This window comes from Eretmochelys imbricata, chromosome 10 (genome assembly GCF_965152235.1).
Source record: "Eretmochelys imbricata isolate rEreImb1 chromosome 10, rEreImb1.hap1, whole genome shotgun sequence".
Taxonomy (NCBI): domain Eukaryota; kingdom Metazoa; phylum Chordata; order Testudines; family Cheloniidae; genus Eretmochelys; species Eretmochelys imbricata.
Window position 1 is genome coordinate 55,137,737 of NC_135581.1, and position 71,769 is coordinate 55,209,505.

The following is a 71,769-nucleotide window of genomic DNA, read 5'->3' on the forward strand; positions in this document are numbered from 1 at the left end:
ATTCTCTCATGCGCCCACCCAGGCGCGCACCTTTGAAGGAACTATCCGCAGACCACCTGAATGGAGCTCTGGTCCACGGACCACAGTTTGAGAACCTCTGGTCTAGGTTTACTTGGGCCTCCCTCAGCACAGGGAGGCCCCTCTCAAGGTCCCTTCCAGCCCTACATCTGATTTTATGTAATAAGTACAAGGCAGCAAAGGTACTTTTGGGCCTTTCCTTTGAGAGTGCCTCATGAATTCATGCTTTAAGATCAAGTGATATGATTTTGAGTCACACATACACTGATCTAGAACTAAGTTTTGATCATCTTTCTTCTGAATACTAGCAAATTAAATACTGTAACACTTCAAAAGCTAAGGTTATAAGAACTGTGACTGCAGCTAAAAGGTTAAATTTGATGGGGCAGAAATAACCTAAGACATCAAGTATAGGGACACTTAAATGGTTCATTTTTCAGAGTAGCACTCGTGTTAGTCTGTATCCACACAAAGAAAAGGAGGCCTTGTGGCACCTTCAAGACTAACCAATTTATTTGAGCATAAGCTTTCGTGAGCTACAGCTCACTTCATCACATGATCCGATGAAGTGAGCTGTAGCTCACGAAAGCTTATGCTCAAATAAATTGGTTAGTCTCGAAGGTGCCACAAGGCCTCCTTTTTTAAATGGTTCAGTAAGTTACTATTCATCCTTTATTTCCTGAAGAGCATCTTTAGACAGGGCTACAACAGACAAGTGCTGAATAGTAAAATCCATCCACTACTAAGGTTCTCAGATATACTAAAACATTGGATTTAGGCAATTATTAAATCTCCCTTTCCCCACTCTTTTCTGCGTACATGGGGAGAGGTAAGAAGGGAATAATTTTGAGACAAATACACTAGAACCTCAGAGTAACGAACACCAGAGTTACAAACTGGCCAGTCAACCCCACACCTCATTTGGAACCATAAGTATGCAATTAGGTAGCAACACAGATCCTCCCTCCCGCCCAAAAAAAGTAAACACAGTATAGTACTGTGTTAATGTAAACTACTAAAAAAAGGAAAGTTAAAAAAAAATATTTGACAAGGTAAAGAAACTGTTTCTGTGCTTGTTTCATTTAAGGCGATTAAAAGCAGCAATTTTCTTCTGCATAGTAAAGTTTCAAAGCTGTATTAAGTCAATATTCAGTTGTAAACTTTTGAAAGAACCATAACCTTTTGGTCATAGTTACAAACAACCTCCATTCCTGAAGTGTTCGTAACTCTGAGGTTCTACTGTATATAAAAATACTGAATTTTCACAGATACGTTGTGATTAATTAACTGCCTATTATTTGAGGCTTTTCTTTTAGAGGAAGACGAAGGAGACTGAATTCCCAGCAGAAAAAAAGTAAGTAGAAGGCTGAAAGAAAGAGCATGAAAGGTCTAGCACATTTTCATCACTTGCAGCAGGACACTCAACTGAATTTCAACTTACGAAGATTTTCTAGCATTATATAAAATAAAAATCTATTATTCAAAGTGCGATGTTAACAAATTAGAAACATTTACTTTAATATATACAAGGTATAGCATGTATAAAATGTATTATAATTTAAGTTTTTGAGCAGAAATTTCTTGCTGTGTCTTCTGTATTTTCTTTGCACCTTTGATTTGCATTTTTACTTGATCTTGTAATTGAGAAAAGAATGCTCGAGATGATTTCAAAGCCCTGTCTTTACCTTCATCCTGTCAATAGACAAAGTGTTTATTATAATAAAGGACAAGCTAGCAAATGTTCCAACAGACTGGACTGATGTAACTACACAATTACAAGTTAAACAACCTTTTTTATTTTAAATATACCATACTTATAATCTAATTGATAACTGATTTGCAGACAGCTGTTATGCCATCCTGGGTTTTTGTCATACCGTAATTTCAAAAGATAAGGGATGTGTTCCCTCTTCATGCACATGCTTAACACCTATTAATGTTGAGAGGTATATATGCAAATCCAGGAGTGAATCCTTGGATATTATCAGTCCCCTCTAGAGAAATACAGATACATTGCTTTCACAAAAATTAAAAAGTGCAAAAGTACAAATGTTTTAGATGTATTAAGATAACTACTTTCCATATTCTTTTCACTGTTTTAAAAACCTCTAATATTAGGAATTAATGGTCTCTTTTACATGGTAAACCCCTCAGGAACTATATAGATTTAATAATTTGCTCCATTCAAGTTACAAGATCAATATTTGGTATTACAGAAGTCCCATACAAGTATTTGTTCTTGTAACATTTAAATTCAAACAAAAAACAACATAAAAGTAGTATTCTGAATTATCTCTCTAAAGCTCAGGAGGAACTAGCTGGGGTCCTGATCATCCAAATACTTAAGCATGCAAGTAATTCCATTGAGTTTGATGGGACTACTCATATGCATAAAAATAAGCACTTGTGCAATTTTTTTCCAAGACTGCAGCTCAGGTTGTGAACTTTGAAATAAAGCAGCACAGAATATAAAGAGTGCGGGTCACGTATACTTTAAACTATAATTCCAAAATAACTGTTTTACGGTTCATATTTTCTTTGCTGGATCCGCAGATTAAGTTATTTGCACATACTAAAGGAATGGGCAAGATGCCTTTAATTATTATGATATCCTCATGTGAATATAGTAATTGCAGAAGAAAGGAATATTTACACAGATGCTATCATTTAAAAATCACCATATTCAAGGTAAAAAACAAAAAAAATCTATAGAACAGATAACACAAATATAACACAAACACTGCAAATATCAACAAACATAACTGGTCAGACTTCTCTTGGTTTTGAAATTAAATATTGATACGTTGGGCCACATTCTCTGTCAAAGAAGTGCTCAGCCCAGGTATGAATAAAAAGGCATCCATTGCCTTCTACGAATACCAGTAGTTGATTTGGACAGGGCTAGTCCCTGGCACAGGTTAAAATAGCCTTAACATCCTAAGGAATCAATACAGAAGCTGGAGTTTACCAGGGTGCAGGAATGCCCCCAACCACAACCCAGGAGCTGGTTGCAGAGGAAAGATGATGGCATAGGAGCTCCTGTGACAGTGCATGCTATTTGGGTGCAGGGTTGCTTTACACCAGAGGTGGGGGCAGGGAACAGGATGGGACAAAGCAGCTGGTGTGCAGCCCAGCACTGAGAGTTACATTTCCAAAAAAAAATAAAAAAAACACATCTAAAACATTTGTCAATTGCACTTTCCAATTAAATTACTACATAGACATTTGAAATTTACTACTAGACTATGTAAGACAGTCTTACCTTGAGCAAAGTTGTTTTGCCTTCTTTGGTGAGCTTTTTTAATTTTGCCGCCAGAGCTTGTTTGCTGAGTTGTGCACCTTGTTCTGGTTTTGTTTTTTCCAGGAGTTTTTGACGCTGCTTCTTCTCCCTTAGCTTCATATGTCTGTGAAGCTTCTTCTTTCTTCGTTCTCGTTTTTTGTCTGTGGCAGTCTTTTCTGCATCTGTTTTCACATCTCCAGCTTTACTCTTTTCCTAGAGAGACATAACAGCACTTTTGGATCCAAAATTATGCCACCTGGGCTAGTGACGAGTACAAACAGAATGGCTACCATTGCTATACATCTCATTGACTAGCCAGCAGAAGTAGCACTATTCATCTCCCACGCAAAGCAGTCTGTGTGTTTATTTCCTCTCTCCTGTACCCAGCTTCCTGCGGCTGAGAATGTGCCTGAGTTATATATATATATAACACACACACACACCCATACCCATATACATATGGGAAAACAAAGACAGATGAGTAACTGTCTAAAGCTAAAGACAGGGTAATACAGATTAAACAATACATGTCTTAACTATAAAAAGAGTATTAGGCAGTCAAACAGTCTACATAGTAGGATAGTTTTCAAAAACAGAATAACCTGTGCAGAAAAGGAAGCTCAGCAGGTGGTGAGGAAAGCAGTCAAATCTAGTTAAGCCAAGCTAGCTCCTTTGACTTCACTGTGCTGGAAATCCTTAAATCTCTATGAAGGGGGTTCCAAGAGAAGAATGTCACAGAAAATGAGTTCTCTGTTCTGAGGGTGCAGGATACCCTCAGTGTGCAGACATAAAAGGAACCCTGTCTGTAGCTCTTGATTAAATTTCTTACCTTAACCTCCTCTGGAGCCAGGAGAGCTGCATCACTAACACTAACTGGTGCTACTTCCTCCATAATTATAGCTGGAAGATTTGAGATGATTTTAACCTCTGGCACGGGCTAGAAAGAAGGAAATGTCATTTATGTACATGAATATCATGTCACAGCAATATATTACTAACTGAATTAAGTCACATTAAATACATTTCCATTTATATTAAGGCTGATTATAATATGTTTCTGAAATACTCAACAAGCAATTGCATTGAAAGTATCCCTCACTTTACTGCCTATTTCCCAAACATATTTTATTGTATGAAGTGTGAAAACTAATGGACTCACTGGTTTAGGTGTGAAGTGGAAGTTGGAAAGAGCATCCAATTTTAGGAAGAGCGAGTCCATCATTTTCCGAATTTCTACGTGTTCAGGATTTTCTTCCTCTTCAGTTTTTTGCTGTTAATAAAAATAATATAATGTTAATAGCAAAATCAGTTATAGAGAAACTTGCATATAAAGATATTGGAGCACTTTACATTAAAGCTGCAATACACAGTTTATATCCATTTTACAGATGGGTAAAGCCCTGCACGGATACAAAATTTGTATCTGCATCTGATCCCCAAACACGGGCCATGGATATAAAGCGGATATCCACAGATTTGTACTATAGATGGGTACACTGAGCCACAGAGGCTTCAAATGATCTTCAATATGTGAACAGCTGAGGGGAAGATTTCCAAAGAGAAGTGAGAGTCAGGCACCCAACTTCCACTGAAAATCAAGGGGAGGTAGGTACCTAACTCTTACTTGTGCGTTTGGAAAAAAAAACCTCTGAGGGGCGTTCTGAGTCTCAGAGGAGCCCAGAGTCTCAGACTCAGTGGATTAAATTCTGGGATGATGTTTTACATTGGTAAGTGGTTGTGCAGCTCAAATATCATGTGAAGTTGGCTAGAGAAGGGGACACTAGGGAAGCTTAGGCTCCTATTCATTCAATTTAAACCAAATTCACATGTGAATTTCTGTGTTGCTTCACACTCCCATTAGATGTAGTAAAGAAGATTAAAACAAAGGCCTTATAAGATCAAGTCTAAGATTTAATGAACTCTTAATATTTTTGATTTAAAGGATTTGCATTATCTGTGAACTCAAAGGGTTCAGCAAAATAATTATTCTGATGGTACAAACTGGAGTGGCTTAAGCAAAATAGGAGAACAATTGTATCAAATATGATTTACGCAAAAGATGGTCCAATATTAATCTCCCGATGGACATTTTTTAAAGCAATCACTGTTCCAGAATGTTACTTCTTTCTATAATTTTTATGCCACATTTTAAGACAATGAGTCAGTCTCGTCAATATTTGTGCAAATTTAACAGTATATGTTGAATTTTTGGTATCAGTTCAGCTGCCCTGATTGTACTGATTGAACATATCAGGATTTCCCAATACTCATGGCAGTTCAGTGTTTAAAAATAAAAAATATAACTTTCAAGCAGTCACTATTGGATTTTTCCAACCAACAGCAATGGCAGTGTGTGTGTGTCTCCATTATCATAACTTACTTGGTAGAGTGTCAAATACTCCTGCTCACAGATTCAGAGAGAGACAGACAGACAGACAGACAGACACTGTGTCTGTGTCCATTATCATAACTTACTTGGTTGAGTGTCAAATACTCCTGCTCATAGATTTCAGCAAGACTCAATTTGCTCTTTTCATGATCCAGAGTTATACGCTTCTTGTATTCAAAGGCATCTTCTTTTGGTTTTTCTTTACGTATTACATCATCCCAAGCCTAAGACAAAACCATAAAATAGTTAAGATGCAATTGCATGAAATAAGCTTTAATAGATCATTTTTATACATCATGTTCTATCAGACATCTCATTTGTTGTTTCAGCTAGCACATTAACTCGATTTTCCAACATCGCATTGAACCTAACAGCAAAGGGCAATTTTTCTTATACAATGGAAGCTACCTTTTATTTTGCCACAACTTTGGCAATTACTAAATCTGTTAACACCACACTATAATTAAGATAGTATCTTTTAAAGGCATTGTATTTAGTCCAAAAAAGCTCACACCCTGTCAAACAAGATTGAAGCATAGACACCGTCACCTACTTGCCAGTCTTGTTTTGTATTGATACAACTGAAGATGGTACACTAATTAACAACCAAGGATAAAATTTGGAAGTACTTTTATATGAATTATAAATAGCAATATGATTTCTGTGCAATTAAAATTAAAAAATTCTATTATACTATTCTTATTTACCTACAGGATCTGTTTAATATATTCTGAAAAATATTATTCTTGGTCAATATTCCGAGTAGAGATTATTAAATAGAGAATTGCATATCCATTATATAAATTCCGTGTACACAACTCCAAAGTAGTCCTTTTATAGTTGAATCTGTAAACTGTGAGGGTAATTTTAATTATCTATCTAATTGACATATGTTATAGCTATGACTATGTTTTAGTCACGGGTATTTTTTAGTAAAAAAAAGTCATGGACAAGTCACAGGTAGTAAACAAAAATTCATAGCCCATGAGCTGTCCATGACTTTTACTATATAATTAATTAAATTAAAACTTGAGCTGGGGGTGTTCTGCGAGTGGTGGCCCCGGGGCGCCGCTGGTGCTGGGGGGCGTGTGTGTGTGTGTGGGGGGTGCTAGGAGCTGCAGGAACATGCTGGCCGCTTCCGGGGAGTCCCCCCCCAACATAAGCACCGCCCTGCACCCCAGCCCCCTGCCCTGAGCCCCCATCCAAACTGCTGCAGGGTGGGGGTGGGGTGCTGCACACACACACGGTGGCCCGAGACTGCTCCAGCAGCAGCCAGTGCAGCTGTCTCCAGAGCTGCCTGATCTGCTCTGGCCGCTGCAGAAGTCACGGAATCCATGACAGACATGCAGCCTTAGTTATAGCACCCAAAAGGATACAGAATGGAATCATTAAGAATACACTATCAGCATTAAGCAAAAGCAATATTCAGATATTTCATTTCTTCTGGAAATGCTCAGGAGACAAACTGATATCTAAAAAACTAAGGACCTTAAACTCATGCTTGGAATTCATTCCTGTGCCCCCAAAACTCCAAGTCAATACAAGTACATTTGAATGTATCAGACAGTGTTTAGGGTTTGTTTTTGTTGAAATATTTAAGTTTCCAAATAAAACAAAGAGGAAGTCAAATCTTATTAACCTGATCTTTTATCCTCTGTTTGATAATATCCTCAAGCTGAAAGGTGGTTTCCTCTGTGATCACAGGAGCTAAGAGGGCAAAAAAAACCAGCAAGTTTAAAGTATTTAGAAACTAAATCATTCATTAAATGAAAAGGAGATTAACAGTTCTGGAGATATTATTTTTGCATTGATTTTAACTGGTACCTCTTGTTCTATAAATAAAAACAAAAAAAACTGACAAAAATGCTAGAAAATATATACAGTACTTTAGAGAGGCATGTTGGCCTGGAATGAACATTGACTAGGTAAGCTAGTAGGTTTATTTCCTCAGGAAAAATTGCATAGTATGAAAGTTTGAGAAGGATAACCAAGTTGTGTTTGCCCTATAAATAAGTGGACACAAACAATGGGTCATTCTCATATGATAAAGTTTAGTTTACATCTGAAAGTTCAACAAACAGGTGAGGCAATAACCTATGGGGGAAAATATGGCCTTATAAATATTCAAGTTTAGCCATTGTTTGGGCAATGTTTGGCAAGTTTAAAAGGATGGTGGAGGGAGGATGCAGGGGGGGGAAACAGACAGCAGTTGTGCACCACTCTAACCAGTAAAACAAACAAACAACCTAGCATAATGTCTGAAATTTAGCATAACTGTATTTACCCATTCTGACCGCATGGTCAAAGAGCAAAGATTCCTCCAAAAGGCTGTTTTCAGGTCGTTTTTGTCCAGTCACTTCTCCTGTAAGCTGCCAAGGTTTTTCCTCCAACAACTGCTTTTCGAGAGATTTAATTTTTTCATGCATCTGAAAGATAAAATTTCCTGAAAGTTAAAAATTTTTTTAAAAAGTTAAATGCACGTGTTTAGCAACAACCAAAGGGAAATCAAGTTAGAGTAAAGAATATGAATAATTACTCCAGTATTTCTAGATTCTTTACACACCTTTTGCCTTATCTTTCTGTAAATACGCCACTATTTGATCATTTCATCTACAAATTTTCTGACGCTTTCAGACAACTTAACGATATTTACAAATACAATCAACTTATTAACATACATGGCTTTGGCTCAAGTTTTAGTGGAAAACTTCAAATCAATTGCTCATGAAGGGGTACTAGAACATCTAATTACCTTTTCCTGCCTTTTCTCAAAAGAAGATTTTATTCCAATGGGATCAGTTCTCTTCTCATCTGGTATATCTGTATCGTCTTCTTTTTCACTGTCCTCTGGTAAGTTAAAAGTAACTTTTTTAGAGACTTCTTTAGTTTTCACATTCTGTTCCATTACATCCATTTCATTATTTTCCTCAATCCTATAAACATTAAAATGCCATTATATAAATGGAAATAGTACATGCTTGTGACATTTATTGTTTAATATATTATAGAAGCCACAGATAAAAAAACTCCCCCTTTTTAATAATGATGTTTCCCACCTACTATTGCAACTAATATAATACATTTTCAGAGATTCCCAAAAACTTTTACTGCACTTTCCTTAAGACCTAACATAACCCTAAAAGTAGGCTTTTGCGTGACCTGCTACATATCTAGTGGAGATATGCCTCCCCAGTTGAAGCAATACATAATTCATTTAAAGTCATTTACTCAAATCCCACAGGGCAACAATAGAACAGTCTAATGACTCTTCTTTTCTCAGTCAAAAAGTAGTTAATTAGTGAACACGTTAAACTGACATACAGAAAGACAAAAACAAGTACATTAACAGATAATGAAATACTTGCTACAACTTTTAAAAGGCTACTCCTTCCTTAATATAATAGTATTATCTCTGCCAAATAAATTCCTAAATTTCCATTTTATTTTCTGTTTAAGAGATGGTGTCACATCGTCAGTGACAATTCAAATAACTGGCAGATCCCATAGAACAGTTACAAATCGTTCAAGTGTACATACTCATCAAAAATGCCTTCTTCATCCTCCTCCTCTTCAGTGTCACCTTCATCATTCTGATCATTTTCACTATCATTAGCTAGGTCACCATTGTCATCAATAGGGTCAAAGAAATCTTTATATTTCAAATTTCTAGAACTTTTAATGGGCTGGGGAGAAGAGAAAATAAGAGGTTACCCAGTGAAAGTGACAAGTCTAAGTGAATAAGAATCTTCCGTTACCACGAGGACCATGTTATATATACCTACAGTGTAAGATCTACAATGGGAATTCAATGGATTTCAGCATTAACCATTGGTCTGGTAGACAGGGGCCTTAGTCCAAGTGAGACATTTTAAATGTCATCAACTAATAGTCAATTCTATTTTAATTTGCTCAGAGACCAAGGAGTGGAAAAGCAGTGGATTTTAACAACTGACATATTTGTTGAGCTGTGTAGGATAACTCATAAGTCCCTGACAGCATAACACATGGCTCCAACATGCATTGGTTTATCAATTCCAGAAGCACCTTGTTTTTCTCTCTTATTACATCACAAATAAGATACCGAAAGAACAGAATTGTCACAAGCAACGTTAGTTAAGAAAGTCTGAAAGTAATTTTCAAGCCAGAATACAGCAGCTCAAGTTTATTCACAGCCTTACCCTTATGACATGCATACTACTCACCCAAGTGACCATGGGACCCTGTCCTTTCCTCTCTCTACCTATCAGAGTTTATCAGCTTCACCTGTTTTGTCTTAAGTTGGGCCCTACTTCTGCTATTTGATCCACATGGGCAGACTCCTATGCTCATGAAGAGTCCCAGTGACTTCAGAAAGATGCTGCACAGGCATGAAGAGCCATCCAAATGTAGGCTGTAAACACTTCAGGGTAGGGACTTGTTTATTTGATCCCAGATATTTATGATAATATATGTTAATAGATCCACAGATTTTTAAGTCCAGAAGGGACCATTATGGTCATCTAGTCCAATCTCCTGCACAATACAGGCTATAGAATTTCATCTAGTAATTCCTGCTTTCAGCCCATTAATTTGTGGTTGAACTACAGTATCTCTTTTGGCATCTGATCTTGATCTTAAGATTTCAAGTAATGAGAACCCACCAAAACCTTGTTAAATTGTTCCAATGGTTAATTACACTTTTTTTAAAAGTCTGCATTTTGTTTCCAATTTGAACTACAATTTCCATTTCCTGTCAGTTTTTTAAGCTAATTTAAATTCTAATGGCTTGTGACAAAAGTGTTTCTAATTCTGGATGCATATATCCTTACCTTGATTTTATCTTTTTCAGATTCTTCTTCATCCTCATCAGAAACAATATCTTCAAAATAATCAATCTCCTCCTCATCCTCCTCATCCTCCTTCTTCATGCTTTCTTCTTTCTCTACATCTTCCAAAAAGGCTTCCATCTCAGCCAAGCTGAAAAATTTATCATCCACCACGGACTTTTCTCTTGGTTTTTTCCAGGTACTCTTCTTCAACTTTTGAACCTGTTGCTCTAGCTCGTCAACATCTGAATCCTCATCACTACATATCTGCCTTTTCCTTACTTTGGATTTACTTTGCTTTTCTTTACCCACACTTTCATCTTCAATACGGGCAGGTTCTGCTTCCGTGCTATCTTCTTGTTCCATTTGCTTATCACTGCTAGTGTCTGCCTCAAAGTCATCCTCTTCTTGGGCTGGGAAAAGGTAGAGATCTTTGTCTTTAACATCTCTAACAACAGCTTTCTTGAAGTAGTCTAGAACTGCATTATTCTGTAGCTCTATTTGTTGCCAGATCTGTTCTTCATCAAAGTTTTCTATTACCAGTTCTTTTAAAGGACTCCCACGCACTAGTTTTGTCCCTAGTGCTTTATGCAAATCATAAAGAGTCTTTGTCAATGAACTGAAGTCTGCAGCCAGTCCATCTTGTACACTGATAAAAACAAAATTAAAAACATCACTGCACATAACGATAGCAAACTGAAAAAATGTTAAAATTCAAAAGTCAATTAGAAAGCGATCTGAGTTATGACAAATGCATTTTTACAAAGGAAACCTTGTATAGTCTTAAGATTGTTTCTTTTTTAGATACTTGTGGAGTTTAGTTATTGGGTTTAACAAATGGTTCCTCTGATGCTCCCTTTACATCTGTTCAGTGTTTTTGCAGCAAACGCCTGGTTGCCCTTCAACAATTGCAGGCTTTACTTTGTTTATTACAGGGCATTTGCAGTCCTATTAGTAAAATTCCTTGAAATTAAAGTATATAGTTAAGGTCAAGCTTTAAAACATGTAACACATACCTAGAGATACTGAAATAAAACGGACCATAGTTAAGGCTGCAGGTTTGTCATGGATTCGGTGACTTTCCGTGACTTCTGCATTGACTAGTGCACCTGGCTCAGAGGCAGCTAAAGCAGCCACTGCGCCAGTTGCACCGGCCGCTGCTGGGGCAATCTTGGGCCACTGCCCCTCGCCCTCAGCAGTATCGGTTTGAGTTTGGGAGGGGTTTAGGGCATGGGACGGGAGAGGCAGTCACTGGGCAACACTTATCTGGGGGGCTCCCCAGAAGTGGCAACATCCCCCTCGCTCAGCTGCTAGGCCAGAGGTGGGCAAACTAAGGCTCGTGGGACCACCCTGCCCCTGAGCTCCCAGCCAGGGAGGCTAGCCCCCGGCTGTCCCCCTTCCCCCACAGCCTCAGCTTGCCGCACCGCCAGCACTCTTGGCAACATGGATGGCTCCTGCCATGCAGCACAGCGTCGCATCTACTAGTCCTGCTGCTCTGAGCAGCATGGTAAGGGGGTGGGGAGGAGGGGGTTGGATAAGGAGCAGGGGGTCCCAGGGGGTGATCAGGGGACAGGGAGCGGTTGGATGGGGCAGAGGTTCGGGGGGTGGTCAGGGACAGCGGGGTTGGATAGGCTTGGCAGTCCTGGGGTGGGGTGGGGGGGAGGAGGAGGCCTGTCAGGGGACAGGGAGTGTGGACAGGGGTTGGGGCCGTCAGGGGACAGGGAGCACTGGATAGAGAGTGGGGTCCTGAGGGGTGAGGGGGGGTCCCGGGAGGGGGCGGTCAGGGAACAAGGAGGTGGAGGGTTGGGTGGATCGGTGGTTCTGAAGGGGGCAGTCAGGGGGCGGATACAGGGCGGGGGCCAGACTGTTTGGGGAGGCACAGCCTTCCCTACCCAGCCCTCCATACAGTTTCGCAACCCCGATGTGGCCCTTGAGCCAAAAAGTTTCCCCCTCTGTGCTAGGCAGAGGCATGGCCAGGCAGTTCTTCACACTGCCTCCACCCAGCGCACTGGCTTTGCAACTCCCATTGGTCAGGAACTGTGGCCAATGGGAGCTGCGCGGGCGGTGCCTTCACACCTCCACCTAGCATCTGAGCAAGGGGGATATCGCCTTAACTATACTATAGTTTCCCCTACCAAAAATTTGCTTAGGGATTAACTAGTTTGTCATCTTTTTCTCCAAATATATTTGTTTGTAAATTTTCTTCAAATTCTAAATATATTCTTAGTAATCTATTCAAAATAGCACAAAAAAAACCCAAAGGGATCATAATGGAAATTCTCACAGGATAAAACCTAAGGTCCCCAATCCTGCAACCAGATCCATGCAGAGTGCCATCCAATTGTGGAATCAGGGCCTAAGTTGCAGTTGCTGTGTAGAATTCAGACATGCCCCAAGTCTTACTCACATGTAAATGAGGAAATCCGTGTATAAGTAGTTTTTAAAATATCTCCCTGTTGCTAAAAAGGATTTTTCTCTGTGTTTCAATGAGATTTAAAGTCCCTTTTTTAAGCTTAATTCAATCATCACATCAACAGAAGACCATAGAATTGTCTGAGCTTTAACATATACCTAAATTAAATCTTTCCTTAAATGACAAAAAACAGATTTAGGCCCATTTAAAGTTTGTTTAATTATAGAAATAAAACTGTTCGTTTTAATCATGCAAGTGAAACTTATAGACACGTTCTCTCTAACACAGAAAACAAGGTTGGGTGGGCTAATTAACAAAGAACTGCCAGTCCTGAGTCTTGAAAAATTACAAATCAAGTCCTCAAAATCATGAAATTGTCTTGATGAGATTTTAAAAAGTCTTTCTTGTTTCCAAACTTTTACATTATATTTAGAACACATTTGCAAGATTTCCCCTTCAACCATGAGTGCTAGAGACTTGCTTTTATTTTTTTAATGAAGGTATTTGTACAGCACCGAGCACAATAGGGTCCTGATCTATGACTGTGGCCCCAAAGTGCTTTAGAAATACAATAAAATTATAATCATCAAGAAAATAACTGGGTCACTCCAAATAGCAGAACAGGAGGCCTGGTGCTCGCCTGGCAAAAACCCCAGGGAGCTAGGACCATCCCCCTCCCGCCCCACGAGTGGGGCTGGCAATGGGGCTGCAGTACGTCGTTACCCAGGGAAGGCACAAAGGGGGCAAAGCAGGGGGTGTGCCCGGGGTCTGAAGCTCTCCGCTGGGATGAGGGGAGGGAGCAGGACGGGTTATCAGAAGGAGCGCCCACAGCGCAGCCCAGGCCAGGCCAGGGGATGAGCGGGCCAGGGGAGCCGCGGCGGCGGCCTGCCCCCGAGCTGGGGCTTCCTGAAGGGGGGGCGCCGTAGGGAGCTTCACCTGAGGAAGCGCTCCGGCTGCGCCGCGGCAGCACCTAGCAGCTTCAGACACGTCTCCAGCCGTTGCCTGGGCGCCGCCATCTTCAGCCTCTACTCGGAGTCTCAGACCCACATGGGAAGAGGTCGGGAGGCGGGGCCTCAGGCACACCGGAGCTCTGGCGAACAAGTCCGCCGACCCGCTCCGGACCCCAACGCGGGCACTGGCAGAAAGGTTCCGCCTCGCAAGGGTTCCGCCTCGGGGTCCTTCTTCGTCCCCGGCCGGGCGGCCGCGTGTGCCGCAGGGGAAGGGATTGCAAGGCCCGGGGACTCGTTCACGCCAGCAAATTCCTGCCCCCACGGGAGTAGCTTCCAAAACAACTTTCAAATGTATCACAGAGGAGAGGCTCTGGGTGCCACGGAAACCGCACTGCCCCCTGCACCACATGGGTTACGCGGCCGGGCCCAGCTCCTGCCCACACGCCCTTCTCGCGCCCCAGGAGGCTGCTCTGCCCCCCGCGCTGTCTAGGCCCTTCACTGCGCTGCCAGTGTCACACCTGCCCAGCTCCCGCCCCCAGGGGCTACCTCCAAGCTCCCGGCATGCGTGATGCTGTCGCAGCGGTAGAGGCCATGCTATGGAAGGGGAGAGTTCGAGAAAGGCCCCCAAAGGAGGCTGTTCAGACTTTGAGACATGGTGTTATTGGGCAGTCTCTATTGGTTTTATTAAAAACCTAGCATGGAGGCTACAAGGTTTTTCTCATTTAATTTTGAAAATGGTAGCGGGTTCTTCTTCTCTATAGGCAAAGATAGCTTGTGCGCCCAAATAAGTCCTGTGTCTGTAGGTGAGCAAGACCCACCATTTTGTGCCACCTCCTTTTCTCTCTGGTCTACTCTCTCTCCCTTCATAGCTATCCCTTTGGGGAAGGATAGCTTGGTGGTTTGAGCATTGACCTGCTAAACCCAGCGTTGTGAGTTCAATCCTTGAGGGGCCCGTTTAGGGATCTGGCCCAAAAATTGGGGATCCCTCCTGCTTTGAGCAGGGGGTTGGACTCGATGACCTCCTGTGGTCCCTACCAACCCTGATATTCTATGACTTGCTTTTGAGAGTGAAACTGGACACCCAGCAGAGAGAGTTAGAGTGGGAGGATTTGATGAAAGATTGGCAGTGTTTTGACAGCTCTCTCAATCACATCCTCTATCTCCCATGCTCTCATGCATTAACTCAGTCTCTTATACATCCACTATATCCCCTAATCTTTCAAGCTCCCTTCCCCTATGTCTTGCACTGTCACTCATCTCTGATCTTCCTCCTTTCGATAGATACCCATTAGATACCCATTCCCATTATTGCAACCCCCTACTTACAATTACCCCCAGACACTCCCTTTTGGTATTTTCAATTACCCCCTCTTTAAATTCCCCAACTCCCTCCCCAAACTCTTCTCCCCAGGAATCCTACTCCTCCAGTTCCACATACAAGTATGCTTATCCAGAATTCTTCACCCAAAACCCACCTTTGCATGGAATTCTCTCCCCATTCCTCCACAAGCCCCTGACCCCCCACTCACTATATACAGATTCAGAAATCCTTTTTGCTTCACTTGGAGGTAGAAAATAATTGTTCTTCCTAAGACTACAATGATCTCTTTTCCTCCCACACCCTAGGAACCTGCAAGACAATCTCAGATATTCCCAAAGGACAAATCACAAGGCCTGTTAGCAATTAACAAATTCTCAGTAAGCAATATGCCAGCTATAGTTACTTTTGGAAGAGGCATTATAACTTGCTTGCAGTCTAGAAAACCATATGGTTTTATCCAATTATTTTGACAATTTTATTAATTCTATTCAGACAGACCTTTTATTTTTTACTAGTTTCATTTAATAAGCTGAGTGTACATGGTGGGGACAGAAATCTTGAGTGTGGATTTTAGAGTAATGGCACTAATGTACTTGTATATATTTATGTAATATATAGTAAATAAAGTATGGGACATTGTTACTATTATAACAATTTTAATACTATACCTTGTTTATTTCCTTGCCTGTTCCCTGCACTAAAGTAAAACTCGCCTCCTCTCTGTCCTTTTCCATAGTCTCACCACTAGTTGTGTAAGAGCCTTCTCCTCTGCAGCTCCTACCTTCTGGAGCAGTTGTCCAAGTATACCTCTCTGTTATTGAATCTTTACCTCTTTTTAAACCTTCTTTTAAACAAAATATTTCCCCCCTCTCAGTCTACACTTCTTGAATGGAATATTTTTATTTACCATATAATATCTTTCTACCAACATTCCCTGGATTTTACACTGTATACTGCCTGCACATGGGTAGATCCAGTGAGCATTTGCACAGACCCAAGGGTTTGCCATAAAAAGGGAATTGCAGGATTGAGACAAATTGCAGGATTTTGCAAAGTGCTTTAGGGATACACCTTGTTTGGAAGACACTATATAAAAATAAATTCTGATCCTCAATTGTTTGCTCGAATGAATAATCCCATTAATTTAAGTGGGAGTACTTGTGAGAATAAAGATTTACAACAGCAGACCCTAAAACGGTATGTTGTATAATTGTTGTTTTCTCCCCTTGGGTGACTTTAATACTACCCTAGATTTGGATGGTTATTAGCACTGAACACATTTGCTAAATATAGTAACTGTACAGTTATTTTACTATGCAGTTTTGTCTCTGTGACCTAGATTCAACTATTTTTTTTTAACATACATTTTCAGCAGACATTCAGAACAAAATGTCTGATGGTATTTTGCATCACTAAACTCAAAATTCACCCAGGCACATATTCACAGAACTGGTGTATTAGCATGGATTAATGTTTTTCTTTCTAACACATTACATGATAATTTCCTTCAAGATTATTACTGAAGGTCAAACTATGCACTAGGCCAGGAGCTTCTGCAGCAGTTGGGGAAGTGTTGTGGGAAGGGAGGAATCCACCTACCTCCCAGGCTGCAATTTGCAAAGCCACTCTCCAACTGTTATTCTCTGGGGTTACAGTAACCTTCTCTCCTGTGTGGTTCTTCCCATTCTGCAGAGTTTTGATAGATCCACATAGTAATGGATCTTATTGGTCTCATCCCAGCTATTGTCACAGTCCACCTCTTAAAACCTCCCCTGGGCGTTGGGATGAAGGGAGCTCCCCCCCCACCAATCGTGAGGCTGAGCTTTACAGTGCACTGAATGTTCGTATATGGTGTGTACTTTCCACATACACTCCTTCAACTCCACTCAGAGCCTTCCACACTCTCATAGAGGGAGAGGGGAGACAGATCCCTATTTGATTAAAGCAGTTACCCAGTTTTGGGAGTCTTGAAGGTTGTTTCAGCGAGGAGAAGAAATGGGTGGTGGAGTCACGTATGGTATCTTTTTGATACAATCTTGTTTATCTAAAATAAATTATAAAATCCTGTTTCCATGAACACAGTAGGACTCAAACAACAGAAGGTTATTTGGTCACAGTTCCCAGGCTCTTTCTGACAGCACTTTACCCAAAAGCTGTCTCTCATTTTTTTCTGAGGGTGATACTACTGGGGCTTCTCTTGCTGTGCCTGGGCTTCTTTAATCTTTCTTTCTTTGTCTCAGCTGCTTCTCTCACATAGAGACACATAATTCCTGACTCCAGGGGCTGGGCCTTTAAGGAAAAACCATTAATGCAAAACTCACAAAAAAATCACAAGAGTTGGTAACACTAATTTTCATTAGCGCCAACGCTGTTGCCAGGAGAAAGTTTCTGCACAAAATGAAAAATCAGCATGTTTCAAGCTATTAAACATTTTATTTTGGAGCAAATAACGGAATCGCTTCTTCACCCACTCGCTGGTGGTGCTGCTCACAGCCAGAGGCTGATGATTTCCTTTTGCAGAACTGGGCTTTGCCGCAGCTCTGTGCCCCCCGCCTTGGAGGGCAGCTCCCTGCAGTGGCAAAAGCAGGGGCTGCCCCGCTGAGAGCACAGCCTGGCTCTGCGCCGGCCGGCCGGCCCGGCCCCTCCTGCCTTTGCCGCTGTGCTCGCGGGAAGAGGCTCTCGATAAAGTTAGATTTGAAGAGCCAGGAGACAAGATGGCAGCCTGCATGGGGAAAGTAGCAGCAGGTAGATACTGAGCGGTGCAGCGGGAGCCTGAACGCGCTGAATAAGGGGGGCAGGTGGGGAAGCGAGGACGGCCAGAGACACGTGTTAAATAGGTCGTGGGGTGGGGGAGTTCATGGCAGGGGAATTGCACATGCTAAGTATAGGGGTAAAAACAGGATATACAAAGTACCCCTGTTAGAGGAACAGTGTGTACAGACAACGGTGGAGGTCATGGAAGGAGAATTGCACCTGGTAAAGATATTTAGGGGGAAGGTGCAGATCACCCATGCTGAGTAGGTGAGTGCAAATGGGTGGTTGTTCACGCTGAGGAGTGGCTCCTGGGTAGTGACTCAGTGGATGGGACATGGGACTTAGTCAAGAATCCTGGCTTGTATTTTTTTGACTCTGCCATAGACTTGTCTGACCTTTGGTAAGTCACTTAGCTTCTGTGACTCAGTTTCCCTTTCTGTAAAATAGTTTTTGCCTTGTGAAAGCTATTGATATCGACAGATGAGAATTTATTATTTTAATTAATTGTGAGAAGTCATGAAATTGTGCGTGATGAGTATTTCTGTACAGTTTAAATGCTCTATTATTTATTTATTTATTTATTTATTTGTGATCCTAATAATTCAAACTGCTGGGTTGTGGAGTATTGCAGTTTTAGATTCTGATCCTTCAAGTTGCTCTGTATGGTCAGATCTCTGCATAGAGGTCTCTTGTCTTTAATAGGTGCAGGATGCTATCCACATGGAGCTTCTTGAAGGATTACTTCAGGACATCATTTTTCTTAGATATGTAGAATTAATGCATCTTATAAGCAAACTTCCCGATTTCCCACAGACGAAATGTGCTACATACCCACATTTTTTCTTATTTTCATACATAGTTTCAACATTGCTAAACGTTTGCAGTGTTTTTTGTTAGATATATTGTTAAATGTAGATGACTTTCTGTTTGTAAATAAAATAAAGAACTCACCCAAGTTGTCAGTGCAAGAGTGTTAGACCAGTTTGGTTGTTTTTAATACTAAGCACAATAAGAAAGAAAATGTGGATGTACTTACTCTATGAATAGAATTTTTTGGAATGTACAGATGATTGTTAGAATAACTCTTAAAATTGGATTTTGTCTTGGTTAGAATCTTCTGTGTTCTTGTGAAAAATAAAGGGTGTTAAGCCTTATGGGGCAAATCTGAAGCATAATGCCTACTTTTTTAATACTTATCTTGGATGTTACATGCAAACTTCTCTTCCTTCCCTTATGTGGAGACATGATTCTTTTCTCTCTAAAGAGTTAAAGATTGTTTGATCTCAATTACAGTACCAAAACTAAATTATTGTGCAATTTAGCCATGGACTTGATCTCAAACGGGGACTATCAAAGAAGAAGCAGAGTGCTGTCTGGTCATTAGTATGAGACAGGCAGCTAAGATACCTAAGAACACTCAGTCCATTTTATGGGATAGTACAAACTTTCTGATTCCCTGGATTCTGGGGTCATCTGGAGCAATCCCCAATATAAATTACAGAAGCCCAAAGGCTGTGTAAATTGTGCTGGCTTGTTAATGGCACTTGGAGATTGCTGGTGTTTAGGAATAACTAACCCATGCCCTATGTTCACTGTCCTCAGGGACTGGGAGGTGGTGTTGGATATACTAGTGGCTCTATGCCACATGAGGACCCTTCCTGCTCTGGAATTTTAGGGTAGCTTTCCTTCAGCATACTTGAGAATTGTTCCAAAGGGCATTATCCTGTAATGGTGACTCTCATGTATAACCTCTCTCACATGTATTATTATTGAGTTCAATGGGACTCCGCATGTGTTTGATGTAACCATTACATTGGTTGTGCAGCTCCCATTGATTAAAAAATAAAATATCTGATCCTGCACCATTGAAATGTGTTGTAATTAAGTATGTGCTGACTTAATTTTATAATGGATGCTGCATCAGCCTCCCAGCTTTTAAAATTGTTTTGTCTGTATTAGAGTGCAAGCTCCTTGGGACGGGAGCTATTTTGTGTGTGTCTGAATTCTGCTGAACACTCTGCTGGTGGTCAGTGAACACCAATATAATGAATTGAATTGAATAGGTAGTCCAAATAGATACTGCTTAGAATCATTAAGAATGATTTATTAAAAGTACTATAGTTGAAGAAAGTGACATAACATGCATTCTATAATCTCAGTGAAATGGGGAAGATGACTAAGAAATTTATGTGGATCCTGTTTTCATATATTTCTTTAAAGGGCAATGTCTCTGAACCATCCCTAGAAACATGAGATGGGTACATTTAAAAAGTAGGTCTTCAAAATACCCCGTGGACATTGATGTTGACTGCATTAGAAGAAGAAAGAAAAAAGAAATTGCACGTAAGAATTTATCTACACATGGTCAGCATCTGCAAATTTCAACCAGGAAAAATGCTTCAGTCAAAGTAGTCTGGGCTACACAATGAGCAGAGAGCCTGGTTCTTCTCTTATATACAGTGGAGTAAATCATGAATAATTCAGTTAAAGTCAATGGAGAGACATTTGTCTGACTAAAAAATCTATCCCAGAGACAACAAAACCAGTCACCAGAAGAAAGTTGCTTTACACTACAGAGGCCATGTTTACGCGGTGGGTGTTACAGCAGCATAGCTATTGCACCATAGCTATGCCACTGTAACCCAGTAGTGTAGACGCAGGCTACAGCAATGGAAGAGGTTTTTCTGTTGCTGTGGGAACTTCACCTCCCTGTGAGACAGTGGCTAGGTTGGCAGAAGCATTCTTCCGTCATAGCTGTATCAAAACCGGGGTTTAGGTTGGCCAAGCTATGGTGGTCAGGGCATGAATTTTTCACGCCCTTGAGCATCGTAAGTATGTCAGCCTGAGTTGTTTAAGTGTAGACCAAGCCAAAGAATACAGAAACTGGAAAATACGTAAACCAACCTATTCTGTATGTTCTACAAAACATCCAAAGCCTCAATGCATCCTTGGCACAATTTCATAGCAGAATTGTGCATTTGAGGTTGTAAAGAAGTTGAGAATACATAAAAGGCTTCTGATACTCAAGCTTGGCCTTGAGGCATTGGGAGCTTTGACATGGTCTAAAGCAAAAACTGGCATAAAATGTAACCACTGGTTTCATGTATACATACTTGTATCTCATTCTGGCAGCAGTAGTCTAGTGATGGGAGATCTGCCCTGCCCTGCCCTGCCCTCCTTCCCCTGTCCTCACCGTACCTTCCTCCCCGTCCCCACCCCCAGAAAATTCCAGCACCCACTGTCAACAGATTAACTTTTTAGCAAGCCATTTTATATATCAGAATATGCAATTTCCTGCAATACCATGGACCAAATTTACTGAATTAAGTTTAAGTATTTTAGGAGTTAATTGTAATTAAAAGGCAAATGTTTATACATTATTGTGGGATTGTATGGGACTTCTTTAGGAAACATGACTATGGAAACCCTGGGAAGTGTTGTGAACTTTAGAAGATTCTTCTAAACAATGGGGCAGATAGGAATGAACTTTTAGGGCAGGTCTACATTACTGCTTAAGTTGATCTAACTTAAGTTGCTCAGGGTTGTGGAAAAGATGCCCCCACCCCACTCTGAGTGACACAAGTTACAGTGACCTAAGCACTGTTCATACTGGCGCTATGTTGATGGGAGACGATCTCCCGCTGACATAACTTTTGCCTCTTGCAGAGGTGGAGTAATTATGCCAACGAGAGAGCGCTCTCCCTTCGGCACAGAGCGTCTTCACCAGACATGCTACAGCAGTGCAGTTGTGCCAATGTAGTGCTTCTAGAGTAGACTTGCCTTGAAAGTTAAGTGTGTTTCTCAGGAAATCTCTAGGGGGTTATGTATGCAAATGTAAGAAGGAGAGGACCTTTTGTCTGTTGAGTGCTTGTTATATGAGGACAGATCAGAAAGACCCAAACTGGATAAAAGAGCGACTCACAGATTAATGGGGGTGCCTGTTTTGAGTCAAGGCAGTTACGAACTTGTGACCACAGAAAAACCCTTGGAGGGGTTTGAAGGAGTGTTCACCTGCCAGAGCTTTTGTTGGAGTTGGGGTGATCTCTGGTAAGCTTATTAGTAGCATATGTGTATGTTTTTACTGTTTTTAATGTCTTATTTGTAAGAATAAATACCATACTGCTCTTTCTGAGCAAGCATAACAGTGGGCAATTGCCCTGTTGTTAGCCTCTGAGGATAAAATCAAAGCAGGCCTGCCTAGGTACTCGGCCTTGCTGGGGACTTCATAGTTTAGTCAGGGAACTGTGCAGCCTGGAAAACCCATCAGGAGGGAAAGAGACACAGGGCTCTGCCCAAGAGTGGTAAAGGCTGATGAGCCGGAAGCCTGAAGGTGGGTGCCCTTGCTGGAGTTTGTAATCCTAATTTAAACCCTCTTTCTCATGCTGTAGTTTCCTCTGATTATCTCTGCAGTCAGCTGAGGAGGCCCTAGACATTCACATAGACAGACCATATCTTTGTGTTGTTTCCTGTTCATAAGTCTTATGGCCTGTTTCTGTTTTAATTAAAATATTTATTTTACAATGAAAACTGTTCAAAATTATTTAAGTAATGGCTTCAACCATTTACAACCCCTCTCCCAGGGCCTGCCAGTTCAATTCTACTGCAATATTCTTAAAAATCAAGCATTTTTAGCAAGCTAAGCAGAAATGGGAATGGCCAGTATTTGGAAGAGAAAACTAACCTAATTGTTATAGGTGACTCAGTAGGTGGTACTCGTCCTCAAAGATCTGAATTTGTATCTACTGAAGTCAATGTCAAAGCTCCTATAGACTTCAATAGTGTAGAATCGAGACCTAGATCAGTACTGAATCACTTCCTCTGCACAGTTCTTCAGTGTTATTCTCTTACCTGGAGCCTTAGTATGGATTGGAGATTAATCAATTTCAATCAATAAATAATCATTCAATCTCTTAGACTGCAGTGGTCAATAAATATTCTGTCTCCTGAGGGCTACAGTATCAGGAATATTGATCAGGATCATTAGAATTAGAGACCTTAGAAGCACATGAGAAAGAATTGCAATTTATCACAAGTCCCTTTATTGATAAATCCACTAAGCAGATAAACAATCCCACCAACGCTGAAATACAAGAGCAGATAGAGAGACAGTGTTAAGCCCTAGGACTGGCATCACTCACATCTCCTGCTGGGGGACCCTGGAGTGTCAGTCATTATCTTCATCATCTTCATTGTCCTCATCAACCATTTGTCATCCTGGTGTCTTCCCCCTGTGTTTTCCCGCACCCACCCCAGCACTCAGGCTGGACAACAACTTTTTATTCTGAGGTATGCTTATGCCTACTGCTGCTCATAGATATGCATAAGGGTTCCAACCTCTTTTTCCTTATCCATACTTCCCTATGCCATTAATTTAGGGATGCCCCATCTCTTACTGGGTGTCCCCTTACTACCCCTTATTCTCATTAATATCTATGTACTATAGCAACTTGAGGTTATTATAGAATTCCCCAAAATGTTACTATCGGGCATCTTGTGGCATTAACTGGTACATTGTGCCATAGTTTCCAGTCTATTAAATGCTGATGTTCTGGAAACTATGCAGTAACATGTATTTTACTGCAATTTTACACTTCACTGGTACAGGATTATCTTTCAGTCAACTAGTCATGCACATCAGTTTCAGGCCTAAGGCCTTGTGTGGCTAAGCTGAATATCTCACGGATCTGAGGACCTATGTTACAACATTAATTAATACTTATAGTTCACCTCTATATTCTAAATATACTTAATATCTCTTATTCTTTGCTACAGACTTCATCCTCTGCAAAGGCAGCAGGAGCAGCATTGCTGTACAGATGCCTCTTAAACAAGCTGTGCAAACTCATGGCACTTCTCTAACCCCACTCCCAAAAAAACCCCACAACCAAGAGAAATGGCAAAATCCATGAACCACTATAGCAAACCACTATTCCTAATTATGAGATCCTTCCTTCTCTAAGCCTGTCGTGCATCCCAGGTTTTAACTCCAAGCTCTCAAATTTCTCAGTGGAATTGGTTCATAGCCAGTCACAGGTAAAAATCATAATGCTAAGTATTGGACTGACGTGTGTGTGTGTATAAAATGAAAATCACTTATTCTACTGACAAATATACAGCCCTGACCAATAGTCCAATATGAGTAGACAGGAGTCCACAGAGGCAGGTTAAAGTTCAACAAGGGCCTCCTCAGAGAAATCCACAAAGAGCTCAGCTGCCATAATTGTTGGTCCATGTTGTTTCTCATGCCAGTGAGCCTTTCCATGACTAAATTGTCTCAGATCTTATTCACCCATTTCTGCCTGGATGTAGACCCCTGCCTTTATGCCATCAGGTGACCATATTGTTAATGACCTTATGCGTATATTCTGAAGCAAACTCTGCTCCGTTTCTCATGCAAGTAGTCACATTGAAGTCAGAGAAACTGTTTGCATTAATAGAGCAAACAACATTTGGCCCTAGCAAATGCTTTGAGATGGAATACCCTTAAAATGGCTAAGAAGGGGATAGGGTGGCCAGGTGTCAGGTTTTCGACCAGAAAGTCCAGTCAGAGCTACTGACCAGACACCCAAAGTCTGGTTACTGTGGGTGAGGGAGGCACCAGGTCATCACCCACACCAGCCTGTACTCAGCCACGGCCGCCTCCTACCTGCATCGGGCGGCTGCAGCTCCAAGCCCTGGCCTCCGCAGGCAAGACCCTACTGACCCAGGCAGAGGGGAGTAGAGGCAGGACAGGGGAAAAGCAATGAGCAACAGGGGAGAGAGGAGGAAGAGGAGCAAATGGGGGGTGAGGCCTTCGGGAAAGAGGCAGGGCATGATGGGGCCTCGGGGAGAGCTGGGGCAGGGGAGGTTCCAGCAATTCTGCTGGAGTATCTGGTATGTAAATATTACAAAGTTGGTAACTGTAGAAGGATGCTGTATGTTAAACAGAATAATCCTTAGAATTCTTTCCAGCTGTAGAGCATTTCACTAACTTTTTATCCTCAAACAGTCCTGTGATATAGGAAGTATTAGTCCATTATACAAATGTGAAAACTAAGAAAGGAAGAGAGGCAAAATGATCTACCCAACATCACAGAGGGATGGAATAGCAGAGATGGAAAAAAACTTGGGAGTTATTGGCTACCACTCTTGTGACTTAACATTTGATCACATCTCCCTCCACTGGGAAGCAACTAAGATTGTTCACCTTTCTATAGGTATTTGGGCTTTAGGAATAAATATATTAGTTCTTCATTATGTTTAGACAGGTTTTTTTTACATCCTTATTTCTATTTTATTAAATGTGAAGCTCTGAATAATACAAAAACAATGTACAGGTTAGTGGTGTGTAACTGGCCCTTAAATTCTATAAACTTGTGCATATAATTATGAAAATCTTTATTTTCATACCAAGCTCAACTGAAGCTTAAAATTAACTTTTTAAAAAAATCCCTATTGTTGTTTGTAATGGACACATCTGAGCATTCATGCTATAAATTCTTCATTTACCTCCTCTGAATTAATTTGTTTCAGAACAAAAAAAGCCATTGAACTGATAGCAGAAGAAGAGGAAATGCTTCCCTGCTATCTTCTTATCTCTGTCTTTAGCATACCATAAATGTAACGACATAGGAGTTATTTGGGCTTCATTAAAAGGGGAAAGGACGTGCATTAATTTTTTTTCAAAAGGATTATGACGATGTCATTCAATTTTACAGGGCTTCTTACCAGATTGCAAACTACAGCACACACAGTACGGACTTTATCAGTGTCACGCTCCTTAACTCAAAAAGTTCCATGCTCTTTGTGGAAATTGGGGCGACTCAATCATGTAGCAATTGCGGTACCTGATTTGGAAAAGGCCCAGTCTTTTTACAAGAGTGTTTTAGGAGCCCAGGTGAGTGAGACAGTTCCTCTTCCTGAACATGGCGTCTACACTGTTTTTGTGGAGCTGGGAAACACAAAGCTGGAACTGCTGCACCCTCTGGGAGAAAAAAGTCCAATTTCAGGCTTTCTGCAAAAAAACAAGGCTGGAGGAATGCATCATATCTGCATTGAGGTATTATACATGCATACTTTCTATTATATTTTAAAAAAATCTTTATCTTGTTAAACAGCTTCATACTTTCTAATAGATTCAACCTGAATAAAAACCCACATTGGTTATGCCGAGTCATTATCATTTGGGTAATTCTACTGAAGACCAGCAAATAAAAAGTGAAGTTGCAGTGATGAAATTCAGGCCAATTTCATATTGTCATTATACAAGCAGTTTTATTTTCTTTTTAATCTGCCCAAACTGAATTCAATAATTGTAATGTCCTGCCTGAAAGAAATGGGGACAAACTCATGGAATGTAGCAATGTTCAGCAAAGGTGGCAATTTCGGGATGTTCAAAATATATGCACTGGAAAAACCTGTGTGTGTCAGTTTTTATATATCACTTATAATGGGGTGCACAAGTGTAAATTAGAGCACAATTTGAAGACAGTAGGGTTTTACCAGAGTTCCTGCGTTTGATATTTTGTTGAAAATTCAATATGCAAGTCAGAAAAGAATCCTGGGAAAACGCTCACTGCTGTGTTGGTTCTCAGAGATGAGAGTAGTAAAATTAGGTAATCAGAGATGAATCTGCATATTCACAGGGAGTAGAACTACTGAGCAAGGTGGTGTGTGTTTGTTTTTTTACAATCACTTTTCAGAATAGAATCAAAATTTAAAAGTTATCACAATATACACTTAATTGTGTTGCATATTGTATATGGTCCTCATATACAATATAGGGACCCGTCTCAAACACACATGCGTATCTTTAATCATGTGAGTAGTCCTGTTGAACTTAGTAGGACTACTCACATGAATAAAGTTAAATTGATTGCCAGATTGTGTCCATAAACTATAAGTATCGTAAATTACATACTTACAAGAAAAATAGAAAATTCTTCACATGTATAACATATCCAAGTTTTCCCCCTAAATTATTAAGCCTCCATATTTTCAAAGTAGAGCCTGTCAGTATAGACCGGCCAATCACCGTATAACACTGCTCAGATGATATGCAGAGCAGTTGATATCATAAACCGAGCTGCTCGCATTATTCTTAAAGAAAATGTATAAAAATTCAGATGTGTAATACAAAATTATAAAAATTGGATAGGACAACTCTCAAGCTGTTTGATTTATGCTTTACGCTTTTCGAGCCTTTTGTCTGTGTTAAAGTCTGTAAATTGATACTTTGTGTATTAATTTTCTATTTTCTTTATCGCAACTGAAATATTATAACTGCCCTGAATATTTATTATTTAATATTAAAACTTTAGGATATATTCTCCACTGAACAAGAAAATAATCTTGAAGGTAGTGGATTGGTATTAACAAGTAACATTCAAAAATAGTATTGAGTGCTTAGATGGAAACTGCCCAATTTCAGTTGCTATGGAAATTTGTCATTGACTGTGGAACAGATGTAAGTGAAGATTAAAACAAAAAGCCTTAATTAATTCAGATATTCTTACATATGAATTAGAAGCTTGTCATATATAGAAAAAAGGCTACAATTGGCTGTTTATGAGACAGGGAAAACAAACTCCCACATTTGACTCTCTGTTGTAATAGTAGAAGGACTGTAGGTCAGCGTTGAGTTGACAGGCTAGAGGAAAATCTTGCTCATTTAATAGTTGCACTTCTATCTGTCTTTCACAGAGGGAACTCAAAACATTTCACAAACATAAAAAATCCTGAGGTATTCCCATTTATAAAGAGATTAAATGAACCATAGTGAATTAGTTGTTCTAGGCTAGATAGTAAGTCAGTGGTAAAGGAGGGAATGGAACACAAGAGTCTTGGCTACCAGTCCCCTGCTTTAACTTCTTCCGAGGCTGGATGTTTTATATTGGCAATTATAGATTCTGTTTTGTGATTCATGCTAGCACAGAGTTCCTGGACTGCATTTGTTCTATTCGCATGGCTCAATAGTTTAGAGCTTGGTAAAGTATTAAATCATATTAGTCTACTTCTGCAGTAATAAATTACTTTAAATAAATCTTTTTAATTAATGACTTCCACAGGAAAAAAAATAGAACCAACAAGACAAAAAGTGGAGGTGGGGGGAGGAGGGTGATTTGCCCATGTATGGCAGTATATGATTATGCAGAATGCTGTTTAAGCATACTGAATTTTAATACAAACGATGATATAGTGTATCATTCATGGGGGGGGGGAAATGGGACAAAAAGCATGCTTTTATTAGTTCTCTTTTCCATTTCTTTCTTTGAGCGTCCTTTTGAATAAGATGTATTTTTCAGGAAATGGTAATCATAATTTAATGCAGCAAAAATGCAATTCCTTTTCAAGAAGCGTAGACTTCCCCCACAGGAGTAAATTTCTGCCTATGGCTGTATGTCAGGGAGGGATGACTATTCCCTGCTTCCATTTCCCAAACAATGAGGAGGAGGGAGGGGAACAGTTAAGCCCTTATCCTGTAAACCCTAAGGCTTGACTTACACTAGAAAATTTGGTCAGTATAACTACATCACTCAAGGGTGTGAATTCTCCTGTCGACCTGGCTACTGCCTCTCAGGGAGGTGGAGTACCTATGCTGACAGGAGAAGTCTCCCATGGACATGAGTAGTGTCTTCACAGTAGCGCTACAGTGGCACAACTGTGTTGCTGTAATGTTTTACATGTAGGCAAGCCCTTAAGTGTGCCTAAGTTTACTACCGTGACTAGTCCCCTTGAAATTAAATTTAAGCACACCTATATAGTGGATAATAAATCGGAGATGGCTACTGTTCACTTTTATAAATTCTGTTTTAGTGACTCAGCAATTGCATTCAAATTCAGTAGATCAGAATGTTTTATATTTCTTGTAAGTATAGTATCTATTTGCAGTTGTTCAAGAAATTAAAATAAAAGTAATTCAATCTGCTCAAATTGCTGTTAAGCAGAATTGTTTTGCAGTGCTGTTAGGAGAATGTAAAAGACTACAGCAGAACTCAAGAAGTGGGGATGGGGAAGACAGGAATAATAAGTGGTAAGGGCTGTTTTTAAAAAAAAACCCAAACTGCTAAGTAGTAGAAATAGCAACACTACTTAATTACAGCTACAAAGAGAGGAACACACTAGGAATATTTAAAATGACTATATCTTCTTAAATCTTTTAGGAGCTGGAGTGTGTGTTTGTTTTTGTTTGTTTCAAAGATACTTCAAGAAGCATAAAGAAAAGGAGTACTTGTGGCACGTTAGAGACTAACCAATTTATTTGAGCATAAGCTTTCGTGAGCTACAGCTCACTTCATCGGATGCATACTGTGGAAAGTGTAGAAGATCTTTTTATACACACAAAGCATGAAAAAATACCTCCCCCCACCCCACTCTCCTGATGGTAATAGCTTATCTAAAGTGACCACTCTCCTTACAATGTGTATGATAATCAAGGTGGGCCATTTCCAGCACAAATCCAGGGTTTAACAAGAACGTCGGGGGGGGGTGGGGGGGAGGTAGGAAAAAACAAGGGGAAATAGGTTACCTTGCGTAATGACTTAGCCACTCCCATTCTCTATTCAAGCCTAAGTTAATTGTATCCAATTTCCAAATGAATTCCAATTCAGCAGTCTCTCGCTGGAGTCTGGATTTGAAGGTTTTTTTGTTGTAATATCGCAACTTTCATGTCTGTAATCGCGTGACCAGAGAGATTAAAGTGTCCTCCGACTGGTTTATGAATGTTATAATTCTTGACATCTGATTTGTGTCCATTTATTCTTTTACGTAGAGACTCTCCAATGTACATGGCAGAGGGGCATTGCTGGCACATGATGGCATATATCACATTGGTGGATGTGCAGGTGAACGAGCCTCTGATAGTGTGGCTGATGTTACTACGCCCTGTGATGGTGTCCCCTGAATAGATATGTGGGCACAGTTGGCAACGGGCTTTGTTGCAAGGATAGGTTCCTGGGTTAGTGGTTCTGTTGTGTGGTATGTGGTTGTTGGTGAGTATTTGCTTCAGGTTGGGGGACTGTCTGTAGGCAAGGACTGGCCTGTCTCCCAAGATTTGTGAGAGTGTTGGGTCATCCTTCAGGATAGGTTGTAGATCCTTAATAATGCGTTAGGGGTTTTAGTTGTGGGCTGAAGGTGACGGCTAGTGGCGTTCTGTTATTTTCTTTGTTAGGCCTGTCCTGTAGTAGGTGACTTCTGGGAACTCTTCTGGCTCTATCAATCTGCTTCTTCACTTCCGCAGGTGGGTATTGTAGTTGTAAGAATGCTTGATAGAGATCTTGTAGGTGTTTGTCTCTGTCTGAGGGGTTGGAGCAAATGCAGTTGTATCGCAGAACTTGGCTGTAGACAATGGATCGTGTGGTCTGGTCAGGGTGAAAGCTGGAGGCATGTAGGTAGGAATAGCGGTCAGTAGATTTCCGGTATAGGGTGGTGTTTATCTGACCATCGTTTATAAGCACTGTAGTGTCCAGGAAGTGGATCTCTTGTGTGGACTGGACCAGGCTGAGGTTGATGGTGGGATGGAATTTGTTGAAATCATGGTGGAATTCCTCAAGGGCTTCTTTTCCATGGGTCCAGATGATGAAGATGTCATCAATATAGCGCAAGTAGAGTAGGGGCGTTAGGGGACGAGAGCTGAGGAAGCGTTGTTCTAATTCAGCCATAAAAATGTTGGCATACTGTGGGGCCATGCAGGTACACATAGCAGTGCCGCTGATTTGAAGGTATACATTGTCCCCAAATGTAAAATAGTTATGGGTAAGGACAAAGTCACAAAGTTCAGCCACCAGGTTAGCCGTGACATTATCGGGGATAGTGTTCTTGACGGCTTGTAGTCCATCTTTGTGTGGAATGCTGGTGTAGAGGGCTTCTACGTCCATAGTGGCCAGGATGGTGTTATCAGGACGATCACGATGGATTGTAGTTTCCTCAGGAAGTCAGTGGTGTCTCGAAGGTAGCTGGGAGTCCTGGTAGCGTAGGGCCTGAGGAGGGAGTCTACATAGCCAGCCAATCCTGCTGTCAGGGTGCCAATGCCTGAGATGATGGCGCGTCCAGGATTTCCAGGTTTATGGATCTTGGGTAGTAGATAGAATATCCCAGGTCAGGGTTCCAGGGGTGTGTCTGTGCGGATTTGATCTTGTGCTTTTTCAGGGCGTTTCTTGAGCAAATGCTGTAGTTTCTTTTGGTAACCCTCAGTGGGATCAGAGGGCAATGGCTTGTAGAAAGTGGTGTTGGAGGGCTGCCGAGCAGCCTCTTGTTCATATTCCGACCTATTCATGATGACAACAGCACCTCCTTTGTCAGCCTTTTTGATTATGATGTCAGATTTGTTTCTGAGGCTGTGGATGGCATTGTGTTCCGCATGGCTGAGGTTATGGGGCAAGCGATGCTGCTTTTCCACAATTTCAGCCCGTGAACATCGGCGGAAGCACTCTATGTAGAAGTCCGTCTGCTGTTTCGACCTTCAGGAGGAGTCCACCTAGAATCCTTCTTTTTGTAGTGTTGGTAGGGAGGTCTCTGTGGCCCAACTTGATTATCATACACATTGTAAGGAGAGTGATCACTTTAGATAAGCTATTACCAACAGGAGAGTGGGGGGGGGGAGCTATTTTTTCATGCTTTGTGTGTATAAAAAGATCTTCTACACTTTCCACACTATGCATCCGATGAAGTGAGCTGTAGCTCATGAAAGCTTATGCTCAAATAAATTGGTTAGTCTCTAAGGTGCCACAAGTACTCCTTTTCTTTTTGCGAATACAGACTAACACGGCTGTTAACTCTGAAACCTTTCAAGAAGCATGATGTTGTTCCATGTAGAGCTCTGTTCAGCAAGAGATCTGTGACCTTTCATGGTGCAGAAGTTACCAAAGATGACTGTCAAAGGATGGCATACTGTTAAGTCTGAAAAATTATAAGAAATGTGGCACTCAGTCATTCCTTGCTGTAAAATGTAAAAATACTATGTTGAAAAGATATATATTTTCAGATGTAACAGGTCAAGTGAGCCAAGATCCACAAAATCCAACAGTCAGAGTTTAAATTAAATGGATGAGTGCGGGCTTGTGGCAGCTAGAATTTTGCAAGAGATTTAGTGCTAAAATTTCTCTAAACAAATTCAAAAGAGTTCAGATAAAAGCATCAATAAAGGCTTCCTATAGCTCTAGGGCTTCCATTAGGATGGCCTGATATTCCTATGTAAGGCCAAATTACAATGAGGAGCCCTAGTCTATCCTAGAAAAATGACCCATTGTAGTGTGGTTGAAAATAATTTGCTACTGGCAAAGAATAGTCGGAACACTTTAACACCTGTTACAGAAAGCATATTGGACACCTGGTGGAAGGGGAGAGGAACCGGTTCTTGATACACACAGTCACCAAGCAGATATTTTCCTAATGGAGATGCACCCAGAGACTCTCACAGCTCACTCTCATTATTGTCCCTTGGGATGCAGTAATTCACTCCAGCTGAGCCCAGCCACGTTTCTCCTTCCAGCTGGTTTTGCTAGCTATCTCTGCAGGAAGTGCAGGCAGCTGTGCTGATTTCTCTACTCAGGGGATGAACCTCAAGGGGTTACTACCCATCACAGAACATATTACACTTGTAATTAAGGGTTCTCTAATATTAGCATTTTCTAAAAAGCAAACTGGTAACAGTATGGGGGTATGACTGCAGCAACTTCAGGATTTTTAAAAAATCTCAGTTGAAAAGGATTAGGACTTAATTGAATTCTACTTCCTCTGTATTTGCATTATGTAAAGTTTATGTTTTCACAATTACATTTTTTAAGCTTATCCATTTAGCTATGTCCAGGCACCTGTCTTGAAAAACAGCACTCCTGTTGTTCTAGTGCCGGGACTTTATTAACTGGTAGTTGTGCTAAACTGAATGTTAATTTTGTTCTTCCAACAAGCTTGCATTCGAGATCTGGGTGAATCAAAGTCTCACTTTATATCAGCACATCCAAAGTAACAACCATTTGGCACAACTTAAGGACAAGTCCATGTTAAATACTCTTATTAGGTTGCCCTGAAATTATATATGTGACTATATATAAAATCTATGAAGTACAGTTGCCCAAGAGGAAAATGGGCCACAGTCCGGTGTGTATTATCCTCTAGTATTCTTGGTAGTTCGAGGTGTCTCTGAGGAGATCCGTTTATACCAAACCTAACTGGTAAGATCAAGATGAACCTAAGTGAAAGGTACATAACCCCAGCATTTAATGAGTCAGGATTCTGTCTTCAGTTAGATGAGAAAGCATTCCTTGGTTAATGATCTTGTAAAGCTATACAATCTACTATTTAGGAACAATGTGGAGCTTACAGCTATTGATTTTGATTATTTATTAATTTTGCATTATAAAGTAACCTAAAAGGTTGATGTATTACAGAATCTCTTAACAAACAGAACTATTAAATATAGTACAATCTTCTTGACATTTCTTGATTAAAATCTCCAGGTAACTGCATGTTTCTGTAGCATTTTTGGTTTTTAGAATTATGTAGTGCTTTATTTTTATTATCAAAAAGAAAAGGAGTTCTTGTGGCACCTTAGAGACTAACCAATTTATTTGAGCATGAGCTTTCGTGAGCCACAGCTCACTTCATCACATGAAGTGAGCTGTGGCTCACGAAAGCTCATGCTCAAATAAATTGGTTAGTCTCTAAGGTGCCACAAGAACTCCTTTTCTTTTTGCGAATACAGACTAACACGGCTGTTACTCTGAAACCTATTTTTATTATGGCACTACACTATTGTTCCTAATGTAAAATCTGTGAATCATACACTTTAATGTTCCACATTGTATACATGTTTGTTTTTATAAGGTTGATGATATAAAAGCGGCTATGGCAGAACTGAAGGAAAAGAAGATCCGAATATTGAGCGAAGAGCCCAAAATAGGGGCGCACGGCAAACCAGTGATTTTTCTCCACCCTAAAGATTGTGATGGAGTCCTTGTAGAACTTGAGCAAGCCTGAGCTGTAATCCTAAAAAATGAAATTATGAACTAATTGCAAACCCAATGAGATGGTGTTGGAATTTGTATTATGCCTTGCACTGTGTAAAAGTCATTGTACTTAATTCTTTCTTGTTGATTAAACGCATTACAGCTCTTAAGTTGTGAAATGTGGAGAAATAACACTACATACAGGAGGAAGCTAAAGCACTGTTAACCCTCCTAGTCATCTGGGGCTATGACTTTTTTGTTTTGTTCAGACCTTCAAAAATAATACATTTAAATGTATTTGGATTCCATTAGACTTTGAATTTAAATAGTAACATGAGCTGAGGTACATATACAATATAGTCTTTTTTTTTGTTATATCAGTTTGTGGCATAATTTTAATTTATAGATTTCTAGGTTACCCTATATCATTTTGCTCTGTGTTACCCACTTCTAGATAACAAGAAGATGGCTCAGATATTGCTATAAGAAAGAAGTCTACAAGAGAACATTGTATTTTCTGTCTCCATCATTATAAGCATTATCTGAGCTCCATATTGATTGGTTCATTCAGTTATAGGATCCTTGTGTTATTGTATGGTTGTCTGCAATTGCTAAGCAACTGTTCTCTACCATAACAATTGCTGCCAAGAAAACTGTTGTGTCTAAATCACCATTTTGTAGCTTTATGTATTACATATATATGAAAAAAAATCAAGATTTATAGGGGCATAATTGGTTTATTTTAAATATACTGTGATTACCAAATGCTTATTTTGTTTTAGTTTTGTCAGCAGATATATCTTTGATTTTTAAATTTTAGCTCATACTGATTTATTCTGTTTTCTTCCTGATTGATCTTGAGTGCCTGAACTGAAACCTGACTATTAGGAAAATATCTGGGACATACCAAAAAAAGGCTAATGACTAATATTTTAATTTATATTTTGTTTTCCTTTACAAAAACATTTTCAGGTGATATCTTATTAAAATGTGTATGAATTTTTATTTTACCAAGAGATAAATAAAGCCATCTAGGTCCTGGTGCTGCAAATACTAACTTTACATCTCGGAGTAGTTCTGCTGAAGTCAGTGAGACTACTCATGTTTGAGTGTTTGCTAGATTGGGACCATAGTTTATAAGGGGCCAAATCCTGTTCACTTTATTCATGAGAAGGCTCTTCATCACTTTAATAAAGCTAATCACATGAGTAACGTGAACACCATTTGGCCCAATCTCTTTTTTTTTTACATTTTGGGGGGGGCATCTACAGCAGAAATAGAAATTGCATATTTGAAGGCCACATCCTTAAATGTTAAATAAATAATAAGCTCTTTAAAGGATTTATAAATAATTAGATTATTCTATATTTTATAGGATAAAGCATATTTCTGAATTTCACTCTTAGAGCTCTGGATACAATTAGAGGAAGTGTTTCCTCCTTTTAGGAACAGGTTACTTTTTTTATCCAGTTTTAATCCATAATAATTGGGCACTAGTGTAGAAGTTAAATAATTTTTGCTTTATTTCCTGTTTGCTACAATAAAAACAGATATATGATGGTCACCTAAGTCAGATTTAATCACGACTTTGAAGATCCTGAAAGCTTGTGTGGTGGTCTTCTGACGCAAGAACCTTAATAATGCAAGAAATCTTGTTATACATTAAAGATGTTAACTTTGGACTCACTGTTCTATTCCTACCTGAAGTAAAAATTGGTTCTCAAGGAAAATGCACTGAGCCTTGTGCAGGGCTATTACATCTGTTCAGTGAACTGTTTATAGACTAGTGAGATTCTGCAAGTTTAAATTTTGTAGATAACTAAGCCAGCGAAAGGTAGGTAAGTACTTAATTTCCCCCCTTAATTTTATTCTGCTACTCTAGAAATCCTGGTTATTATTTTACATATTATTTTATTTTCAGATCATTTGAGGAACAAGAGGCTTTTTTTTCCCCCTTTCAGAATGGATCAAGAATTAAAATGTCAAGATTACAGGGTTTTTTTTGTTGGCTAAAATTATTGGTTACTTGTCTTTGAACCTGAGACTGTTGGGTTGGGCTAGTATCACAATAACTGGAGTAGAAGGACTACCAGGTTAAAATTCCTTTCTTCCCCCTTTGTCCTATCTAAAGTTATATGCCCTATGTTGATTGAGGACTAGCTTGACTTGGTCCAGGAACTCCCCACTTAACGTCCTCTCGCTTAACGTTGTTTCGATCTTACATCCCTGCTCAATTACAGAACATGCTCCATTTAAAGTTGTGCAATACTTCGCTGTAATGTCATTTGGCTCCCTATCAGCTCCCCTATGCTCCCCGCCCAGCACCTCTTGCCTGCAGATCAGCGCCTTCCCCCTACTCCTCCTGCACGTGTTAATCAGCTGGCTTCAGGCGTTCAGGAAGGAGCCGGAGGGGTGAGGACTTGGCACGCAGGCTCCCCCTCTCTCCTGAATGCTGCAAACCAGCTGATTGCCATGGGCAGGAGAGGGAGGGGGGGAAAGAAGAGGTGGGTTAAGGGTGGGGGCTTGGAGAAAGGGGTGGAGTGGGCAGGCTGAGGGTTGAGCCTCCACCCCTGGTGCTTGCAGAGTAGGGGAAGCTGCTGCTGGTGCTGCTGCACAATGTGCTTCTCCTAGCCTACAGCACCTTCAGCCTCCTTGCTGCCTCATTGTCTCCAGTGCCGGTGGGCTGTACCTGTGTGGGATAGGGCGGGGGTACCTCCCAACTACAGTACTGTACTGTACGGCAAAAAAAAATTTCCCTGGAACCTAACCCCCTCTTCCCCGATTTACCTTCATTCTTTTTGGCAAACTGAATTCGCTTAACATCGTTTCACTTGAAGTCGCATTTTTCAGGAACATAACTACACCATTAAGTGAGGAATTACTGTAATAGGTAAGGCTGACCAAGAGTGGATGAGGGTCTTGAGTGAACAGGACTTTTTTTTTTTTTATATCTGAGATGTTTTTCTTCAGACAGTGTCTCCTACAGCACCCATACGGCTCTTTATCAGTTTCCTAGGTACTCACTAGAAAATTGTGTCACACAGTATTTGCAGCCACAATTACCAGCGAGTTCTCAACTAACTGACTTCAGAGAGGGTTCCATGGGGTGTAGGCAACTGCTGCCTTTGCTCACTGTAACTATCTCATTTTGGGTTGGGAGTAAAAACTTAAATCACTAAACACTTGGTAGAAAATAGGGCTCTCACCTTACTCTGAAGAGAGCACACACTAACTTATTCTCTCTTTAGAGTAACCAGATATTCAAAAATAAGCTTAAACTCCCTCCCCAACTTTAGACACTCTCATGACCTTCAGGAGAGATGCTCCAAGCCCTCTTTTGCTACTAGATTGGAGCTAATTGGACAGGCCTGCTCTCACTTTCAGCACTTCTCAAGGGCTGCTCAGCACCTTACAGTATCAGCTTGTTTGTGCTCTTGCCTAGTCATGCCCCACAGTAACTTTTTCTTTCTTTCAGTGAGACTTTCAAAGGTCCCCACAGCCAAAAGCCAAACTAGAAATATTGTTCTTTAAATCTGACCTTTGGTCTTTACGGCAATATATAACTTCTTAAATAGCCAGACCTTAACTAAAGAAGGGGCCTGAAGTACAAATCTAAAGTTTGCGGATATTCAGATGCGACATTTGGCTCACACCTATCTCTACCTATAAATACCAAAAGAAAACCAGATCCTTCCTTCATTTCTCCCCAAAGGGATGATACTCCCAAATACAACAGAATATGCTAGCTCCTTAAATCAGGTTTTGGATCAACTTCTAACCTGTTCCTAGTGCCAGTTCAGAGGAATACTGGGATTTGTAGTTCCAAAGGCTGATAAGAGTTGCAGGCTCTGAGGCAAAGCATGCTGGGAAGGGGGCGGGTTGTGTTTAGCGAGTTCCCTTTCTTCAGAATAGTGATAGGCTGGGAGTAATAAAGCTGGGGATAACCATACAAATTGGATTACCTTGGAAGGAAACTCATTGAGAACTGGATGGCTGGAGAAACTATCCTAGGGAGGGGGAAGTTTGTTTATTTTGGGATGGGAGTATAATCTTGGAAAGGATGAAGAGTCCTAGGAAGTAGAACAGGAAGTGGCCTAGAGCAGTGAAGCATAAAGGGCATGAGGTCTGGCTAAATGCTTCTTTTTGGGGTGGCCTTAAGGCTGAAGTTCCTGGTGCTGGTAGATAGTCACTCCTCACTGCACTTCATCAAAGGACACCCGCTTGTGCAGACTCTTGGTGAAGAGCCTATGGCACAGAAACAGAGCAGGAGGGGGGAACAGGGTGAAGAATTCAATTTGGGCTTTTGTTAGCCTGAGGAGAAGCTAGCTGTAGCAATAAATGTAACAAAAATATAAAGACTATCTCTTCCTCTGGATGAAGAAAGAACTGAGGAGGAAAGTTGCCTGCTGTCTTACTCAATGACAAGGTAAGAGATTGTGGTGCATACAAAAGTAGAATATATTAAAGACCACCCAACCTATTGCAATTTATTAAGTAACTGGTGAAAGAATCCTCTTTGTGATGAATTTCAAATGCTTTCTAATGGCAAATATTTTTCTACAGCAGCCCTCACCTGGAGGAGTTTGAAGCATGCTCTATTGACCAAAGCTTCCCTGTCTCTAAACTTTACCATGGGTGACAGAATAAATTTCTATATAATCTTAAAACCCTCATCTTTCTAAATTCCTCTTTCAAAGTCAGTGGGAGTCACGGGTGGCTTCCACCTTGCAGGACTGACTTTCCATCATGTGCACACACAAAATACTGTTGCGCTCGCCTCTAAACACTTGGGTCACCTAATGGAAAATCTGTTCTGTCCTGATGTTTGATTTCCCCCCACCCTCTAATTTTTGAAGCAGGATGGAACAGATGTACACAAATGCCTGTAAGCTTTTTTAAATATAAAAATCACCTTGTGTTTGAAGAATTGCAATCACCCAGTGTACTTCTGGTAGACTCAGAATTGACTAGCTTTCCTTGTGATGCTTTTTGGCTGGATGTGATGTTTTGATAACTGGTCAAACCTATTTTAGTGCTGTTACCTGACTTGGCTGAGTGCATTGTCAGGCTGTGGTAACTTTTGATTTCAGTTATAAAATTAGCTTTAGTCAAAATGGAATAATTTATCATACATCTAATATAATGTGTGTGAAACATGGGAATATTACATGCTGTAGGATGCATAATTTAAGTCTGATTTTCTGAACTGCTAACTTGCAGTAACAGTTCTACTTTTCATTGAAGTACAATATCTCTTTTTTATATTTATGAAATAAAAAAAAGCTTCATAACAAAGGTAAAACATTGCGAGATTTAGTACTGTATCAGAGTTAATAAAAAAAATTCTAGAAACACCTTTGGTATTTTACAATTTGTATTAAAATTTGAACAAAGGTGGCAAATATTCCAATGTGCAAATGACGTTTAGAATATTGACTTTGTTTTTGAGGTGAAAGGCTATAGCTGCACTGTGACTCTTTCAAAGGTCCCTTTTCTTTCATTAGAAAGCACAGCAGAGCATAATTTGATAGTACTCTGATATCTACAAAACAATGGAAAGTGACAATTATAAAACAAATAAGAAAAAATAGTGATGCTGTGTATTATTGTAAGAGATGAAGATTTTAATCTTCTGTTGCTTTGTTCATTCATTTTCAAGCAGAATACAGAGCGTGAACCTGTTCCCATGACAAAACTCTTGTGGACTTCATTGGGAGCAGGAGCAGAGCTCTAGTCTTATGGTAACCGTTCTAGTCCCCTTAAATTAAATGGCTGTCACAAAGGTCATAGGACCTTCTAATTGTATCTGGGACCTTTTTTTTGTTCTTATTGGGCCTGATTCTGTTCTCACTTACCATAATGTAAATGAGGAGTAATGTTAATGGAATAAATGGAATGACAGTGGTGTAAAATAGGTGAGAGAGAGAAGAATCAGGTCATCCTCTTCTCATTTGCAGCCTTCAGTGTTTTGCTTTTGGTACTCTTTTCTGATGCTCCCCCATGTGTCTAGATGATCTCATAATTGTGGGATGTTGTTCATACCAGAGGAGTATGAGACTTCCGCTATCAATGATGGCATTCTGGAATGTTGCATTATGGTTTATTTGTAGTTAACATGGAAGTGCATTTTATACATGCATAATACTGCGTGTGTGTGTATCCTTTTCAAACGGGTACATTAAAATTTTTCTCTCTGCTGATGTTCCCTCCCCTGCAACAGTCCGGTTAGCTGAGGCATTCAGCAACTTTGTGATCTTAGCTTAATTTTTATTTCACCTTTGCAGATCATCTTTGAAAAAGAAAATGCAGCCAAAGCACTGTATGCACATAGATATAAAATTTAGTTATATTTGTTCCAACATTTGTAAATAGTTTCTGGAACAAGAGATTTTGGGTGTGTTGGGTTATTTGGCAAGTAGAATCAAGTTCTCTTCTTCCCCCACTTCCAGTTTTCTAGGATGTTCTTTTTCCCTTCTCAGAGCCTAGGGATGTTCCCATTTTACGCTGGCTAAGGAAGCTGACACAAATTCCTTCGCATCCCATCAATGTTACTCTATCAACCAAAGGGTTCAATGTCAATTGATGCAAAAGATCTTCTCCCTGTTTTCTTCTTCACAACTCCAGTCCCTGTCCACCTGGAGAATCATCAGATAGAAGGCCACATAACTGAATCCAGTTCCATAGGTGGTTATTTAATCAAAAATAATTTCTTGCTGCACTTATTTTTAAAGAGAGAGAGTTGTAAAGCTCTGGAATCACTGCACCTCTTCAGCAGACAGCACAGAAATTGTAGGATTAGACTCATGCTATTGGGGGCAGGGAATAAGATGTTATAAAATTTGCTATTGAAAACTTTATCTTTCTCTAATTATACCTAGTCCTAAACTAAAGGAAAACATTAAAACTTCTTATACATCTGCTGTTAAAACTCAACCTTACAGTTTTGCAGATATGCTAAAACACTGTATAGGGAATGTCCTTCCGTGTTTGTACTCCCAAGTTCAGATGAAGTCATTCCAGTCCTGAGGAGAAGCGCTCCCTGCTCAAGATTTCACTCTCTGAATTCAATTGCTTTTATTAGTGAATTATATATAATGCTTCATCATATGTGTTGGTAGGTTATTTAAGTAGAAATTATTCTGTAATGCTACCTTCAGATCCAGTGCTAACTATATATTTCCAAGTAGTGCAAGAGCAGGCTTGGAAAACTAGAAACTAGGGTATAGTTACAGTGCTTTGGAGGAATTCCTCTTGCTTGTTCGGCACTCATTCTTGGCGGATACACAGAGAAGCATTAGTGCTGAATGAGGCCTGGAGTGTCCTCTCCTGATCTGTGTACAGAAGGTTCATTCTCTGGAACATAGAGGGTGTTCCATATGTGTGGATTCCATGGAAGAAGGTGAATGAGTGGCCTGGGGCCGTTGTAGGTGGGCCAGGGAACACATCCCATACTTCCTCTGCCCCCTGAAGCAGAGAATATGGCTTTGGAGCTATGCATTGTCTTCAACAAAACCCCCTTGACAGGGAGTCTGGGGAAGCTACAAGGCCTAAAGCTGGTGCAGAGGGACTGGGCCACTCTGACATACCAGGGTACAATCCAAACCAATGAGTAGCTGTGTCACTCCTGCCCTGCAGCCTAGGATGCCCTTTACAATGCCTTACTGCGGTAGTCTCCAACATGGACTGTTCTCAAACAACCTCCAGCATGTGGGACACTCCCAACTACGTAGAGATGTGCTGTAGCCAGACAGCCACATCTTGGCTCTTACCAGCCTTAACATTTACCACAGGTGACTCCAACATACCCCCAGTCTCAGATTTTTCCCCAGCAACATATGTCCTGTACTGCCCAGCCCTCTCCTGGACAGTACAAGTGTACTGAGTCTTATTGTTTTAAGGGAATAATATGCACACCTTTTGTTGCCCTAAATGGAGTTACCCAGACACTTCAAGTTGAACACACTGGATTAAATAAAACAGTAAAACAAATACAGAGAGATTTTAAGTGACTACCAGTAATGAGGCATAAAAGTCAGAAATGGTTACAAGGAAAAGAAAGATAAAACACTTACGGGTGCCTAACTTAACAAACTATATTAGATTCAAAGCAAAGTTTTCTCACCACATGTTTTCAGCAGTCTTACTGACCAAACTCTTTAGGTCAGGGCCCCTCCCCCAGAGTCCAACAGCTGCTTTTGACTCTTCAGATGCAGTGAATGTGATGGGCAGGAAGAAAGAGGGGGGTGTCTTTCCCTTCTTTTTATGGTCCTGTCTCTCATTTCCAGCTGGGAGCCAGGTGACAGGCAGTGTGTGTGGAAGGGAACTCCATGCTGTTTCTCTGCTGGGGTGTAGATTTTAGCCCCTTCCCCCTTTCTGGCCAAAGAATGTCCACTTAGCAGGCAATGGTCCATCAGCTTTGTTTATACCTGGCTGAGGCATGAGCTTGCCTTTTGTTGCTCAGGAACTGGTTTGGCAGCTCCCAAGACTTATCTGGAAAACATACTTCTAGTTGTGATTTCAGCTTATAACTTCACATATAATGCTGCTATGTGCCTTTTGCCATGATATTGATCAGTCAATTGAGTTTGTAAAATGCTACCTCACAAGACACGCCTTGTACAAAAATTATTACAATGGTGTGTAGGGTGTGAACTCAGGGGTATATTGTCAGAGCCAATACACAGATGGCCCGGTCCTCACAGGGTTTCTGTAGGTTTGGGAGTAGGCTCTCAGGGCATGGCTACACTTGCAGATGTAGAGGGCTTTGAGTTAAACCTGCCTTCAGAGAGCACAGTAGGGAAAGCGCTGCAGTCTGTCCACACTGACAGGAACAAGCGCACCGGTGTAGCCATATTTGTGGCACTTACAGTGGCATTGGGAGTAGTGCATTATGGGCAGCTATCCCACAGAGCACGTCTTCCCATTCTGGTGCTGTGGCTTGTGGGAAGGGGGCAGGGGGTGCGGGGCATTCTGGGTCCTGTCCCAAAGCCCCGTGATGCATTGGTTCACATCCCAGCAATCACTGTACTTCCATCCACATTTGGTGCCATCTTTCAACGTTTTTTGTACTGTGCGCTCTGTCTTCCCTTTTGGTCTGCGGGAATGGAGCCTGAACTGCTGAGGCGTATGCTGACGAGTCTAGCCAGCACGTCACGTTTGGCAGTCAAGTTATTCCTTATGATCCAAAGTGACAGTGATATCGACTCGAGTAACGCATATGACATGATTTTGCTTGTGACATTCACGGACATGCTTACTACCAGGGGCATGCTTTTGGGCTCGGGAAACAAGCACTGAGTGGTGGGATCACGTCGTCATGCAAGTCTGGGATGACGAGCAGTGGCTGCAAAACTTTCAGATGAGAAAAGCCACATTCATGGAACTGTGTGAGGAGCTCACCCCCACCCTGCAGCACAAGGACACGAGATTGAGAGCTGCCCTGACAGTGGAGAAGTGGGTGGCTATTGCAATCTGGAAGCTGGCAACTCCAGACAGCTACCGATCGGTCACTAACCAGTTTGAAGTGGGGAAGTCGACTGCTGGAATCGTGTTGATGCAAGTTTGCAGGGCTGTTAATCGCATCCTGGTCAGAAGAACCATGACTCCAGGTAACGTGCATGACGTGGATGACTTTTGCATAAATGGGTTTCCCTAACTGCGGAGAGGCGATAGATGGCACACATATTCCAATTCTGGCACCAGCCCACCTAGCCTCTGAGTACGTTAATTGGAAGGGGTATTTCTCTATGGTTCTCCAGGCGCTTGTGGATCACCATGGGTGTTTCATTGACATTAGCACAGGCTGGCCTGGAGATGTGCATGACGCACGTATCTTTCGGAACACTGGCCTGTTCAGGAAGCTGCAAGCCAGGACTTTTTTTCCCAGACCGGAAGATTTCCATAGGGGAGGTCAAAATGCCCATTGTGATCCTTGGAGACCCCACTTACCCTTTAATGCCGTGGCTCATGAAACCCTGAACAGGGCAGGGCAGTAGGCTGACAGCAGCAAGGAGCGGTTCAACAACAGGCTGAGCCAGTGCAGAATGATTGTGGAGTGTTCTTTTGGCTGTTTAAAGGGCCGCTGGCGCTCTCTGTATGGGAAGCTGGACATGGCCGATGACCGCATCCCCGTGGTTATATCCGCATGCTGTACCCCCCCCCCCCCAACATTTGTGAAGGGAAGGGTGAACAATTCACTCAGGCATAAAACTTGGAGGTTCAAGACCTGGAGGCTGAATTTGAACAGCGAGAGAGCAGGGCTATTAGAGGGGCCCAGCATGGGGCTGCAAGGATTAGGGATGCCTTGAGGGAGCAATTTGAGGCTGAAAGCCACCAGTAATGTCTGGTGCCCTGCACGGGAGTGAAGTGCAGTGGTACCAATGGTAGTAGGAATCTCTGTTTGCTACACTGACTTGCAGTGCCTGTTTCTTTCCTGGGCTAAGGTATCTTTTTCTTTATGCAATAATAAAGAATGTTTTCAAAGCCAAAAAATCCATTTATTGAAAAGAAACCCAACTGCTTGGGAAACAGGGCAAAGGGGTGGGGTGGGGAACGGTACAATCATAGATTTGCATATGTCCTGTTATCATACTCAGCCTTCCTGTCTGGAGTGCTGTGCAATGAGTGCTGCACTTCAGGATGGCTATACTGCATGGTGATGGGGGTTGAGTGCAGTGGGTAAGGGTCATAGTTTTCAGGGCTGGGTGGTGAAGCTACAGGTGTTGGAGGCAGCCGGTGGCGGTAAGAACCCGGATGTTGGGGAGAGTGGGTTGGAGGTGACATGGGGGCACAAGGGTAAGAGTTTTGGGACAAGGGCGGCAGGGGGAGGTTGGGCTCCGCCTGCATGGCTATGAGCTCCTGGATCAAGTCCGCCTGGCACTCCATTATGCTTATCAGCCGATCCATGGTTTGCTGCTGGAGCAACGCGCTTTTGTGTCGGCGCTCCTCATTCTGCTGGCGGATCCTCCTTTCACTGTCCTGCTGCTTCTGCACTTTTCCATTTTCATTATTTGAATGCTGCATTACTTCATGCAACATGTCTTCCTTGCTTCTACATGGCCCCTTTCTGATTCTTTGGAGTCTTCCGGCCAGTGATAAAACGGACGGCTGAGATCTCAAAGTTGCATCTGTAAAGGCAAAACGCAACACTTAACAGAGGCAGCATTGTTCACACCAGACAGAGCAATGATTCCCTCATACTCAAGGGCAAGCACAGTCTACATAATAGCATAATTTGCCCATCCCAAAGTGAGCATGCACAACCCATGGGAGCCCCAAAATGGTGAGTAAGCACAGGGTCAAGCGTGACTGATTTTCATGGCTGTACTGTCCTCTGGGTTTCTGTGCCTGGGGGAGAGCTAACAGCGGCAGGGGGCCCCTATACTGAACACTGTCCCCACATTTTCCACAGGAGTTCATCCTGGAAGATATCTCACTGCTGGGAAGCAAGGGAGGGTCTTCTACTGCAATGTGGCTTCTGCCCTGGCCCATATGCAGCTTGTCTGTGTGCAGCAATGGTCCCCCCGTCCTTCACGGCAGTGGTGCGGACAAGTTATCCTTACTGGGACAAGGAACATAGTGGCTTTCCCAAGAAACCTGTGCAAGTGCATTGCCCAAGTTCTGGATGAGACCTTTGAAGAGATCACAGAGGCCAATTACCACGATGTGAGAGAGCGCATCAACGCCCTATTCTGCATCTAGGCAGGCATGCAGCCCTAACCCTCCTCACCCCAAGAGCCTGCACCGAATAACTTCCTTCCCAAAATAAAACCTCTTATCGGGAACCTCCTCTGGTGTTTGTCCTTCCCCAAGCACCGCCTGCCGTGACTGGCTACCTTCCTCCTGGCTTAAGAACAGCTGCTGGCTGCATGCATCTAGGGATTCCAGGGTGTCTTCCTCCACCTCAGCACCCTCGCTCCTGCTTTGCTCCTCCTCCTCCTCCCATCTTGTTGAACGGGGCTCTGAAATGTGCATGGTGGTACTCGGAGTGGAGGTGGGGTTGGCCCCAAGTATCACGTCCAGCTCTTTGTAGAAACGGCAGGTCTCAGGGGCAGCACCGGAGCGGCTGTTTGCCTCACAGGCTTTGTGGTAGGCATTCCGCAGCTCCTTTACTTTAATCCTGCACCGCAATGCGTCCTGGTCATGGCCCCTTTCCATCATGTCCCTTGATATCTGCTTGAAGGTATCGTAATTCCTACATCTGGAGTGCAGCTGGGATTGGACAGCTTCTTCCCCGCAAACACTGATGAGGTCCAGCGCCTCGCCATTGTTCCATAGTGGATCGCCTGGCGGGTGGAGGCATGGTCACCTGGAAAGATTCACTGAGAGCACTCCATGCCTGGCTGAGCAAACAGGAGGGGATTTTCAAAATTCCCAGAGAATTTGAGCGCGGTTCTCACGGTTGGTCACCTGAGGGCAGGGCAGTAGAGTTCAAAGTGATAATCAGAGTGGCTACAACAGGCATCGTGGGACACTTCTGGAGGCCGATCAGAGCACACTGACAGACCAGGGCGTCCACACTGGTGCTGCGGCACTCCAGCGGGGGCGCACAAAACATTATTCCACTTGCTGAGATGGAGTAGCGGGAGTGGACCAGCCGCGGAGTCTGTGCACTGTACGTGCCTTGCCAGTGTGGATGGGTACTGAGCTAGTGCGCCCAGGGCTCTTTTAATGCACTATAACTTGCAAGTGTAGCCAAGCCCTCAGTTATTCCTTAGGGGGGAAGGGAGCTGAATTTTGCCCCACAAAGAACAATGGTGAGGAACTCTCTGAGGGGATCCTTGCTGAGACTTCCTCCTGTAGTGATCTGGCCCTTGATTTACCAGAGAGAAGAACATCACTCATTCAATGAACAGTAAAATAGAAAGAATTAATTTAAAATTAACCAACACTCACTCTGCACACATTTGATAGTTTTGCTAATATGATATTCATGTTAACCAAGTGATAAAAACTGTTTACTGCACAGATGAAATATCCTAAAATGGTAATGTAGACACTGCTTAGCATGATATATAGTAGGCTCTACTAACCTTTGTTTAAGGTTTCAAACAGAGTCATGTGGGTGATAAGATTCTGTTAGTTCCCGTTCATTTTCATATAAAGATGACATATATCTATATGAATTGACCTAACATTCATATTTTATTTTAAACCAAAGGTCTTCAGCCTTCTAGGATTTGAAAATACCTTTAAGAGGTGATTTGCAACAGGCTTAAATATTTATGAGACTAGAATTTATCCTACTCTGGAGGGGAAAGATATTGCCTCCTGGGATGAAATGCTCCTGTAATAGCTGCAGAATGATGCTGGTACCTGTAGTCTAGAATTATTAATATGCAAAGCATTGCAGACACTTTAACACAAATATTGGAAAGAATGTAGGGCAGTTTGTGCGTGATTGAGTGGGAGTAATTTCGTATGCGTTAGAATGTACACACTTGTTTATGTATATTTTTAGGGGATAAAATTACTTACTGGATTTCTAGCTGTAACACTACTTTTTAAAGTAACCTTTTAACTGTTATGCTTTGTAAATAATATTTAAGGAATAGCTAAACTCCATTTGCACAGAATGGGTTAAGAACATAAGAACCACCCTACTGGGTCAGATCAAAGGTCCATCTAGCCCAGTATCCTGTCTTCCAACAGTGGCCAATGCCAGGTGCCCCAGAGGGAATGAACAGAACAGGCAATCATCAGGTGATCCATCCCCTCTCGCCCATTCTCAGCTTCTGGCAAACAGAGGCTAGGGACACCATCCCTGCCCATCCAGGCTAATAGCCATGGATGGACCTATCCTCCATGAATTTACCTAGTTCTTTTTTGAACCCTATTATAGTCTTGGCCTTCACAACATCTTCTGGCAAGGAGTTCCACAGGTTAACTGTGCGTTGTGTGAAAAAATGCTTTCTTTTGTTTGTTTTAAACCTGCTGCCTATTAATTTCATTTGGTGACCCCTAGTTCTTGTGTTGTGAGAAGGAGTAAATAACACTTTTTCTTATTTATTCTCCACACCAGTTATGATTTTATAGAACTCTATCATACCCCCTCTTAGTCATCTTTTTACCAAGCCGAAAAGTCCCAGTCTTATTAATCTCTCCTCATTATGGCAGACGCTCCAGACCTCTAATCATTTTTGTTGCTCTTTTCTGAACCTTTTCCAATTCCCATATATCTTTTTTGAAATGGGGCGACCACATCTGCACGCACTATTCAAGATGTGGGCATACCATGGATTTATATAGAGGCAATATGATATCTTATGTCTTTCATAATGAGTTGTGCGTTTTGATTTGTATCTACTTCAAATTTGCAATAAATTACAAAAATGCATAAACAGCCTTAATTGTTTGCTTACCATAAAATAATTTTTCAGTAACCAGGATCCAGATTGTCTGAGGGGATCCATAAGTGGGGAGAGGAGAGCTGTTTTTGTGTGTATCTTTCCTCACCTGCACCAAAGGGGGAATGCTGCTTTTGTCTCCACAGGGGACTTACGTGGAAAGGGTTCTGCAGAGTTTGCAGAAGAGCATGGAACTAGCTTATTAGGATATGAATATACAAGTTAATATGCACCCTTTTTTCCTTTCACTTTTGTATGTAATTTTAATGAGAAACTATAATAAGTATCTGGATAAGTCACTAATTGCAATATGAGGCTGAGGAAGAACACTTAATGGGAACTTCAATAGGGCACCACTTTTGGAGCAACACAGTCCTAAAGGGAGAAGTCACTTGAAGGAGAGACCACTCGTGCTCCCTCCCCATCAAGCCCTGATTTCTACTTTTGGTGAACTGCTTTAGCGAAGTTTGCCCTTTCCATGTAAATGGGGTTATTTCTATAGAATTAATCAGTTTTCAAGACTCGGTTCATTCAGTTTATGACACACAACACGTTATTCCTCCATAAACCACAGAGCTGCAAATAAATTTTAAGTTATGTATGTGTACACCAGTGTGGACAATTTTATGCATAAAATGTTATATATGAAAGAAAGAACCAAAATATAATGAAGTAACAGCATAAAGATGTTTGGCAGATCAGATACAAGTAGACCACAATGCACAAGTATAAACCACATGCCTAACTGGGTTGGATACATAATGACTACACTGCATAACATCTAGCTGATGGGAATGCAAGTCAACTAAATTAAAATTGCTTTTCACTCTTGGTGTCATGAGATATTCATGCTCACCCTTACACTCAAATCTGAGGAGTTGCTAGAAATCTGCAATTTGTATGTACACTAGCTTACCTTCTGTCACAATTGCCTCCCAGATGTGCCTTTATATTCAAAATACTTCTAAAGGCACCCACTGTGTTTAATGATTATCTAATCGTTTCTAAGAAAAGGCCTGAGCGATCAAGTATGTTTATCATTCACCATAAAAGAAAATTATGTTCTCAGGGCACTATACACCATGATGAGCCTTCAAATATTAAATGAATCATCTTATGATTCCTATATCTTGTATGGGGGTCTTATCCAGTCCTCCCAGGGAGATGTTTCTTCCATCTTGTACTAATACTATCAGTCTATGACCCTACTGTAGATTATGCTTAGCTGTGTCCATGTCTCCAGCTCTAATGTTCAATCTCTTTTACTCCCTTTTTCTTAGGGCTAGTCTTGGGGCATGTCTACACTGGCAGAGTTACAGCGCCGGGAGTTACAGCACCGCTCAGAGAAGGGAAGTCGCTGTTGTGTGTTCACACTGTCAGCTGCCTGCGCAATAGCATGTTCACACTTGCGGCGGTATTCGGAGTGGTGCATTCTGGGCAGCTATCCCACAAAGCACCTCTTTCTCTTCTGCCGCTAAGAGTTGTGGGAAGGCGGAGGGGGTCATGGGGCATTCTGGGTCCTGTCCCAGTGCCCCGTGATGCATTGCTTCACATCCAGCAATCCATGTACTTCCGTCTACATTTGGTGCCATCCTTCAATGGTTTGTGTATTGCACTCCCTGCCTCTTTGGGCTGCAGGAGTGGATCCCAAACTGTTGACCAGTATGCTGCATGTTCTGACCACGAGTGGCAGTGGAGTTATTCCTTAAACTACAAAGGCAAGAGGAGTACGACATTGATCTCGCCATGCGTAGTAGCTATGACATGAGCTTGCGTGTGGCATCACGGAGGTGCTGACCACAGTGTAATGCCACTTTTGGGCTCGGGAAACAAGTACTGAGTGGAGGGATCACATCATGATGCACATCTGGGATGACAAGCAGTGGCTGCAGAACTTTCGGATGAGGAAAGCCAAATTCATGGGACTGTGTGATGAGCTCACCCCAGCCCTGCGGCACAAGGACACGAGAATGAGAGCTGCCCTGCCATTGGAGAAGTGTGTGGCGATTGCACTGTGGAAGCTGGCTACTCCAGACTGCTACCGATCGGTCGCTAACCAGTTCAGAGTGGGAAAGTCGACCGTTGGACTCGTGTTGATGGAAGTGTGCAGGGCCATTAATGACTCTGGGCAGTGTGTGTGACATTGTGGATGGCTTTGCACAAATGGGCTTCCCTAACTGCAGAGAGATGATAGATGGCATGCATATTCCAATTCTGGCACCAGACCACTTAGCCACTGAGTATATTAATTGCAAGGGGTATTTCTCAGTGGTTCTCCAGGCACTTGTGGATCACCATGGGCGTTTCACAGCATTAATGCAGGCTGGTCTGAAAAGGTGCATGATGCACACATCTTTCGGAACACTAGCCTGTTCAGGAAACTGCAAGCAGGGACTTTCTTCCCAGACCAGATCACTGTAGGGGAAGTAGTAATGTCCATTGTGATCCTGGGAGACCCCACCTACCCCATTTTACAGAAGCAGAATTGTTTACAACACACAGAACACTGATTCAGTGATTTAAAACACAGCGAGTACTCCCACGCCTGTCACTAACTAGCTGACCCCAGGCAAGCACATATGAGCCACAAGACCCCCAAAATGGCGAGTAGCCACAGGGGCAGGGTAAATTGCTTTTCCTGGGCCCTGCTATACACTGGGCACATGGCTTTTGGGGAGAGCCAGCGCTGTGGGAGGAGCTTGATAATCATTCCCGTCCCCACACTTTCCACAGAATGTGATCATTATGGAAGATATCTTGCTGCTGAGGGTCAGTAGAGAATCAAGGGAGGGTCTTCTCCAAGACTGCAGCTTCTGCCCTGGCCCTTATGTGGCTTGCCTGTGTGCAGCAGTTGTGGATTTAGAGTTAGTGGGGCCCTGTGCTCAGCTTCATTTTTGTACCATTAGCTAACTATTGTGAAGTGCTTGGGATAAGAGCGCTTTATAAAAAAAATGTAAAAAGGGGGGGGGGCTTGGGGTGCAGGGTCTGGCCAAGAGTTAGGGTGCGGGAGGGGGCTCAGGGCTGGGACAGGGGGTTGGGGTGTGGAGCACTTACCTGGGGCAGCTCCCATTTGGTGTGAGGGGTCCAGGTGGGGATGTGGTGGGGTGGTGCAGGAGTCAAGGTAGGCAGGGGACTGGGGGGGGCAGGAGTCAGGAAGGGCAGGGTGTGTGTGAGAGGGGTGCAGGAGTCAGGGCTGGGGGGTGCAGGGTCTGGGAGGGAGTTAGGGTGCAGGAGTGGGTTGGAGTGCAGGGTCTAGCCAGGAGTTAGGATGCAGGAGGGGGCTCAGGGTTGGGGCAGGAGGTTGGGGTGTGAGGTGCTTACCTTGGGCAGCTTCCATTTGGTGCGAGGGGTGCAGGTGGGAATGTGGGGTGTATGTGTGCAGGAGTTCCCATTTGGTGCTCAGGGTGGGGGGAAGGATGTGGGGGGGGTGCAGGGGGCAGGGACTGTGTGAGGGAGGTGCAGGAGTCAGGACTGGGGTCTGGGGGTGTGGGCTGGAGTTGTGGGGGTGCTCCCAGCCCCCTGCCCTGAGCGGCTCACTGCAGGGGCTGTGGGGGCTGGGGTATGTGTAGGGGGAGTGTGGGGGCCCCGCCTTTGCTCCGCCCTACCCCGATTCCACCTCCTTCCCAAAGGCCCAACCCTTACCTTTTCTCTGCCTCATTCCCTGAGCATGCTGCGGCCCCTCTCCTTCCCCTCCTGGAGCGACCTGAGCGCCCCTCCTGGAGCGACCTGAGCGCCGGCAAACAGCTGTTTGGCGGCGGGGGAAGCACTGGGAGGGACTGGGAAGGGTGGGAACACAGCACACTCAGGGGAGGAGGCAGCAAAGAGTCAGAGGAGGGGGAGCTTGGTTGCTGGTGGGTGCAGAGCCTGCAGCAGGAGCCAGCAAGACCAAGCTTCTGCCCCCACAGCTGCCTGGCCCTGGGGCCCGCATGCCAGGGCACCCTGTGTTTCACTGTAAATCCACCTTTGTGCGGAGCTATGTCCCGCCCGCCTGGTGCTCCTGCCAGGGAGCAGGGTTAGGCACAGGGGCTTCCCGTGCTCCCTGGCTGGAGCGCTGGGTGGACAGAGTGGGTCAGGGCGTGGGGGTGCCCCATTTGTCCAGAGCCCCTGCGCATGGGCCACATTGGCCCAGGGGTGAATCTGCCACTGGAACCCAGGAGTCCTGACTCCCAGTCCCCCCTGCTCTAACCAGAAAACACCATTCTCCTCTCTGAGCTAGGGATAGAGCTCAGGAGCCATGAGTCCCAGCCCCCCTTGCTCAAAGCACTAGTCTCCATTCCCCTCCCAGAGCTGGGGAGAGAACCTAGGAGTCCTGACTCCAGCTCCCCCGGGCCTCCAACACTGAGGCAAGGGATGGTCCCAAACATACCCAGGCATTCCCTGCCCATCCAGGTCTGTGGAACTGGGGGCAGGGACTGAAAACTGGACCATCTGGGGAACTTGCCCCATTGTTTGTAGCCGCCCTTCCTCGGCAGCCACAACCTGCTTACCCTGGCTGGCTCCAGAAAACTTACATGGAAATATTATTTCTGGGGTCTCCCTACTTCTTCTGAGGGGTTTAATGAGCCTCCACTCCTCGTTCCTCTGCACATGACAGTGAGAGGCTCTGGGGGCCCTGGATCCTGGCTACCTTGGCTACAGCTGGGGTGGGCTGTTTGCAAAGCACCAGAGCCTGCTAGCTTCTGCTACCCGGAGTGAGCAGACGCCCGAGTTGCCAGGGAGCACTGCCAGGGGAGTGGCCGGGCTCCTACCTGGATGGTGATCATGTCATGCATGGAGCTGGGACTGGCAGCCCAGGCTGGCCCTTCAGGGGAAGTGGGCATGTGCGGTGCGCCAAGCCCAGGCCCCTCTGCTACCCGGACGGGGTGAGCAGAGCAGGGCCAGGGGCTGCTTTCCAAATGGCTCCTCTCCCGACATCTGCACCCCACAGATAGTGGGCTGCCTCCTTCCTTCCCGTGGCCTCTCCAGCATGCTCAGGAAGCTTGCCCTCCCCTCGCCTGTCACTGTGAACCTGCAGGCACTCCCTTCCCCAACCCTGGGCTAACCCCCTCCTCAACCAGAGCCATCTCCTCGGGCTATGAAAGGCCCCCTGTAGATGCTGCTGAGGCTCTCTGTTATCTTCCTGCCGTCTGGGCGGGGAGGCTGATGGCGGTTACTCTGGTAACCGGACTTTTAGTGTCCAGTCAGCAGTGCCGACCAGATACTGCCAGGTCCCCTTTTTGACCGGACTTGATCGTTGAAAACCAGACACCTTGCAACCCTAAAGTCGTACCATTGTAAAGGAGCTACAGCAGAAACTAGAACTGGACTCAAAAAGCCAAACATGGCCCAGAGGATAACACTTGACTCCCAGCCTTAGAGTACCCCTTCCGTTGCCAGTTGGTGGTCTTCTGAATTTTTTTAATATAAAAATGTATTGTATGTCTGATTTGTTTTGAAACAGTGCAGAGAAAACTTATTTGCAGCTGAGGTGAAGCTCTCAGACTTTACCATTTGTAGGCAGGTATGAACCTCCTAATCTGAGGAGGGGAGTGTGTGATTAGAGCTATTCCAAAATTTGTTGAATAATGTATCTGACTAACTTCCCAATATTTTAAAGCAAATTATCCAATTGATTCTTTTCACCCATTTTCTAGCTATTTGTCCACCATACAGAGCAAATACTTCATCACCATATCCATTGGCAATGGAGCGTACCTGTACATAATATTAAATATTAATATGAATAGGAGCCATCCTATTTAATTTATTCATAAATGATCTGGAGAAAGGGGTAAACAGTGAGATGGCAAAGTTTGCAGATGATACTAAATTGCTCAAGATAGTTAAGACCAAAGCAGACTGTGAAGAACTTCAAAAAGATCTGACAAAACTAAGTGATTGGGCAACAAAATGGCAAATAAAATTTAATGTGGATAAATGTAAAGTAATGCACACTGGAAAAAATAACCCCAACTATACATACAATATGATGGGGGCTAATGTAGCTACAACTAATTGGGAGAAAGATCTTGGAGTCATCGTGGATAGTTCTCTGAAGACATCCACGCAGTGTGCAGCGGCAGTCAAAAAAGCAAACAGGATGTTAGGAATCATTGAAAAAGGGATAGAGAATAAGACAAAGAATATTTTATTGCCCTTATATAAATCCATGGTACACCCACATCTTGAATACTGCAGACAGATGTGGTCCCCTCATCTCAAAAAAGATATACTGGCATTAGAAAAAGTTCAGAAAAGGGCAACTAAAATGATTAGGGGTTTAGAATGGGTCCCATATGAGGAGAGATTAAAGAGGCTAAGACTTCTCAGCTTGGAAAAGAGGAGACTGAGGGGGGATATGATAGAGGTATATAAAATCATGAGTGGTGTGGAGAAAGTGAATAAGGAAAATTTATTTATTTGTTCCCATAATATAAGAACTAGGGGTCACCAATGGAAATTAATGGACAGCAGGTTTAAAACAAATAAAAGGAAGTTCTTCTTCACACAGCGCACAGTCAACCTGTGGAACTCCTTGCCCGAGCAGGTTGTGAAGGCTAAGACTATAACAGGGTTTAAAAGAGAACTGGATAAATTCATGGAGGTTAAGTCCATTAATGGCTATTAGTCAGGATGGGTAAGGAATGGTGTCCCTAGCCTCTGTTTGTCAGAAGGTGGAGATGGATGGCAGGAGAGAGATCACTTGATCATTACCTGTTAGGTTCACTCCCTCTGGGGCACCTGCTGTTGGCCACTGTCTGTAGACAGGATACTGGGCTGGATGGACTTTTGGTCTGACCCAGTATGGCCATTCTTATGTTCTTATTTAAAAAAAGGTAGTTTGTTTTTCCCAGCTAGATATGGGATATCTTTATAGTAGAGGTGCATCTGTACCAAAACCGCAGGATCAAACGCTCCCAAACTTTATGAGGAAAGGGGACAGAAAGGTAATAATCTGAACTCTGATTTTTGGGGCTTGGGGCCATCTCCAGTTAATATCATAGAGAACCTGGGGAAGGTTATATTAGGAAAGTCCTGTTTGCCCTGATTCTTTCTCTGCTGCTGACTGTGGGAGGGCCAGGGAATAGGGTAAAATGTTAATGAGTGGGGACGGGGGGGGCAGCTTGCTGAGGCCTCTCAGACCCCAAAGGCGGACTGGGCTTCCCTTCCTCAAAGCTTCCAGGCCTTTGGTTATGCGTCATGCAGAGCCCGGGGCTGCTGGGGAGGAGGCTGTATCTGCTGCTACTCAGCTTCCCGGGTTCATTAGTAGTCTCCGTGTGTGGCTCTGCTCTGAAGCAGTCACACAATAGAGCTGGTGCGGCTGGTCCCGCTCGGTCTGTGAGGAGCAGGAGTGGAGGCGAGGGGGCGGCAGAGTCCCAGCCCAGGTAAGGGGGGAGGAGGTAAAGCCCCGGCAGCCAGCCCGCCACTGGCGCTTGCTAGGGCTTTGCTCCCAGAGCGGGGTCAGCAGAGGAAGGGGCCGAGTCGGAGCCTTTGTGCCCCAGGCACGGGGGGAGGAGGGAACCGCTGTAGACACCACCGCCGCTGAGAGCTCCCTCAGGAGCGGGGAGTAGGATGCTGCAGTGCTGGCGGGGGAATAGTGTGTGGAAGCCCCTTGAGTGCCTTGCAGTGTGTTTGTGTGGGGGGAGGGGGTTAGATGCTGCATTCAAGTCCCGCTCCCCGACCCCAAGCTCCGTGCAGTGGGCATGTTTGTGTGGGGGGAGGGGACCAGACGCTGCATGCAAGTCCCATTCTGTTTGTGTGGCAGATACTGCATTCAAGTCCCCCTCCTCTACCCTGACTGAGCTCCTTGCAGAGTGTATGTGGGAAGGGGCCAGATGCTGGATGGAACTCACACTCCCCTACCCTAAGCTCCTTGCGGGGGGAGGGGGGGCAGATATGTCATTGAAGTCCCATTCCCCTACCCTGAGCTCCTTGTAGGGGTGTGTGTCGGGGGAGGGGGCAGATGCTGATCCTGGCAGTGTGTTGGGGGGGGGGGGGAGATGCCGCATGCAAGTCTTCTACCCCAAGCTCCTTGTCCTGGTGGGATGCTCCTAACAGGATATTGCATGTATTCTCTCCTTCCCCCCTAAACCAATCGACCAACCACATTTTAGCTCTAGCTAGTGGGGGGAAATTAAGCTCCTTGAAAGGGGTCTGTGGGGTGGAGAACTGTCTGCAGTGCAACCCTTGCAGAGCGAGAATTTTGCTGCCACCAAATCTCATCCCCATTCTCTCGCTATTGCGGGGGAGGAAACCAACCCTGCCAGCAGTGCAAAGGGAAGCGAGATTGGAAAGAGACTCCAGCAGGAAGAGTGTAATTTTACTAATATGATAGTTTATTTAATGTGTAGCAGCTGATGAGAGAGGGCATTGCTTGGTCGATCTGTTGCTGTGGTCTGGAAAGGTGATGGTAATGATGGTATTTATATATTAGTGTCTGGTGCAGGGATGGATTCAGAAGATGTTCTCTGCCTGGTACAGAAGAGCTTTTCTTTCTTTCTATTGTGGTAACATAGTGGTGGCAGGGAAGCTTTAATGCAGCTGCCTCATTTCAATCAGATGAGAACTGGAAATGGGAAGTATTTCTGTCCAGAAAGTTGTTGCTGCTGGGATCACCTTTTTCTCTGACTGCAGTCTATGCTGTATTCTGTTCTTTTATTTTGTGCTTCTGTCCCTCTCCTGATAATTTATATATGCAATATGTTAGAGTGTAACTTTTACAGATTTTGATATTACCTCATTATCTAATATCTTGTCTGGAATGTGTGTATTTGTATGTGTGGATGTTTGTATAGTGTGTGTATGTATATTTCATTGTCAGTACCAGCTCTGAAGTGTGTGTGTGGATCTATCTCCACACATTGCTCATCTACAGTGCTGGAGAATTCAGAGTTAATTTGTTTTAAGATTGAAAAACACAGAAGAGAAGGCTTCATGTCATGCACACATCTTAGCATTTATATTTGTTTCTGGTTTATCATGCCTCCAGTGTAGCAACTGAATTAGAGCTTTTGATCGACTTTCCTCCCCCCCTTCCAGCCTTCATAATGAGGTCTGGAGGGAAAAGCTACTCATTTAAAAATTCTCCACTTCATTTTTCTTAGAGTAAACAGTGTGACAAATTATAACATGATTTCTCCGCCCTCCCCCTTTTGCCAGCTTTACGATGACCAGATGATGGGGGTTTTGGTATTGCTGGAGGGGTATACCAAAGGGGGTCCAGTGTGTATGAGGCTGAATGTTCAGTAGGGAAGAATTGACATGCTTTGCCTTAACAACTGGCAGTCTGTACTTTTTGATTTACAAAGTTAGTTTTCTCAGTACCCTTGTGCTGGTGGTTATATATGAGCAAGGATATAAAAGGAGACTAAGAAAAAGGAAACCTTACTGAATTCTATGTAATATATTCTTTATATAGGTATTCTTTATAGTTGCTTTTTACTCTGCCTTGAGATGGTTTAAAAAGACCAACCATCTTAGCTTTGCAAACAGGCCGTAGTAATTTAAGTAATTAGATGATTTTCAATCATCCTAGCCTGTCAAGAGAACCACAGCATATCACAGGAAATGGTGGTGTTTTTGCAGGAGGGGTATTTTAGGCATTTACTGACTCTGTTGCTGAACAAATCTTATTAGTTCTGCAAGCCAGTGGAACTATAGATAAAAAAAGATAACAGCTAAAAAGCATCTTAATTTAACTTGGATATCTGTAGTGTGCAGTATATTATGGCATATAGTGATAAAGTAGTAAAGGATTTTTGCAAATATTTTGGTATTCTTGTAGTTTCCCATGCGAGACTGTAAGCCATCCAGGAGTTATGGCTATGATATGTGCAGATACTCCTCAACATCTTGATTTTTCTGATATTACTCAACTGTACTGAGAAACTATATTTTGGAAATGAGTTGTCTTATTTGCTGGGGTTAACGTGGAAAACTGACACGTCTCAATATGTCTGAGTTGCACAGACCTTTCTTAGGAAGGTGCAGAGAATTACATATGTTCTCCTATTCCTTCTTCTATGTTTAACTTCATCTTATTACTATGGATAAGTGGGAAAAACAGCTGTCTTGACACGCTTTGTGTTAGTACATCTGCTGGTCTCTATGGATATCTTTCTCTTTTGCAGACCTGCTCTTCATACTCTCTGGCTCCTGAGACTTCTTTAACTTGCATTTTCTAGTATATCAGCCCCTCTTCTTTCTGCTTTTAAACTAATGTTGCTGACTAGAAGCAACCTCATTCATGTCAAAAAGAGGCAAACCAAATTAATCATAACCTTTTCCCCTTCCCCACTTGTTTCCCCATACCTTTTAAAGTCGTTTAAAAATGTTTAGAAAACACCAGTGCCACCTGAGTCTTCTGGTCATATGTCCATTGACATTTCAAATTGGTCCCTCCAGAAGCAGCACTGGTGTAGGATCGGTGCTCTAGATGAGAGGAGTTAAATGAGATCTGTGATGGGAACTCTTCAAAATTGAGCTCAATTTTGAGGCAACAAACTTTTTTGAGCTGGAAAACAGAATAAAAATATGCCAGGATTTGTCTTCCTGTGTCATTCTGCCTCTGAGGTGGAGCTCAGATATCATAGACTTTCACCCCCTGTGCTGGATGAGGGGCCGGGCCTTTAACTTTTCATTGCAGGGAATAGAGCTTTGGTTAAACCACCCCAAATAGCATATCCTAGAATGTTTCTCACTGCCGCTGATTTCCCCACCCATCTTCCCATCAGCAAAGGCAACTTCACCAACCTAATGAAAGGATAGATTGGTCCTGCATGATATGTATTCGCTTATGTGGAGAAACATGCAACATTAAGCTTTGCTTCTCTCCCTAAAGAAACCTAGTGGGAAGATCTCAAAGTTCATGCCCAAGCTGTGGTTGATCAAAAGTTAGTTCTAATACGCTTCACGCACCTAACTTTCAGCTACCAGCAGTTTATGCTACTATGCAAGAGACACCAACATCACAAAGTTTCTTAATTTTTGCCACACTTATTTTTCCCCATAATCCTTTCATATATATGGGGACTTGCTTAAGATACATTAAAAAATTATTCCGGGATCAAGAGAGACAAATGACATAGTAGACAGATAAATTGCCTGACTTTTGGAGGCATTTATAGCTCAAAGTAGGAAAGTTTTCCTTCTTCCTCTTCCATCTTTAGCTGAAGACAACTGAAATATATAATTAACATATAAATGCATTAACTGGGGGGACACTCTGGTCCTCATCATGATATCTGATCTATGTTGGACTTCACCTTCACCAGATTGTAGGATTGAGACTTTTGTTTGAAATGTGTAGCTCTTGCATTAATAATATTCTTGTGCTTCTCAGCGATACTTCAGCAAAAATCTTATTGTAGATACAATTGGACTTATATTTCAGGTACAGTGTTCAAATCCTGTTTAGGTTATGTTTTCATTTAAAAAAATCATATTACTCTACTCTCTCTGTCAAGTTGCAACAATTATCTTTATTATTCAAAAATATTTGTTGACCAAAAATACTTTTCTTTTGGTTGAAGAACCAAAATAGAACGTATGCGGCAATCTTACAAATTCTTCATGCCTTGGGGACAGCGTACCCTCTAGTATTCAGTTTCTTCTCACAGCCCCTGAGGACTTTTCCCTAAGGACAAATGTGAAGATGGAGAGGGGAGTTTGAAAATAGGGTTCAGGTAGCCTTGTCTGTGTGTCTCAGTATATCCAGATAAACTTCTTCTGAATGTTTATCTAGTTAAATTTCTGGATGGTTAGCCAAACACCAACACTTCTGAAAATACTCTGACATCCACCAGAATGCACCCCAGCCTGTCATTTTATCTGGAGAATTGTCCCTCAGGTACTCATCTTCGAGCTGTTGGCAACTATTTGAGGGTAATTTGTGTCTAGAAGGTTATTACTAAAAACTTGGATAGTTAAGTGATTGTGACCCATACAGGTACCTAGATAAGGTTTTATCACCTGTACATTTAACAGCTTGTCTCAAATCTAGCAAAAGTCATTGCTCATTGGTGTGTTTTTTTCCCATTGTATTTATTTAACTTAATGGGCTCTCTCTGGTGTCTGATATTGTACTGTGGGACATGCTCAAAGGCACAGGGCATTCATTGTGCATCTGCCACTGACTTTCAGTGAGAGTTAGGTGCCTAACTGCACATCATGCCTTTGAAAATCTCCCCCTCATCTTTACAGTTTCCCATAATCGATTTTGGATGTTGTGTATTAAAGTTTTGATTGAGACTTTTTCTACCTGAGCAATTGTGTCTAATAAAATGCTACTTTGTTCTCTTAAAACGCCTTTTTGCCCAAGGATCTTGCAGTCACTACAGACTAGGAGTCTGACCCTGTAAACCTTTCTCTCATGGAATACCACACACAGGAAGACGGGCCTTGCCAGATCCAGTCCTATGGTATTTTTTCAGTAATGAGGCAAGAGTCTTGCCTCATTATAGAGCAGAGGTCCCCAAACTGTGGGGTGCACCCCTTGGGGGGGGCACAGAGGAACATTCGGGGAGGGGTGCAGCTAGGGTTGCCAATTTTGGTTGGACGGATTCCTGGAGGTTTCATCACATGACATAATATTTAATTAAAGATTAATCTTTTTAATTCCTGGAGACTCCAGGACAATCCTAGAGGGTTAGGTACGGCTAGGGCCTGGGCCATCCCCCACAGGGGGTGGGGAGGTAATGCCCCCTAGCTCCGCTCCTGCCTCCACACCCCCAGCTTTAGCCCTCTTACTCCTGTCCACATCTCCCCTGGTCCCAGCCCCGGTTTGGGGTGGGGAGGCATGGACATGGGTAAGGAGAGGGCATGAGGTAAAAAGTTTGGGGATGACTGTTACAGAGGTTGGGTTGGCCCCACTAAGTGTGTCCCGCAGCACACTTGTAAGGTGGCCAAAGGAAATGTAGTGCTCACTGACTAACACTGAAATGCAGTCACCTCTGCTGTGAAACAAAGCAGCTGCTGCTCACAGCAGCCTTCTAGAACAGGTTTTAGGGCATGAAGTGAGGAAGAATAATAACACTGTGTCCAGTTGAAATGGCAAACGGGTATTTAGGGAAGCAGAGAGTTATTGGCTAAAATGGAATTGGTTCAGGCAGGGAGGGAGAGAAATGCTGATCCCTTGCTCAGTGGCGTTTAAGACTTCAAATTAGGTTGTCTGAAAAGAAAACACATTTTTTTAGGGTGGGTGGCAGAGGTGGTTTGGTCCCATTCTCTCAAGTAAATTAAAATGAGATATTGTTGCTGCTGTGATTGTATAAAAAGCATTTCTGTGCTCTCTGCTGCTTCTGCTTTGGTTTGTTCTTGATCACTGACTTTGGAGCACTGGCCTGACTTGCCTTTCAGTGTACACGGTAGATACCCTGCAAATAAACCTCTTGCCTCAAAGGTGTCATCAAGAACTCAAAGTTGCCTTTGGGGGACCTGAATAGTAACATTCAGAAATGTCTTTCAAAATACATTTTGTTTAATCCTTTCTTATTTGAAATCCAAACTCCAGCTCAAGGTTGTGCCCAACACAGTGCCCAACAACGTGGAGTGTCGTGTGTGTGTGTGTGTGTGTGTGTGTATGTGTATATATATATATATATAAAAATAAAAAATATAGTTGAACATAATTCATATATATATAAAGTTCCTCCTCTACCTTGGTGGGTCTTGTGCTTGTTGGCGGATATGCTTGCCTTGGAGCTTCATGGCAGCCCTCAGCTTGGCTGTTTTTCTGAATTCACAGTCCAGGTTGACTCCTCCTGTGTCTGACCAGGAGTTGGGAGGATTTGGGGGGAACCTGGGCCCGCCCTCTACTCCGGGTTCCAGCCCAGGGCCCTGTGGAGTTGTCTAGAGTGTTTCCTGGAACAGCTGTGCGACAGCTACAACTCCCTGGGCTACTTCCCCATGGCTTCCTCCCAACACCTTCTTTATCCTCACCATAGGACCTTCCTCTTGGTGTCCGACAATGCTTGTACACCTCAGTCCTCCAACAGTCCACGTTCTCACTCTTGGCTCCTAGTGCCTCTTGTTCCCAGCTCCTCACATGCACACCACAAACTGAAGTGAGCTCCTTTTTAAAACCCAGGTGCCCAAATTAGCCTTCCTTAATTGATTCTAGCAGCTTCTTGATTGGCTGCAGGTGTTCTAATCAGCCTGTCTTAATTGTCTCCAGAAGGTTCCTGATTGTTCTGGAACCTTCCCTGTTACCTTACCCCAGGAAAAGGGACCTACTTAGCCTGGGGCTAATATATCTCCCTTCTATTACTCTCCTATAGCCATCTGGCCTGACCCTGTCACAATATATATAGTTGAACATAATTTGACAACCTGTATAATGTCTTTTTGCCCAAGGATCTCACAATCAGGCCAAATTCCTGCCATTCAGTTCTAATCTGACTCTTCAGCCTTGGTCTCAAAAGCTCCTAAAACTGTTGTTCATCCCTGCATGATGCTAACAGTTGTCCCAGATTCTAAGTCTGCTATGTCTGTAAAGAGTACAAGGTTTCTTGTCCTGCATAAATGTGCTGTACATTGATTGGTACTCAGCTACAGACGTGTCAGTGCATATACCATAATAAACTTAGCCTTTGGAGAGAAGCAAGGTGTGTGAGGTAATACCTTATATTGGACCAACTTCTTTGAGAGAGAGAGAAGCTTTCGAGCCACACAGACCTGATCTCTTTCTCTCCAACAGAAGTTGGTCCAATACAAGATATTACCTCACCCAGCTTGTCTCTCTAATATCCTGGGACCAACATGGCTACCCGTACACTGCAGTAGCCTTCTGTATGCATTTCTGAGACACTGCACTAGCCCCTCTAAAGTCCGTCTTTCATCCTAATGTAATATGTCAAGATTAAAGCTATTTTTGGCCTGCAAGTTTAAGTGTGTATGGTTTTTAAAAAAATACAACCCTCTAAATCTAGACGCAAATGCTTAGGAACTGTAAGCAGTATATAATGAGGTAGCAAACTTTGGATCTCCTTGTTACATTTTAAGGAGCAGTTGTAATAGCAACATATTGTGGACATATGATACCATAGGGAAATTCTGCAGATCCATTACAATGGTTCTTATTCCTTGCAGCTCTTTAACAGGTCTGGTATCTGACGCTAGTCAAGGCAGGCTGGGAGTGATCACATCCCTGAAATCCAGCTAGTGTAAATTGACCCCAGTTACTGCAGGAAGGCTTTACCAGATGCTGTTCTCAGAGCAATAAGAGAACAAAACAACCAGAATGGATCCTCTTTAGTTTGTTTATTAAATTCTAAGCATTACTGGGTTGCTACTTAGCCTTTGGGCTCTGCAGCAAACACCTCCTTCTTGAGACAGCAGGTTCCAGCACAACATGTTTGGGCAGGCCTCTCTGGCAGGAGCACTTCATGGACAACCAGAGGGATAGAAAATTTGGCAGAAATGCCTGGGCTAATTGGATTCTGCTAAACATCACGGGTTGGCTGTTGCCACACCTGCTGGACTAAAGGGACCCTGCTTATGCTGCAGGTTGGCCATTGTCACGCCATTTTCTCTACCCCTTCCATACAGCTAGCTCTGGAGGGATGAGAGGAAAATGTCCCAGACATGGAGGAATGAGCAGATGATAAGGAGCCTCTTGGCTCACCGTTTATTTCTGACTATTTCCCCAGACCCTTTAAAAAGGTGTGAATCAACCTTTATGTAACCCTGCTTGACTCATGGTGGGATTCAGTGAGTCGAAATAGCTGCCACATGTGAAGACTTCCCTGCACCCCTCCCTCAAACACACTTAGGGATCACCTATAAAGCTTAAGGAGCCCACCTAGAGATCATCTCAAGGGTGAACATTTCAAGTGTTCCACTTATTTCTGTAGCACAGACCTGGAGTTAGAACTCACCAAGAAGAATCTCAGAATCAGTGTTTTGAGGAAGAATAATTTGAAAGTATTCTCAGGAGTATTATGTGGACTCTGTATTCCTTCATCTAGGCCTTCTGTAAAAGGAAGCATCAGAGAGAAGGGGAATTAATCCATTTGCAAGAAACCTGTTCTGATTGGCATCAACTGTTGGGAGTATCAATCTAATGTCTGGTTAAAGACATGGTAAGTCGTTAGTCAAAAGAATAATGTAGTAATAGAAACAAGGTCACTTCAGCAGCGCTTCCTACCTCTGCTGTCTCCATGTTTTGTGCTAGAGCCAGGCCTGCATGGTCCGATTTCTGTTGTGAAATTGCGTCCCCACCTCCTGTTCTCCTACCTGAGATTTACAGTAAGAGCAAAGAGCTGTAACGATCTCTCAACAACAATACCAGCTCTGCCTGATGCCATGGAAAGCCAAACCCAGGCAGCTGGTAACTTAAGTGTCCCAGTGGGTAGGTGTTGTGGTGACTATAAATAGATGTGTCATGGGAACCTCATTTAAAAAAAATAAAAATCGGAGGCCTTGCAGCTCAAAAAGAAATTTTAGAGTTTATGGGTATTGACAATCCTTTGATCCAGCCTAAAATTAGCGGAGGTATGTCCAGCTTCCTGATTAAATACACCAAGTAGCATGAGAGGCATCTGGGTATTTCCTTCTTTCAAAGAAGCATGACTACAGCCTAACTCTGTGTGAGGTGATCTGCCAAACAGAGGGCAATTAGCAGGAAATTTCAAAGTGTTGTTTCTTTGAAAGTACGTAGTACTACAGCAAGAGAGTGACTCTTAGGCAGAGACATATAGCCTGGCTTACACCTTAGAAGTAAATGCAATTCCAAAACCAATTTTATTGACCTCTTTCTCTTCGTCCAACTGATTTGAAATATCAGAATATGAAGACTGCAGAATGCCAATCAATCTCCCAGGGAACAAGAAGGCTTAGCTCTCTACTCCATCCTAGTGCCGAAGCGTTCCAAAGACAGAAGTGCACTCAACCACAAGCTCTTGAACAGATTCCTTCAGAAGCCATAGTTCAGGGATGGAGACCCTAAATTTTTCCATAGCAGTAATTTACAAAGGACTTTTTTTCTATCAGTAGATGTAAAGAACACTTGTCTACATATTATTAAATGCACCTCCCAGAGGATAGATCTCTGCTTCACATGCAGCAGACAATGTTACTGGTATGCTCCTTCACCTTTTGGCCTACCTGCCTTTCTAAGGGTGTTTTTCCAAACTGCAGGTTAATATTGTAATTTCCTTGGGAAGAAAACAATTAATGTTTACCATGCTATGATGATGGTCAGAGGTGCACTCTTCTTGGAAAAGGCTCACTTGAATCAGATGAAGTACACATTTAAAGTGTGGGCTACTCTAGCACTTTCCTTGAAGTATTTCCCATGCACAGAAAAGAAAATCCATGATTATGATCATAGTCAAATATGATTATTTGTAAAGAATTCTGTCTACACTGGAACACTTCGTTGTTCTATAGTAGTTACAATCATATTAGCTGAAACTGGGGTTGCTATTACCCTCTAACAGGGGTCAAGCACAGTTTCTAATTGCTGCCTTGAGTGGGGATGCAAAACCGTCTTCCATCTATTTCGGTGCAAACTGTTTCAAATGCTGTTACAAATACTAATGTATGGTAGGTTCTAAAGGACAGTTCAGCCAAGGGTACAATTATTTCCATTATAAACTGATCCAGGATGGGGAAGAACTAAAAGCGTTATTTGTTTCCAGACTTTTACTATGCAGCATGATGCGTTTGTTGCTATTCCACCAGAAATGCTTGCCTACATATTTAAATTTACCCTTAAGATATTTGTAGGCTTTCTAAAATGTAATTGTTGTAAGAATACCTGACAAACTATAAATTTTGCCATTATTCTATTCATGTGGTGTTGTCCTCTGTGATTCAGCAGATTCATTTGTTTCTTCTTTTAAATATGGAGTGAATAAAACAATGGAAACCTAGCTTCTATTTGCCCATGTAGTTAAAAATGTGTATTAAAAGGACCATAGGAGAGGAATACAAATTACAGCTTCTATCGTTGATGGAAAATGCATAGCTTTCTTACTATGTACATGGTCCTCTCCTTATCCTTCAGAGTCAGTGAATACATTTTGATACAGCATTACAAAGGAGATTCAGAGCACAACAGTGTTTTTCTTCTTGTAAAACCTAGGTTGTGGAAGGGAGGAGAAGCTCTGGTGGTTCTGCCTTTTAAAAAGAAAATGTATTCTCTTGGTTCAAAACACTGTTAACTGTACTGTAGATAACTCTGGATTACAGATAAAATTATTTTTAAACCTGCCTTATCTCTGTGATACTCTGTGACAGTTAGTCTATCAGTGTAGATTTAATTATGCACAACTACTTGTCGTATTATGGCCTGAGAGATCAGAGTTTTGGCATACTGGATGATAAATAGGGAAAGAATTCTGTTGATGACTGGAGATTTTACAGCCCATTCTACTGCAGTGGCCCAAACAATAGAGATGGGGGACGTTTTTTAGTACATATTGTAAAGAAGAACATGAGAATGGCCATATTGGGTCAGACCAATGGTCCATCTAGTTCAGTGTCCTGTCTTCTGACAATTGCCATGTGCTTCAGAGGGAATGAACAGACTAGAGCAATTATCTAGTGATCCATCACCTGTCATCCACTCCCAGCTTCTGGCAGTCAGAGGCTAGGGACACCAAGAGCATGGGGTTCCACCCTTGACCATCTTGGCTAGTAGCCATTGATGGACCTATCCTCCATGAACTTACCTAATTCTTTATTGAACCCAGTTGTAGTTGTGACCTCACAAAAGTGCATTTGGTCTCTTGTCTGACTCAAATGCCATGAGGGTTGTCAGGAATCTTTCAGTTCCTTGATACTATTGATTACTTGGTTCCTTCACAGAAAACTTGCCCTGAACATACAGGAAAATATGTCACCTATCTACAATATACATCTAAATCAATTGTTTTATAATGAAGAGGTATTCTTTTATACTTGAGGTTGTAGGAGAAAATCTTACTCTAATCTCCTCTGAGATAGCAAGAACAATGTGTGGGTGTTGTGATGTTCTCTTCCCATTATCTGTGTAAAGAGGCGCAACTTAGGGTGTGTGTTTTGTTTATAGGTTGTGTGGGGGTTTTTTTTGGCTCCTTTTTTTTTTTAAACCAATTCTGTAACTGTAAATAGATATGATCTCTAAAGCATGTATTTTGATTGATTTGTTCCCCGTTTTATTATGCTGCACATCATAATTGGAGCCATCAACTAACAGCTGATCTAATTAGAAATAATGATTTGAACCAAAAAAGCTATTAAGATTATTTTACTCTGACGAAGAATATCTTAGCATCAGTTTTACTTCAGCATGAAATATATATGTTGGTGCATTAACTCTTTTTTACTGATGTGCCAGAGCAGGGATCTCAAACACGCGGGCTGCATGCGACCCACAGGGTTATTTTCTGCGGCCCACGAGCTCCCTGCACCCCCCGCCCCCTAGGAGTTATTTCCTGCAGTTGCCAAGCTCCACTCCCCCCAGCACGCTGCGTCCCCGCTCCTCTGCCTACCTTGAGGCGCTTCCCGCACCCAAACAGCTGTTTGGTGGCACTTAGCGCTTTCCAGGTGGGAGGGGGGAGGAGCGGGGAGCCACGCTCTCAGGAGAGGAGGCGGAGAAGAGGCAGGGCAGGGGCGGGGATTTGGGGAAGGGGTTGGAATAGGGGCAGGGACGGGGTGGAGTTGGGGTGGGGACTTTGGGAAAGGGGTTGGAAAGGGTGGGAAGAGGCGGGGTAGGGTGGGGCCTCATGGAAGGGGCGGAGTGGGTTGGGGCGAGGGGCGGTGGGGGGGCGGGCTTTTGTACCTTTTATATGAGAAGGTGTCAGTGATGCAGCCCTTGGGTCAATGTACTAGTCCTCATGTGGCCCTCGTGGTGATGCGAGTTTGAGATCCATGTGCTAGATAATTTAAAAAGGTACACTCACCAGAGATCCCTTCTTGCCTGGCGGGTCCGGGAGGCAGCCTTGGGTGGGTTTGGGGGGTACTGGCTCCAGGTCAAGGGTGAGAAACAGTTCCTGGCTGTCGGGAAAACCGGTTTCTCTATTTGCTTGCTGTGAGCTATCTTCAACCTCCTTCTCATCATCTTCCTCGTCCCCAAAACCTGCTTCCATGTTGCCTCCCACTCCATTGACGGAGTCAAAGCACAGGGCTGGGGTAGTGGTGATTGAACCCCCTAAAATGGCATGCAGCTCATCACAGAAGCGGCATGTTTGGGGCTCTGACCCGGAGCGGCCATTTGCCTTTCTGGTAGGCTTGCCTTAGCTCCTTAAGTTTCACGCGGCACTGCTTCGGGTCCTTGTTATGGCCTCTGTCCTTCATGCCCTGAGAGATTTTTACAAATGTTTTGGCAGTTCGAAAACTGGAACGGAGTTCTGATAGCATGGATTCCTCTCCCCATACAGCGATCAGATTCCGTACCTCCCGTTCGGTCCATGCTGGAGCTCTTTTGCGATTCTGGGACTCCATTGCTTGGTGCAGCCCTTCACCCCACCCCACCCCCCACCCCCCGTTCCTCAGACGTTCGCTGGAAATGGCCCACCTTGATTATCACTACAAAAGGTTCCCTCCCCCTTTCCCCCCCCCGCTCTCCTGCTGGTAATAGCTCACCTTAAGTGATCACTCTCCTTACAGTGTGTATGGTAACACGCATTGTTTCATGTTCTCTATGTATATAAATCTCCCCACTGTATTTTCCACTGAATGCATCCGATGAAGTGACCTGTAGCTCATGAAAGCTTATGCTCAAATAAATCTGTTAGTCTATAAGGTGCCACAAGTACTCCTTTTCTTTTTGCGAATACAGACTAACACGGCTGCTACTCTGAAACCTACCATTTATTTTAATATTTTTTGATGTAATTGAAATCAATATTTGAAAATTTAGAAAACAACACAGAACACAAAAGTGTACAGTGTTAACTTTATATTTATTTTTGATTACAAATATTTGCATTGTAAAAAACAAAGAAATAGTATTTTTCAATTCACCTAATAAAAGTACTGAATCTCTTTATCATGAAAGTTGAACTTACAAATGTAGAATTATGTACAAAAAACTGCATTCAAAAATAAAACAATGTAAAACTTTAGAGCCTAGAAAGTCCACATAGTCCTATTTCTTGTACAGCCAATCGCTCAGAGAAAGAAGTTTGTTTACATTTTCAGGAGACAATGCTGCCCGCTTCTTGTTTATAATGTCATCTGAAAGTGAGAACAGATATTCACATATCACTGTTCTAGCTGGTGTCGGAAGATATTTACCTCCCAGATATTCTAAAGATTCATATGTCCCTTCATGCTTCAACCAACATTCCAGAGGATGTGTCCATGCTGATGGTGGGTTTTGCTAGATAACAGTCCAAAGCAGTGTGGACCGACACATGTTCATTTTCATCATCTGACTCAGATGCCACCAGCAGAATGTTAATTTTCCTTTTTTGGTTGTTCGGGTTCTGTAGTTTCTACATCAGAGAGTTGTGCTTTTAAGACTTATGAAAGCTTTCTCCCTCTCAGATTTTGGAAGGCACTTCAGATTCTTAAACCTTGGGTCGAGTGCTGTAGCTATCTTTAGAAATTTCACATTGGTACCTTCTTTGCATTTTGTCAGATCTTCACTGAAAGTGTTCTTAAAATGAACAACATGTGCTGGATCATCATCTGAGACTGCTATAACATGAAATATATGGCAGAATGCAGGTAAAACAGCAGGAAACATACAATTCTCCCCAAAGGAGTTCAGTCATAAATTTAATTAATGCATTATTTTTTTAACAAGCATCAGCATGGAAGCATGTCCTCTGGAATGATGATGGAAGCATGAGGAGGCATACAAATGTATAGCATATCTGGCATGTGAATACCTTGCAATGCCAGCTACAAAAGTGCCATGCGAATACCTGTTCTCGCTTTCAGGTGACATTGTAAATAAAAAGTGGACAGCATTACCTCCTGTAAATGTAAACAAACTTATTTCTCTTAGCGATTGGCTGAACAAGAAGTAGGACTGAGTGGACTTGTAGGCTCTGAAGTTTTAAGTTGTTTTGTTTTTGAGTACAGTCATGTAACAAAAAAAATCCACATTTGTAATTTGCACTTTCACGATAAAGAGATTGCACTAGAGTACTTGTATGAGGTGAACTGAAAAATACTCTTTCTTTGTCATTTTTACAGTGCAAATATTTGTAATAAAATTATAATATAAAGTGAGCACTGTACACTTTGTGTTCTGCATTGTAATTGAAATAAATATATTTGAAAATGTAGAAAAAATCCAAAAATATTTAATACATTTCAATTGGTAGTCTATTATTTAGCAGTGCAATTAAAAGTGCAATTAATTGTGATTAATTTTTTTAATCACAATTAATTTTTTTGAGTTAACTGCGATTAATCGAGAGCCCTACTTACAATCTAAGTATGCCTCTTTCCCCGAGCATTTGTCTGTCTTGTCTATCGTAATCTGTTTGTCTGTAAATGATTGTCACAGATTGTCCAATTTTAATATAATCTACCATTGTCATAGCAGATGTGGCATTACAATTTGCCCCTAATTTTTTTCTGAGAGACGCAATATCCACTATTTCTTTTAATTTTGCTTTTTGATCTACACAGAACTGTGGTTTTTAACCTGTGGTCTGCAGACCCCTAGGATGGAAACCTATTGGCCACCCTGTTCCGCACCCTTTGTTGTTTTTTTTTTTAGTTAAATGATTTTGTATTGAACATGAGGGATGGATAAATTTGTAAATTCACTGTTCCGCTTCACTGGTACAGGTTTAAGGGGATTATGTATGCAGTAGGATTTAATATCTGTCAACATGCTGCTCATTTGCTTGATATAACTAGGGACGGGTTCTTTTATTTGCAATTTATAAATCCTCATCTTCAGACACTCAGCTTTTCACAGAGAGCTGAATGTTTGAAACATCCTGCAATTATCATATTCTTAATGCCATGAATTTTATCTCAGATGGACTGTGACAGTGTTTGTATAACCAACATTATATGCATTTTATATATTATAGGCCCAATTTTTTTTCAATTTTCTATTTAAATAGAATAGCTAAAGTTACCCCAGTGGCTTGGCAAGGAGTGACCTTGGGCCTCTCCCTGAGTTTGGATGTAGTTATTGAAGAGTGCTGTCTTCTTTCATTCCCCTTGTTGACCAGTTTGTGGATTTGGATTTTCAGTGTGCCTGGAATTTAGGTACTGTAGTAGTGAGTGTAGAATTAAGGGTGAATGAGAGACAAATGCTTGGTCTTCATAGAATTCTAACAGTTAAAAATGAAAAAAGTACTGTTATATTTTCTAGTTAGTCTTTTTGTATAATGAGCCCTCAAACCCTAACATGTTGTCAGCAATGATAGGACTAGGACCTTCATCATAAAAGCCCTCAGCTATTTGAAATATGCAGTTAGAAGCAATAATGGGGTCTTATTCTCTGTACAAACAAGCTGCTAGAGGAGGATGCAACATACTTAGCTAGTATGTTTGTAGGTGTAACGCCTTATAGGGTACTCTGATATATTGGTGGTTTATTCATTGTAATCTAGTTTTAACTGTCAAATGATGAGACTTCTTTCACTTCTCTTAGGAGAATATTTCTCAGTGTCATAGATGCAAGAGCTGGCG

At 42.4% G+C, this 71,769-nt stretch overlaps 2 protein-coding genes across 5 annotated transcripts; one reads left to right on the top strand and one right to left on the bottom strand.

Moving 5' to 3' along the window:
- Window positions 1–1,504: 1,504 nt before the first annotated feature.
- On the bottom strand, window positions 1,505–13,966 carry MPHOSPH10 (M-phase phosphoprotein 10). The gene is made up of 11 exons (XM_077828800.1): window positions 13,842–13,966; window positions 10,496–11,141; window positions 9,225–9,370; window positions 8,440–8,620; window positions 7,972–8,113; window positions 7,327–7,394; window positions 5,774–5,911; window positions 4,458–4,568; window positions 4,128–4,235; window positions 3,281–3,511; window positions 1,505–1,710 (listed from the first exon to the last, which is right to left on the bottom strand). Exons 1-11 carry the CDS (start codon window positions 13,919–13,921, stop codon window positions 1,570–1,572), a joined length of 1,992 nt encoding a protein of 663 aa, XP_077684926.1. The 5' UTR covers window positions 13,922–13,966; the 3' UTR covers window positions 1,505–1,569.
- Window positions 13,967–17,863: 3,897 nt separating this feature from the next.
- On the top strand, window positions 17,864–34,783 carry MCEE (methylmalonyl-CoA epimerase). 4 transcript variants are annotated; one of them, XM_077828987.1, is made up of 4 exons: window positions 17,885–17,921; window positions 20,151–20,294; window positions 25,628–25,968; window positions 33,732–34,783. In XM_077828987.1, the coding sequence occupies exons 2-4, from the start codon at window positions 20,180–20,182 to the stop codon at window positions 33,882–33,884; spliced, it is 609 nt and encodes a 202-aa protein (XP_077685113.1). In that variant the 5' UTR covers window positions 17,885–17,921; window positions 20,151–20,179; the 3' UTR covers window positions 33,885–34,783. The 4 variants fall into 4 exon arrangements, with proteins under 4 accessions (XP_077685115.1, XP_077685113.1, XP_077685114.1 ...); XM_077828988.1 differs by having other exon boundaries at window positions 20,151–20,273; XM_077828989.1 differs by lacking the exon at window positions 20,151–20,294 and having other exon boundaries at window positions 17,864–17,921.
- Window positions 34,784–71,769: the final 36,986 nt, after the last annotated feature.

Bases quoted from the DNA above. Each gene is read 5' to 3' on its own strand.
- MPHOSPH10 (XM_077828800.1), bottom strand. From the start codon at position 13,921: ATGGCGGCGCCCAGGCAACGGCTGGAGACGTGTCTGAAGCTGCTAGGT. The intron at 7,395-7,971 runs GTAAATACAGTT...TTGCCCTCTTAG, and splicing joins TGACCATGCGGTCAGAATGG to CTCCTGTGATCACAGAGGAA. The intron at 1,711-3,280 runs GTAAGACTGTCT...GTCTATTGACAG, and splicing joins GCAAAACAACTTTGCTCAAG to GATGAAGGTAAAGACAGGGC.
- MCEE (XM_077828986.1), top strand. From the start codon at position 24,985: ATGATCTACCCAACATCACAGAGGGATGGAATAGCAGAGATGGAAAAA. The intron at 25,127-25,627 runs GTATTTGGGCTT...TCAATTTTACAG, and splicing joins GATTGTTCACCTTTCTATAG to GGCTTCTTACCAGATTGCAA. The intron at 25,969-33,731 runs GTATTATACATG...TGTTTTTATAAG, and splicing joins TGCATCATATCTGCATTGAG to GTTGATGATATAAAAGCGGC.